The following is a 71,786-nucleotide window of genomic DNA, read 5'->3' on the forward strand; positions in this document are numbered from 1 at the left end:
AACATTACCAACAGCCAATCAGAACTGGTGTGCTATGTATAAGGTTGAAACCTGAAAAGAAAGTTGATCCATGCTGGTAGGCTTGAATCCATATACAGTGGGGCAAAACATTATTTAGTCAGCCACCAATTGTGCAAGTACTCCCACTTAAAAAGATGAGAGAGGCCTGTAATTTTCATCATAGGTACACTTCAACTATGACAGACGAAATGAGGGGAAAAAATACAGAAAATCACATTGTAGGATTTTTTATGAATTTATTTGCAAATGATGGTGGAAAATAAGTATTTGGTCACCTACAAACAAGCAAGATTTCTGGCTCTCACAGACCTGTAACTTCTTCTTTAAGAGGCTCCTCTGTCCTCCACTCGTAACCTGTATTAATGGCACCTGTTTGAACTTGTTATCAGTATAAAAGACACCTGTCCACAACCTCAAACAGTCACACTCCAAACTCCATTATGGCCAAGACCAAAGAACTGTCAAAAGACACCAGAAACAAAATTGTAGACCTGCACCAGGCTGGGAAGACTGAATCTACAATAGGTAAGCAGCTTGGTTTGAAGAAATCAACTGTGGGAGCAATTATTAGGAAATGGAAGACATACAAGACCACTGATAATCTCCCTCGATCTGGGGCTCCACGCAAGATCTCACCCCGTGGGGTCAAAATGATCACAAGAACGGTGAGCAAAAATCCCAGAACCACACGGGGGGACCTACTGAATGACCTGCAGAGAGCTGGGACCAAAGTAACAAAGCCTACCATCAGTAACACACTACGCCGCCAGGGACTCAAATCCTGCAGTGCCAGATGTGTCCCCCTGCTTAAGCCAGTACATGTCCAGGAGAATGTCATATGCTGAGTTGCATCCAAAGAACACCATACCTACTGTGAAGCATGGGGGTGGAAACATCATGCTTTGGGGCTGTTTTTCTGCAAAGGGACCAGGACGACTGATCCGTGTAAAGGAAAGAATGAATGGGGCCATGTATCGTGAGATTTTGAGTGAAAACCTCCTTCCATCAGCAAGGGCATTGAAGATGAAACGTGGATGGGTCTTTCAGCATGACAATGATCCCAAACACACCGCCCGGGCAACGAAGGAGTGGCTTCGTGAGAAGCATTTCAAGGTCCTGGAGTGGCCTAGCTAGTCTCCAGATCTCAACCCCATAGAAAATCTTTGGAGGGAGTTGAAAGTCTGTGTTGCCCAGCAAAGGCCCCTAAACATCACTGCTCTAGAGGAGATCTGCATGGAGGAATGGGCCAAAATAGCAGAAACAGTGTGTGAAAACCTTGTGAAGACTTACAGAAAACGTTTGACCTCTGTCAATGCCAACAAAGGGTATATAACAAAGTATTGAGATAAACTTTTGTTATTGACCAAATACTTATTTTCCACCATAATTTGCAAATAAATTCATTAAAAATCCTACAATGTGATTTTCTGGATTTTCTTTCTCATTTTGTCTGTCAAAGTTGAAGTGTACCTATGATGAAAATTACAGGCCTCTCTCATCTTTTTAAGTGGGAGAACTTGCACAATTGGTGGCTGACTAAATACTTTTTTTGCCCCACTGTAAGTGCCTGAGCACATGATTTTACAAGTCAGTACATCATTGGTGGGTAACACAAATACGCCAGTCACTCAAATGTCCTTGTCATCGGGAAGTGCAACTTGTATGGCCCGCATGTCCACCTCACTCTGACTCTCTCTGGGACGGGATTGGATCTCCTCGTAAGGGGGCGGAAGGATCTCGGGGCTTTGATTGGATTGAGGGATAAGGTGACTGGAATCTGATTGGTTGTGAGCTAATGATGGACCTGGAGCCTCCTGGGCCAATAGGAGCTGGGTGGGCCCTCTGCAGGGGGGCAGGTGTTGCCCCCAGCTCCCGTAGACAGCCTCCTCATAGGTGGGCAGAGACACAGGTAGGCCATCCACCATCAGATCCATCTGGTCAGAGGAGCGCCTGCTGAACAACAGTAGAGAGATGATCAGATCACTTCACAGACAGCACTCATACAGTGGGTGGATTTACCTACAATCTAACTGACACTACAGCTATGAAACACCCAGCATCGATGATAAGATGACTATCAAACCACTGAATTTCCTTCTTCCTCCTCCTCCTCCTCCACAGTCTTTCAACTTTCACTCATCAGATTATAAAGATGCTTTCATTACAGGATGTGATGCATTTCCAAGCCTCTACTGTACAAAGCCACTACAGCACTGTAACCACCCTACAGAGCAACACACCTGATTCAACCAATCATCAAGACCTTGGTTAGCTGAATCAGGTGTGTTAGTCCTGGGCTGTAACAAAACCTACATACACTAATGCTCCAGGACCAGGGTTAGTAGTGACAACACCGCTATAGAGGATCCAGTCGTATGAATATAGCTGTGTGAGTGACAGGGATAAGAACCAGTCATATGTGCTTACCTGTGTGAGTGACAGGGAAAAAGGCGGGACTTGATCACCAAGCAGGCCGTGGTGGTGAGAAGGAATATGGACACGCCCACCGCCGTCGTGGCAACGCTAGGGAGTGAGTGGGCCACCTGGTCCTCATAGTTAACATGTCTGTCTGAAAGAAAACACAACACAAACAATCAACACACACACCCATCAACTACCTACAACACACTTAGCTGTGGTCCAGGGCGTTAGTGTGTGTACTCACTAACCCCCCTGAACACACACTGTCGCCCTGGACCAGAGCTACAACACACTCAACAAATACATTCAGGTAGTACACACATCATTTAGGGGAAACACTACTGATACACATATGGACAGCATAAAACAGGGTATTTCAAAGGGAGTCAGTCATGCATCTGCAGGTGTGGTTTCCTATATCCATGACGCATTACATTTCCGTGAGGTTTAATATGGCAGAGGAAAGAGACTGGTTAGTTTGGTGACTTTGCTCACTTCCCGTTTCTTGATGCTGGTTTCCTGCCTCGATGCAGCACAGGCCAAAAGAGGAAGCAAAAGGCTCTAAAGTAGCATGTTAAGAATCTGCTATGTCGGCTTTTGCATCTCACCAAGTAGGTCATTGACCTCTTGTGTGGAACTACGGGGTTGGTACCAGAAAGTTACGACAATCAAATCTTAGCACTTAACAGGCCACACACCATCATGTTAACCAGCCTAACACACTGCTCAGCTCAAGTGACACTCAAAGCTCATGTAGGGCTATACTCAAGGCCATTGAAACTATAGCACAACAGTCATAGAGTGGTATAGAGTGTATGCTTCCACTTGCCTCTTCCACATCCAATAAGACATGACTGAAATTGCCCAGTCCTCGAGGGCCTGATTGGTGTCACAGTTTTGCCCCAGTCCCAGCTAACACACCTGACTCCAACAATCACCTAATCATGATCTTCAGTTTAGAATGCAATTTGATTAATCAGCTGTGTTTGCTAGGGATGGAGAAAAAGTGTGACGCCAATCAGGCCCTCGAGAACTGGAGTCATCCATCCCTGCAGTAAGAGGACGAATGAAGGAGGGTGGTCATAGCGTTGCTATTAATCAGCTTATGAGATGACTATGTGGAAGAAAGCCATGTAACATTTAAATCATCAACCCATCTGTGCCATCAGAGTCCTGGGTTCGCGCCCAGGCTCTGTCGTAACCGGCTGCGACCGGGAGGTCCGTGGGGCGACGCACAATTGGCCTAGCGTCGCCCGGGTTAGGGAGGGCTTGGTCGGTAGGGGTGTCCTTGTCTCATCGCGCACCAGCGACTCCTGTGGCGGGCTGGGCGCAGTGTACGCTAGCCAAGGTGGCCAGGTGCACGGTGCTTCCTCCGGCGCATTGGTGCGGCTGGCTTCCGGGTTGGATGTGCGCTGTGTTAAAGAAGCAGCGGCTTGGTTGGTTGTGTATCGGAGGACGCATGACTTTCAACCTTCGTCTCTACCGAGCCCGTACGGGAGTTGTAGCGATGAGACAAGATAGTAGCTACTACAACAATTGGATACTACGAAATTGGGGAGAAAAAGGGGTAAAATTCAAAAAAAAAAAAAACAAATAAATAAATAAATAAATAAATAAATAAAATAAAAAAAATAAAAAAATAAAATAAAATAAATCATCAACCCATAACCTCCATGCATGCATATAGCCAACCCGGAATCAGCCAAAGTAATTGTTGGGTGTCTGGGTTAATGCATTTACAAAGGCGGTGAGTGATTGAGTACAGAACGAACCTACCTTAAATCACACTGCAACCTTTGACCTGACTGTAGTTTACCTAACACTTATCTCATATCAGTCACTCATAGACATACTCCACACACACATGCGCTAGACCAGGGATGGGCAACTGGCGGCCTCCTTTTGTAGGCCCGCGGATCCATTTCCAAAAATAAATAAGCTGCAATTTCGAAGTTTGGTTGTGTGCATCAGCAGTTTTTCTCTTGTTATGTCAGTCACTGACAGTCACTCAATTAGCCCATTGAGTGACATTTGTTAGATAGGAAAATTAGTATAGCAGCCAGCTAGCTAAACGTATAGTAATCATGGTCTAATACTGACCAGGGGACCCCCATTGATTTTGTTCGTCACTCTCACTCAGATATCATATTAACAACTGTTTCTCTCTCCATCCCTTGGCAAAATGAGTAGAATTGCAAGAAATTGACTTGTGTAATTTTTTTTCTCTAAAATTTAAAAATCTTCCATCCGCCCCATGGCAAAACATGTAGAATTGCAGCAAATTGTCTTTAAAACTGCAACATTTTATCTACGCCCCATGGCAAAATTGCAAGAGAGGAACAATAAAACATCAATGTTTTCTCTCTGCTGCCACTAAAACGTTTTGCTCGCGAAGTGGGGATCTGACTGCATATGTGGGTATGGATGTGGGTACACAGACCCGCGAGCCACCGCAGCGCCTCATGATGAGTTCAGATTTATTGTTGCCCCCACCCCCATCAAAGTTGCCCATCCCTGCTCTAGTCCATTACACTAGGAGCAAAGGTTTACCCCTCCTCCCACACGGCCGTGGTGACTCACCAGCTGTGGACAGACAGGTGGGCACGCTGGGGATCCATTTACCGTGGCGGCAGCGCGAGCTGTGCACCTCTTTTGGGATGGTGTAGCCGGGCTCACAGAAGTAGTAGATCAAGCTCTTCTGGGGGAAGCCTCGGCAGGGGGAGGGCTCGCAACGGAAGCCCCCGTGTTCTGGCACCAGTGGGTGGCTGCAATTCCCTTGCCTGCCTGCGGATGAGGCATACAGTTTAGTTGTTAGACCTTGTTGTTGAATCGAACCGGCAGTTATTGTATCTCAAAGATCTGTGATTCAGGTTGAAGAGGAAAAAAGCTTTAGGTAGAGTGTTTTAATAGATACGGTCATATGAATGGGGTAAGACAGGTGGAGTCTGGGAGGAGGAGTCTTGCAGGTCTGGGGAGAGGGCTAAGTATCATTGCAGCATGATGCAGGTTGTATGTCCAGATAGTTATATAGTTAGCTCTTACAGATGGATTACAGCTTTTGGGTGCAGTGGTGACTGTTTCAACAAGTACATGGTGGTGCAACTTGGATGCCTAGCAGAGGTGATGACCTGGGTGGGCAGTTGTGGGTGGTTAGGGTGGGTGGTTGAGGAGGGAGACGGGTACCTGTGGTGAGGTCTGGAAGGGCGACCAGGAGAAAGAGCCCGTAGCCCAGAGTGATGTGTCCACACAGCCATAGAGACTCCCGCTGTGCAGACATCAAAACAGCCTTCCTGCAGGTGCAATAAACAGAGAACTCAGTGCCCTGCAGATAGTCACGCACATACATATGCACACAAACAAGCATGCACGCATGTGCACACACACAGTTGCAAAATATCGACAAATATCTAATCATGCACTTGGAAAGCCTCCCCTTTTGCCCTAACAAAGGCAGGGGACAGTGGTTCAAAGCTGCAGCTACCATAAACACCCACAGCCTGACCCTGAATGAGTGAATCATTCCCAAACCCTGTACCCTTTCATTTCCAGAAACTGGAACTAAACTTGGGTTATTGTTCAACACCAGACATTTATCAACATTACTTATATGACTGGTAGTGTTTTTTTTGTTCACCTGGCCCATATTTCCTCTCTTAGCACTGAACTTGACACACAGGTATGGCACAAACACAAATCCCATGGCGGGTTTCGGAGCGCTTTCATATCGGGGGTGCAAGTCAACTCTGGAACAGCAGGGGAGGTCCCTGCCAACACCATGTGTGCCGTTCTCACATAGCCTGCAGGTGTAGGATCTTAAATTGAGCCAGTTTGCTACAGCAGGAAAATAATCCTGCAGCAACAGGAAATGTGAATTATTATGTGGATTAGAATTCATTTACATTTTTGTAGGGGTTGATAACATTTTCATAAGGGAAAATCCAGTCTGAAATGTCTAAACGTTTATTACACATTTCTGAAGCTTTTTTAAACCTCAAACACACTACACATTTTAAAATTCCTGCATTGCTGGTAGGTTCTCCTGCAACAGAGTGATCACATTAATATCCTACACCTGTTTCTATCAGGCAGTGAGCTGTGACCACAATGTAGGTGGGTGGCATCTTACTCACCATCTTATTAAAACATGACTTCTGTTCATGAATAAGCTGTGAAGTATGCCATTATAAATTGCTCCAGTTCCATTATAAAGCATTACTTTAAAACGCAACACTATAAAATGAAATGTAATAAACATCTATCAATTAATTTACTAATGTAGAGACAATAAGTTGTCATCAACAAATCTAGTAAAAAATAAACATGTTTTTCTCCTCTGAATGGATTTGGTAACTGTTTGTCTTCTGTGTGCCTGTAATGATTCCCATGTTTGATAGGTTAGTTAGTTAAGCAACAAGGCCAGAGGGGGTGTAGTATATGGCCAATAAACCACGGCTAAGGGCTGTTCTTAATAAGCACTATGCAAGGCAGAGTAAAAACAAATGTTTTGTCATACCCATGGTATACTGTCCGATATACCATGGCTTTCACCCAAACAGCATTCGGGGCTTGAACCACCCAGTTTATAATCAGTATTATAAACTGGATGGTTCGAGCCCTGAATGCTGATTAACCGACAGCTGTGGTATATGAGACCACATACCACAGGTATGACAAAACATTTATTTTTACTGCTCTAATTACGTTGGTAGCCAGTTTATAATAGCAATAAGGCACCTCGGAGGTTTGTGATATATGGCCAATATACTCCACGTTGCGTCGTGACTAGGAACGGCCCTTAGCCATGGTAAATTGGCCATATACCACACCCCCTTGTGCCTTATTGCCTAAATAACCCATGGGTTTAATGACTTCTGCTATGTGGTACTTCGCACAGCTGCATCCCTGTTTCTGTAAGTGTCATACATGGATGGCATTGGCACACAGTAACACTTTTTATGCCATCCCACTCATCCAAGAGGAATAGGCAAGTGGTCAATTATAACATGACTCACACTACCTATGTCTTTGTGTTATCATGGAAGTGAGGAAATAATATCAATGGTCATTTTATGCATCCTATCAAAACACATCCAGGCACAAATTATAAGGAAGGACCTTGTAGACTACGGCAGAATATGGTAAGCAAAGGCTATTGTGTTAATCATAGAAATAAGGCTCATAGAAATAAGGCTAGTGTTTGTGGTACGTTCATGACAAACCGAATAAATAACCTACCAGCGCTCGCTGAACATAAACGCGCAACGGAGCTGAATGCACAGGTGCATACCCAGAAATCACCAGACATCCCCAAATAAGTACAAATGCCAAAGCTGACGCATTTATATCATATCCAGAATGCTAATATGTCAAGCCAGTCTAATTAAAAATCGCAATTTTCTTTAGCCGACTAAACTCAACTTCCACTAATTAAACAAAATATTCCTACAGCCTACATCAACACTCTGTCCTACAGGCTAGTCATATCCTACATATCACATGTTCTATTATTGGGGTTACATTTATCTTTAGACAAGTAAAAAAAAATACTTGGCTAAAGATAACCTCTTTACCAATAAGGCTACTCACCTGTAAAATCTAGATATAGGAATATTCCGTTCAAAGACTAGTCCAAGATGGTATAAATCAATACTTCCCCGTCTGTTTGATATACGATCCGCTCGAGATCAATATCTAATTTGTTTAATTCTCCTCCAGATTAATGGGGCATATAGCAACAACTGGATCTATTTCACAGCCGCTGACAACGGAGTCATCGCTCAGCTGTGTTTTTGACAGGAACAGAGAGACTTATCACAGGCTCCAGTCCCGACTACGCGCGCTGGTGACATTGATCGAGTTAGTTTTTCAGGGTGGGTGGAGTTGCCTCATTTTAGGCCATTCCATTGGTCCTTAAGCGAACTCTCCGCCCGGCCATGTAAAACGAACTCCACCACTGTATACAGTGCGTCTTCACACAAACCCCACCCTTAGCAGGCGTCCGCTGGACCTTGTCATATTCAGTAAATTCGAGCTAAATTTCGCAGAACTGTGGAAATTGAACATTCGGTTCACCGCAGTATAATGAGCGGTCATTGTTTTTGGACCACGCTTTTCACAAATCCTCTGTTTACAACACTGTCTCCACCGTGGTCGCCTGCTAAGATGAGTGAAGTGAACAAAACAAGTCTACAGTGCAAGGCCTGATGATACTGAATCACATCTGACAGAAGGACCAGACGGAAGTGCTAAGAATATAGTGCGCCAATGCAACAGAATTTAGTTCCTTCCAGAGATACATATTGTATTGTGTAATATTTTACCTTCAAATATTTCTCCAATGTAGGTTGATAAATATGAAAATAGACAAACGTCTGGCCGTACCTAAGATACAATATAACTAGCGAACTTATTAGCTGTGCTCCAGCCCATACCTTTAAATGTGTGACGATTTAAAACCATAAATCAAAGACAAATGTTATAAATCATCAACACCATCATAATCATCCTCACATAACCACAGGCCAAGTCTTTTTAGGTAACCTTTATTTTACGAGGCAAGTCATTTAAGAACACATTCTCATTTACAATGACGACCTACCACGGCCAAACCTGGACGACGCTGGGCCAATTGTGCACCGCACTATGGGACTCCCAATCACAGCCGGATGTGATTCAGCCTGGACCTGAACCAGGGACTGTAGTGACGCCTCTTGCACCGAGATGCAGTGCCTGACCGCTGCACCACTGGGAGCCCAAGATGATGAGTACCATCTGAGACTAAGGCTATTGCTATAACACGACTTTTGAAATGGTTGACATCCTCAAATGGTTACACAAATGATAGGGCATGACAAAAAACTTACAGTTTTTCTAAAATGTATTTGCCAAAAATATTTAAAATTAGTTGTTTTTACAATAACCAACAGAAATTCAAAAATCCAGGGGTGGGTTGGAACTCAAGAAAAACTGTCAACCATCTCAAACTTTACAATACTGATGCCTAAATGATTTAGCATACAAGAAAGTGTGAAAAATGATCATACAAACAAGTTGGAGAAATTCACACAAATATATTAGTAGGCCAGTAGGTGTCACAGCTCCTAATTTGAATTTGAGAATCCTTTCAACAAACACAAACCAACGATAATGAGTTTACTCTGAGACACTACAGACTTCTGGAGATTTGTAAAATCATCATGTACATTTGCAATTAACAAAAATTACAAAGGGAATCATATTGATCGTGTTACTTTTCTGAACGTTAAGGCATTTACACACAAAATAACCGTGAAAAAAAAGCAAGTTAAGCGGTTCTAACCTTGACAGGCATTAAATGAAGTAGAAGCTACAGGAATGTCAAATACCAACTGCGGAATGTACGCGATTGGTTTCATACCAGTCACTGAAAACTGTAGTTGACGTGAGTGAAACCTATGGCGATTGAAATCACATCTTACACGTGGGGGTTAATGAGATGATTCAATTCTGTAGTTTGAAGAATCATACGTCTTTTTTTTTGTTGGCATTCATCATTACAGTATATGATATAAAACACAAAATACCAGTGTGCCATCAGTTCACGGTAATGATTAGTTAAGCGATTTAGAAATATACAGTATGCAAAGATGGATTTAATGAGTATCAAAACAGGATTTGTTTAGAAAATCTGCACAATTACAGTTACAAAACTTTGTGAGCAATGAAAAGTGATCAGTTCAGAATATTGTTGAAAAAGCAGACAGTGAATTACTAACTTTGATTGTAATTCTTTCAGCCCATCTTTTCACTCAGTTTTGCAAAACTAAACTGGAAGAACATTTTATTTTTTTTACACATGGAACAGACGGATCACATCTTACTCAGGCTTACCAATCATCATGTCACTTTTAACAGACATCCACTTGTCTTTTGTAAATATGGAATATTGACAGAATGTTAAAACCGTACAGTAACCTCAGACGCATCTAATTAACAACAATACTTCACAATGTAGTGTTAGTGTCTACTTATGGAGTCTGTTCCGATATCCTCACTGAAACTCACAACAGACACATTGGCTACTCTTTGCTGTGCACTAAGGCCTCGTGGTCTTTGGATGCTCTCTATGGTGAATGTACATATGCGACTTCGTCTTACTACTCTAGAATTGGAAGGGAAAGCTCAGAGAAAAATGAGGACTAACGATGAATAGAGCCCTATAAAACCTGTTAGATTTTTTTGCCCAAATTCTGTTTTTCCAGGTTTCCCTCAATTTTTTCATGTGTTCGCTCTCAACAACAAAAAGATCACACGTTTTAAATAGAAAAACAGCATTTGATGTTCTAAGTCCACCACAATGCTTAAACCACATCAGGAGATCACTTTCGAGGTCTGTGAAAAATCAAAGACATTTATATTTTTGGCTGTAGTTTACACCAGCCAAGAGACTTGTTTGGTTATCTGTGTTTCTGTAACGTGTGATTGCAGTATGCTGAACAATTAAAAAAACATTTTTTAGAAAGCCTTCCCATCTACCTGAAGACGGTGATTATTAGCATCATTGCTAACGGCTACACGAAGTGGTAGACAAACGTGCACTCAGATAGGGGCATTACCATGCCTTTTGCTTCTGAAAGTTGAAGGAAAATACAAATCACGGATGCAATTTGTTTATGTCTTATGATAATCTTGGCTAAATAATACATTTTCAAATACATTTAGTTGATTTCCTACCAAAGTTCAATAAATGTAATATTATTGAATTCCGTTTTAATGTCTGGATTCGTGATTCCACCCACATAGACTTTCGTAGGGCCCTGCATGAAGTGTGTGTGGGTGATTGTGGTGAGTGTTTACTATTTCAGTTTGCATCTGTGGGTCTGTTTTCTGCCATACAGTTCCTGTCATTGCTACATTATGGACAAGAATTCAGTTATAGCAGCTGTTGCACACTTCATTTAGCCAAGCACGAATTTTCACCTTGTGTGTCCGTTTCCTGTTCTAATAAGCCCTTAAAGCTGGGATCCTTATCCAAAATGGTGAAACAGTCACGTCCATTTGCGATATTAATACCACCCCCCATGCTGCGCAACGCTCCTCAGCTCGGCAACAAAAAAATAATGGTGGTGGGGCAGCCGGTGTGACTGTTTCCCCCTACTGCAGATTCCATCTTTAAACACAGAGCCAGTTTGTGGCTCAGCACTACATTCACATAGTCCAGAACCATTGTCCAGACTGGCCAGGTTGGGCGTTTAAGAAATGAATCATTAGGAAAAATGACAAAAATAATGTACTTTCTGTATATACAGGTGTGTATGTGTGTGGGGGGCTTTCATAAGGGTGGTCCTTCCGTTGACCTAGTGGTCACTACTATAAACTAACAGCTGAAGTCTACAGCAGCAGATCGAGGGGTTACAGGGAGCACAAACTACATGGCTAAATTCCTAAAGTACAAATTAGCCTTTAGAAAGAAACAGCTGAAACTCTGCCTTGATGTTCACTTTATCATGATATTCTATTAAACACAGGTATATTAAAATAAACTAATTATCTTGTAATAAAAAATAATTTAAAAAAACCTATATGATATATTGGAATCAACCAGGCGTGCAGCTTCTATCTCAGAACAGTGCTTCAAATCTCACTGTAACCACCCAAAAATAATCACAAAATAGAGAAAACAAAGCGGATATATCTATGTTCATCATACTTACCAGAAAAATAAAGAAAATAATCTAAAACACAACTCCAGTGTCTACCTTTGCTTAGTGTTTGTAACAGGAACCAAGTGTTTACTTTCATTAAAAAAATACTTCAATGCATCATGTGGTAAGAGAAAAGCATAGTCCTCCTTCAGTAGTCTTTTCTGATGTCCTGTCTATTGGAATAGAGTTGAGTCTGGGCCATGTCGTGAGGAAGGCCTGTAGTGTGGAAGCATGGTTCAGGCCATTCAGTTAGGATGCTAACAGTGTTTTTTTGTGAGTCACCCCAGCAGGCAGCACTTTCCAAGCCTCATTCTGCACCAAACCGCTCAAGCTATACATCCTTGTAGTGTCAAAATCTTTTCTCCCATAGGAAAGGGGACAGAGATCCTTTTCATTTCAAAAGGTTCTTAAAAAAAAAAGAAAATAAGCTTGACCAGTAAAAATGCTAATATGAGCTGGGCAGTGTTTCTCTGCCCCCCCCAACCTCCTCGCTCCAGAACAGTGAGAGTCCGAGGTGTGAGCTTGGGGAGTTGAGGGTCCATGTGACACTACTCCTTAGTGGGGGAGAGGTCTCCGCTCGCTCTCATCTCATGCGGTTCTGCCTCATGAGAGGCACAATGCAGGAGGGCGGGCCAGCCTTGCTCAGGAAGGGGTGCTTGAGTAGCTCATTGGCTGAGGCCCTCTGGGTGGGGTCTCGCACCAACAATTTGTCCAGGAAGCCCTTGAGAAGAGGAGAAACCTGGGAAAAATAACAAAGGATGACTATCAATTTCAAAAATGTTGAATAACAGGGCCTTGTGTGAGAGAGAGGCTCTTTCTAGTGTGCCTAGTACCTTGTGTAAGTTCTTGAGTTTGGGTGGTAGGTTGTCACGGATCATCTTCATAGCTTTGAGGGGGGGCTCATTGAAATAGGGGGGCTCTCCGTCCACCATCTCGATCACCATCACCCCCAAGGACCAGATGTCCACCTACGGGGTAGAATATTGTATACACACAGTGATCAGCGATAGTTTCAAATTATAATGCATGCACACAGACACAACTAACTGGACATTACCTCAGGCCCATAGGGCAGTCGTGAGATGAGCTCTGGGGCCATCCAGTAGGGTGTGCCCACCAGGGACTTGCGCCGCTGCACCTCTTTCGACACCTGGGCGCAGAAGCCAAAGTCTGACAGCTTCACCTGGGCGGGGCAATAGAGGAAAGGGTCAGAGCTTTTAATTAATTATTTACGGGGGAAAAAACACAGGCATTCTAAAAATACTGCCATCTTTACAAATGACTAAATGAGACTTTTCAGCTGACATGGACGTTATGCGTTATAGATTGACAGGCTGAACTCTTAGCGTACCACAAACAATCCTCTATCTAGCAATGTGCTGCTTTACAGTATTACACATCACAGTAGAACACCTCCCACAGTTCTCTGAGAAAACCTTTGCAATGCCTGGGTGGATGAATATCCTGTCTGCCAATGGTGACCTCTGAAGAACAGGGCTCACTGACTAAAGCATGCTTTGAATTGGTAAGGGGAAATGTGAATACACACAAACGCACGCATGCAAGCACACACACACACTCTTCTGCCGAGAATCAGCTGAGGGTAACTGACTACACTTCCCCTTAGGTCAACCACAATAAGAGCTAAGCACAGCCCTTAGCATGCCAACCATGACAGCTACAAGTGACTTCAGGTTGACACTTGGGCTCAATAAAAGATAAAAGAAACTGTTGTATCATCTACAAACTGTTGTCGGGTAAAGTAAGAACTAAATTAACAGCGTGAGCTTCAAGCCCTCCATTACCTCTCATACTGTATATTACAATACTTTGGGAACAAACATGACTGCAACAAGTTCCTCTTTCCCATATCTTCATTTTCACAGCAGGTTTCATATCGTTCCGATATGTAAACGAGATAGCCTGTTATGACTGGGCGGTATGGGGAGGGTTGTCACAATACCAGTAATCCCAATACTCGGAAGTAATATCATGGCAAAGAAACAAAACAGCAGACATTCTGTTGGACACGCAGAGCCTTCTTTTGTCACTCATTCACACATTATTTTCCAAAGCTAGGCCTCGATCACACAATACTTTATATCATACAGCAGCTTTTTCAAGGACCATAGAGGGGAGTCTATTCTGCATTTTCTTTTTTGCTATGGGACAATTATAATATTTTTGTGTATGAAGCAGGGTTGGGGTGAGTGATGTGTACATACTCCAGTCTTATAATTGTCTATGAGGGAGGTGGTGATGTAGGGTTGGGGTCAAAAAGAAACAACAACAAAACCATGACTGAAACTTACATCGGATCTCAGATCAATTGTCTGGGGCCAAGTTAACCTCCCTTTCATGTAAGAAAGTCATGACCATCATGTTTGACCAATTCAATTTTTATGTAGAAGGACAGAGAAGCTCAGTTATGGTGACTTTTTGAAAGGACATTCGACTCCAAAATTAATGAAAACATGACGCGGACACCAGCTGAAATATAATTTCTATCTCCATAAATGGGCCCAATAACATATTGGTAAGAATGTTAATTATTTAAACATATTGGACCATGTCCATATAACCTATGCATGGTCTATATTATCAGATGTGCTATTAGCAATAAGCATTATCACCTGTAGCCCAACTGATGAAGCATAGTGGCTATAAAATGTACGTAGGCTGAAGCATTGGGTTTGTCCTTCTGCATTCACCCTATTGGACACAACATCCTGATTTATAATAATAATTAATAACAATATATATCAATTAAAATTCACCATTACAGTGTCATGGCCCTTGTAAGATGACTATGCCCATTTAAGTGGTCTGTTGCACAGCTGCCCATAAACCATGCTTGAAACTAAGCGTAAAAGTAGAGAAATAAAAGAGGGAGCAATGTAAAGAATGTCAGTTCAGTGCACACAGCTTAACAGAGAAAATTAAATATTTGAGAAGAAACTTATTTTGGAATATATTTAACAGAACAGACATGGCCAGGCCCGGCCCACCCCCCATATATGAAGGAAATCCAATGCAGTCACAGAGCTTTAATCTCTGAAGGCAGGTGTACGTACTCTGCCGTCGTGAGTGAGCAAGATGGAGTCACTCTTGATGTCCCTGTGGATGACGCCCTGGGTGTGCAGCACTGACAGAGCCTTCAGCACAGACAGGCACACTGTGGCTATCTGCTCCTCATTCATCCTGGACACACACACACAGGTCATTAGCACTCAGAGCTGACAGAGAAATAACATCTCACACCACAGGTTGCATTGCAGTGACATGAGAGTGTAGACATGCGACACTACCACCTAGTGATGAAACAAATAACTAAACAAAAAACTTTAGTGGTTATTTTTACTTAACTAGGCAAGCCAGTTAAGAACAAATTCTTATTTACAATGACGGCCTACACTGGCCAAACCCGGACGACGCTGGGCCAATTGTGCGCCGTCCTATGGGACTCCCAGTCAAAGCAGTTGTGATATGGCCGGTTGTGATGCAGTGCCTTAGACCGCTGCGCCACTCGGGAGCCCTTACCATTGCTTGTACTGTAAAAACAGCTACGATATGAGCAGTTGAACACTATATGACTAGTATGATTCTAATTCTAATCACCATAGCTCAGGGCTGCCCATGGCCCTTCCTGGAGATCTACCGTCCTGTAGGTTCAGTCCAAATCTATTTAACACACCTGATTCTGCTCACCAAGACCTTAACTAGCTGAGTCACGTATGTTAGGTTAGGGTTGGACTGAAAACCTACAGGACGGTATAGTTCCAGGAAAAGGGTGGGCAGCCCTACCTAGTCCTGCTGGTCAGTTGTCAGAGCAGCAGATCAACGGTCATTGCTATCCGGGACCCTTGGTACGTCCAACTCTGATATCATCTCATTGAAGTTAAAATGTAAAATAGTTAGGATGTAGGCTATGGAAATCCCAAGGATGCCAGATAGCACTAAACCTCAGATCAACAGACACGCACCTGGTGTGTGTGACAATGTCAGTCAGAGCCCCTCCCTCCAGGAACTCCATGACGACCCAGAGTTCATCTCCCACCAGGTAGCTGTTGTACATCTCCACCACGTTGTCATGGTGATAGTCCCGCATGATCACCACCTGAAGAGCACAGGAACCAGCGTTACTAAGGAGACCGTGGGTGATTACATGGCACATGACATCACTCATTACACCACTGCAAAGATATGCATGAACCGCACCCTCCATGCAGGACAAATCTTTCAAACATTAGCAAAACTCTGTAATAGCCACTATAAAAAATTATGGATCACACAACTAATAGCTTACAAATCCATTATACTGTATTCCCTGAACATCAAAAATCTTAAAGACCTTCATCTCAATTGCATTCTGTTCAAGTCAATACAGGCCCTAAAACCCCACCTCATTGAATAGCAGCTCCCGGCGCTGCTGCTTGCGCAGGTCCATCTTCTTGACAGCCACCAATTTGCCAGTGCTCTTGATGGTGGCAATGCACACAATGCCGGTGGAGCCCTCTCCGATCTTGATGTAGTGGTCCAGGTAGGTGCGCGGGTCACCTGGATCCACCACCATCTGCAGCGCGGCCCGGAACTGCTCATGGGACACCCGCTGGGGCTCCCTCTGGGGCGAGAGGGCCTGCTGTGGTGGTAGGGCAGGGGCCGGGGTGCGGGGAACGGGAGCCTTCTGCTGCTGGTGGCTGTGGGGGGGCTCAGGACCCAGGACAGGGTGGGAGGAGTGGTGGGGGTCTCCTCGTAGCTGGCCCTTCTGCGGTGCTTTTCCCCCGTCTCGGCTGGAGGCACTAGAAGGACCGTTGTGTGGCGGTGCTTCGTGTGGTCTGGCTGGCTTCAGCTCCTAGAAGGGAGAGGAAATGACACTGTATGATCAACACTTATGTCAGAGGTCTGTTAAAGACATGCGATAGAACATTAGCGGCACGCACTGGTTTCCATATCTCCCAATGTCTGGTGTTCTCCTAGCAGCCTGTCAGTACCTGGCTGGTGGGGCTCCTTCCTCCTTCACTGTCAGCGCGGGGGTAGGTGTTGAACGGCCTGCTGGTCTGTTGTGCTGTCTTTATCACCCCCTCTGTGACAGGCAGGTTAGGCATACGGATGTTGGGCCCCGAGAGAGGCCTCTTATCCCGGGGCGACTGGGGGCTGCCGTCCCTGCCCGTGTAGCTGGACTTAGGCCTCTGGTCGCTGGGACCGTCCCTGCGGACTACTTGGTCGTGGTGGTCCCGTGGGTCCGTGTCTCTGGGCTTTGGCGGGGGAGGGGGTGGGCCAGGACGCTCCCTCTCTCGGTGCCTGCTGCTTGGTTCCTGGCCCCTGGGCTGCTGCTGTGGCCTGCCGTCCTCTCGCTGAGAGCGGGGTACCCGCTGGGGCTGCCGGGGGTCTCCACTAGCTAACTGGTCCGGCCTGGGCTGCTCCCTAGTGCAACAGAGAAAAGGTAAACAGGTTGCATCTCTCTGGATTGGTGGAAACATTTCTTCAGAGCCATTTAATAGCCGAGATCTGGCCCCTACTGACGACACTGTACCTGTCTCTGATGTCTCCATAGTGATCTGGGTGGTGGTGTGGCCGGTGGGCCAGGTCCCCGTTCTCATGGCCTCCTCCCCCCGAAGATCCGGAGTCTCTGCGGGGCTGGATAGGGGGGCTGCCTCGCCTCAGGGAGTTGGAGCGGGTCACCGACATGGTATCAAACTCATCCAGCAGCCATGTCAGCGAGCCGTCCACAGCGATCTTACTACCCCGCACTATGGTCTACAGGAGGGAGAGGCAGAGACACCAAGTAAGGATGAGTTAAGATCAGACCAGTCAGGAAAAGAGAGACTTCCTGGACTGTCACAGCTTCATTCTAAAAACAGATATGATGACTGGCAGATTCTATTTTCAGTGATGTCTTTTGCCTTCGCTGCGTTTATTGTTCAGGAAAGAAGACAATCATGTTTACTGTTTATGTTCTGTGGATTCAGACTTTGATCCAAATCTGACGTACAGTAAGCTGAGACCGCTACAGTTCTGTGCTCTTTCCCATGGCCTACATACACACTGAAGGCAACAAAGACGAAACGTCTGTGTACGCTATCCCTGATCAAGTGAAAATAACTTTAAAAAACATTGAAAATGAAGTAAGAGTCATGTGACATCTTCGAGTGCATGGCCCATCACAGGTTTTTACCCTGGCATTCTCTCAAATTACAACTCAACAGAGAATGCAACAGTGAAAATATCACTTCCTGTTTGTGACACGCCCCTTTCCTCCCACATCCCATTTTGATGACCCCTGACCTTGCGGGGCTCCACCGTGGTGATGACGGTGACATCGATGAAGGGCTTGGGCCTCTTGGCTGTGTCCTCGATCAGAGACTGCCATTGCCGCGGCAGCCCCACAAACTTCTGTTCCTGCTCGTCAAAGTCTGTGTGCACGCGGTGCTCGAAGTTGGAGGGCGCCGAGATCTGGACGCGGGGCTTCTTCTTCTTAGTGAACATGGCGGCAGCTGGGCATCAGACCTGGAACACAGAGAGGAGAACAGGAGTGTATTCATTAGTGCACAGCGTGGAAAACTGTAACAAAACATTTTGCAAGGATAAAACACGTTTCTTATTTGACAATTGCAGGTTGCTCCCTTCCCGCTACAGTCTGTTTGCTTCCGTTTGTTTCCAAAAGAATACACACCAGGAATGACTTTGGAACAGCGTTAAACACATCAGCAGTTCATGATGATAACAAATGATAATACCAAGGAAGTCCTGTTCCTTTTCAATAGAGCTGAGAAGCTAACGCATCAAAACTTGATCTGTCATGTGGCCACATAGACACACTTCAGACTATAGAGCTGAAAACCTTTTCATATAGACTGACAAAATCCCACAGTGAATATCCTTTGGCAAATGCACAGAGAGACAGAGTACACAAACGTGTATGTAACCATGACAGGTTGACAGAAGTATAATTTATAGGGACATCTCCCATAAAGACAAGTAGCAGCCACTTTCTTCAGAGCCAAAACATTTATTAGTCAGGTAAGTATTACTCAGAGGTGAGCCAAGGCCCCCAGAAAAATGACTTCCCCTTTCCTTCACAAGCACATTTCCCTCTAGCTTATTTCTCTACGCTCAAACATTCTGGATTCCTTCTCTTGCTTTAGATAGAGAGGCAGCTCTCCCTGAATCCAAACACTGGGCTGCCTGCCTGCGATATGCTGCACGTTCGTGCCCACGGTCCTAGACCCACCCAAGCTGCAGGGAAGGGGTGCTTGGTGAGGGGCTGAGGGATACCGCCTGACTGGCCCATAAAGCAGAACTCACTCTGTGAGTGTTTGAAGTGTAATGGGATCATCCACCCATCTGCACAAACCTGTACAAAGGGCCAGAGATGAGGTCAACATGGGCCTTCCATTAACTATTTAAAAGCCACCATTGATGGTCAGAGTTGAACGACCAAGTCAGCATGATGACTAAACCAAATGTAAGAAATAAGGCAGCTGCTACTAAGGAAGTCGGTTGCTAGATGATTTATTTGCTTCGAAAAACTGCTAGAGGGGCTGCTAGAGGCAGCTGCTAGATGATTTATTTGCTTTGAAAAACTGCTAGAGGGGCCTCCCGTGTGACGCAGCAATCTAAGGTACTGTATCGCAGATCCGGGTTCGATCCCAGGCTGTAGCACAACCGGCTGAGATCGGGGGTCCCATAGAGCGGAGCACAATTGGCCCAGCGTTGTCCGGGTTAGGGGAGGGTTTGGCCCAGCGTTGTCCGGGTTAGGGGAGGGTTTGGCCGGGGGGGTTTTACTTGGCTCTTCGCGCTCCTACGAGTCCTTGTGGTGGGCTGACTTCTGTTGTCAGTTGAACGGTGTTTCCACCAACACATTTGTGCGGCAGGCTTCAGAGTTAAGCGATATGGTGTTAAGGAGCGCGGTTTGGCCAGTAATGTTTCGGCGGACGCATGACTCGACCTTCGCCTCCCGAACCCATTGGAGAGTTGCAGCGAAGAAAAAATTAAAATAAAAAGGTTAGATGAGTTTACGAAAACTGACTGAATGGGAAACATACTGAGCAGCAACCACAGAGCCCCACATAATTGAATCTTGCTGACAGACTTGTAAAGTGGTTTGCTGAAGCATTCGGTTGCTCCTCTGAAACCCTGCCTTAGTGGAGCCAAGCAACGAAGGGGGAAATAGTTCAACACAGCCAAGGGAAAATGATTATTCAATGTCAGAAGTTGTTTTTTTTTGGCCATCAGCAACTGCTGAGATGACAAAAACACATCCAAACTGATATTCAATAACTCGGGAGTCAGAGAGACTGACAGAATTGAGTTGCATTATGATTTGCTTGACAACTTGGGTGTCATGAAAACAGCATTAACATGGCATAGGCTTAGGATAAGTGACTGAATGAAAGCGGAAAGCACCACAAACCACATGGTGGATTTCAGGCTACAGGCAGTGCACCGGTGAGACAGGTTTGAACAGGTGAGGCCCAGCTGAGAGTGACGCAGCAGCAGGTGAAGTAGCACCTCCCCCAGAACACAGACCTCTCTCTTCCGTGTTGTACACTTCCCCCTTATGAAGCAGGTAGCAGGGGAAGAGAGAGACAAGTGTCCATGCACTCAAGACTAGACAGACGGTTTCAGTACAGAAAATAAGATGCCCCTGTGAGACCAACAGATGCACACATTTTCAACTATAACTGTGCCGATTTATCATCTCCATTTTCTTCTTCCCGTCTGTCAGTAAAGCGGTCATAAAGCCTAGCTTATATAACTACCATTCATTGATCATTTCCCTCTGTGTATGAAGAGAGTAGAGCTGCAACCACCCACGCAGTGAAGGGAAAAAAGGTGACGTTCACGACACACTATCCCGTTTATGGAGTCTCTCACATTAGCATACTATTACGCACCGGTGAGCAGTAAGAAAGGCACTTCAGGGGGAGCGTAGACCCAGATGGGTCATGGCCAAAGAGCTACTGTCTGTCCAAGCACAAGGGGTGGTCCACCAGACTCAGCCATTGGGTGTCAACTCTGTGCTGTAGCAATGCAAAACACCTAATTTGAGCTCTGTGATGGGTTAATGTGGGGCTCTCAGTCAAAGTAGTTAACATCAAAACAATTGTGCTCAGGGCAGGCCCCCTCTGGAGGAGGATAAACCGTAAGGCATGACTGACGAGGCGGCCATTCAAAAGGTAAGCCCCTCATCATTCAGACTGCACGGTCACCACACAGATCCGGACAACGGCACGTCTAGTCGTCAATTGCCTTATTCTGCTAACTCAAACGGTTTTCCTCTGTCCCATTTAGGCATACCACGCATACCATTTTACAAGGACTACACTCGAAGGTTAAATAAAGGACATGTAAACATCTCAAAACCAAAAATAGATTTATAGGTGATGACTTATTTCCAGGAAGGCTTTTTAAAGAGATACTGTAGGAGTCATTGCTAATCACTATTCCAAATGCACGCATGTCAAATATAGTAAGAGTACACACCTATATTGTATAGTACAACACATGCATGCCTTTGACATGAAACTGAATCATGTCAACTATATTCATTGCATGTCTATATGCAATGTTCAGTGTTCCCTTCTGAATTTAATGTTCCCTTCTGAATGCAAATGCAGTAGGTTGTGTCATCGCAGACCCTATGCCGGGTTCAGAGGTGACACAAAATTAGGTCACATCTTCAGGGATTTGTCTCGCCTTGTCCTGCATCCCTCTGCCTGTAGCAATCATCATTGTCAACTTATCATGATGTAGCTTAGCCTAGATGTTTGTGGGCGTGCTCCACTGTCGCACCCTTTCATTTGAAGTTTAGCCTACTGCCCAGTGATGAGTCAGAAATGCTAACTAACAGAATTCTACCCTCTAACTGAGATTCCCTGATTTAGGAAGTGCAGTGCAAACAGTGTGACCTTGGAGCCGACCCCCGATTCCAGCCAGAGTGCTTCTTATCAGGTCTTGCCTATCTGTTGTTTACCAAGTCTGGTGTTGGGGTGCAATTTGCAGCAAAACAAAACGAGGATAGGTCTATGAGCAATTACAGTAAATGTAGGAATTAAGATAAAGAGTCCCATCCACAAGCACGTGGGCTACAAGCAGTAACGATACTGACAGTGTCAGATCCAACTAAATAACTACTACACCATTGGTTTCATTACCTTGTTATGCTTTCTTTAGTGTCAAACATGTACTTAGGCTATAGCTTGTAAAAACACTACCAAAAGAGAAAACGTGTCGTTACTCTGAAAAGTATCGTTACTTCAGGGTGTAGCCTACCTCCCTCAATTTCATGAGTGTAATCCCGTTGTTTCTTATCACTTTGACAGTTGTTTACATGTGAAACAGCACTAGGGAAGTAGTCTCATGGTCGTATAGCAAAATAAAACAAAAACAGATATGAGCAGGTTTAAGAACCAAAACGTCCGATGGGAGAAAATAAGTACCATAATTCCACATGCTGGTGGTAAATATTGTGTAGATGAATGTGTAGTGAGAAAACACTGCGTTTATTACTCATGTGATGGCTGTACATAGAGCATTTGTTGGATTTGACCGCTATAATAAACGTGTTTCAAATTGATTTGAGGCTAATCTTAAGAGTGAGTTTTGACCTCAGAATACAAATGTACATTTTGCAGTCTAGATATGCTTCTCGACCGTGAGAAGTTTCAGGTTAAATTATATTCGATATTTTGAAGTAAGAATGACTATGAAAACAATGATTAACGACAGTAAAACTGCCTTTGATTTACTCACCAGAATGTCTATCCAACGCGATACAATCCACCTGATACCATTTCACGATCACGCATGAGAACAAACAAGGAAAAAAATAACCCACGCAGCCTCGCTCTGTAAGAAGACTCTCCAAAGTGAGATCAAGAAGTTATTTCCGCAGCGTTTCAAATAGGTAAAGAGCTGCTTTTAGTGCACACGCCGTATTTACCCAAAATGTACGTTATGATAAAACGACTTATGAATAACTTCTCAAGTAGAACTGTAAACCTCTAAAATCAATGTTGTAGCATTCCGATAGTTTCACTAACGCGGGCCAGTATCGTGACATCACCGGGAAACAGGGGTAAAATGAGAGTCACGTCTGACTCATTCAAATCCCGGAACGCCCACTGCCTGCGGTGTCTGTTCAATGATCACTCTTTTTACTAGTCATTATGATTGTTATGTAATCTATTATATGACACGATCAAGCTGAAAGCTTGACCTAGGCACATCAGGGGGAAACAGGAATGTTCAACTACTGGTAAATACTAATGTACTCGCATATTTATTATAGCACTGTCTTATCAATACATTAACGGCATCTTGTGAAATACCCTGAGTGACTGCTAATTTGAACAGGATTGTCAGCGGATGAACACAAGCAACCAGTGAAGAGAAAGGTTTCGGAACAAAAACACGCACTGTAGCTTCCTCCATCAAAACGGTTCATAGTGTAAGCAAATGTTGTCAAATAATTATGATGAAGCAAATGTCAAAAAGATTTGTGAAGATCCCATGACTGCCATCATAATGACTTGCTGCTAATGTGCTGGGGAACACTTGAACTAATATATATAAAATATTATTGGTCACATACACATATACAAAAGTATGTGGACACCCCATTCAAATGAGTGGATTCGGCTATTTCAGCCACACCCATTGCTGACAGGTGTATAAAAATCGAGCACACAGCCATGCAATCTCCATAGACAAACATTGACAGTAGAATGTCCTTTCTGAAGATCTTAATGACTTTCAACTTGAAACAGTCATAGGATGCCACCTTTCCAACAAGTCAGTTAATCAAATTCTCTGGCGTGATGAATCACGCTTCACCATCTGGCAGATTGATGCCAGGAGAACGCTGCCTGCCCGAGTGCATAGTGCCAACTGTAAAGTTTGGCGGAGGAGGAATAATGTTCTGGTGCTGTTTTTCATGGTTCGGGCTAGGTCCCTGAGTTCCAGTGAAGGGAAATCATAACGCAGTTTGGAACTCTGTAGTGAAGCCACTCATTTGAAGGGGTGTCCACATACTTTTGTATATAGAGTGTATTCGGAAAGTATTCAGACCCCTTGACTTGACATTTTGTTACATTACAGACTTGTGCTAAAAATGTATGAACGTTTTTTCCCCTCAGTCTTCACACAATACCCCATAATGACAAAGCAAAAACACATTTAGAGATTTTGGCAAATTTTAAAATAGAAAAACAGAAATACCTTACTTAAATAAGTATTCAGACCCTTTGCTATGCGACTCGAAATTGAGCTCAGGTGCATCCTGTTTCCATTGATCATCCTTGAAGTGTTTCTACAGCTTGATTGGAGTCCACCTGTGGTAAATTCAATTGAGTGGACATGATTTGGAAAGGCACACACCTGCCCATATAAAAAGGTCCCACAGTTGACAGTGCATGTCAGAGCAAAAAGCATGCCATCGAGTGAATTGTCCGTAGAGCTCCAAGACAGGATTGTGCCGAGGCACAGATCTGGGGAAGGGTAAAAAAAAAATGTCTACAGCATTGATGGTCCCCAAGAACAGTGGCCTCCACTCTTTAATGGAAGAAGTTTGGTACCACTAAGACTCTTCCTAGAGCTGGCCCCCCTGGCCCAAAACTGAGCAATCAGGGGAGAAGTGCCTTGGTCAAGAAGGTGACCAAGAACCCGATGGTCACTCTGACAGAACTCCAGAGTTCCTCTGTGGAAATGAGAACCCTCCAGGAGGACAACCATCTCTGCTGCACTCCACCAATCAGGCCTGTATGGGAGAGTGGCCAGACAGAAGCCACATGACAGCCCACTTGGAGTTTACCAAAAGGCACCAAGATTGAACTCTTTGCCTGAATGTCAAGCGTCACATCTGGAGGAAACCTGGCACTATCCCTACGGTGAAGCATGGTGGCAGCGTCATGCTGTGGGGATATTTTTCAGCGGCAGGGACCGGGAGACTAGTCAGGATCGAGGGAAAGATGAACAGAGCAAAGTACAGAGAAATCCTTGATGAAAACCTGCTCCAGGACCTTGGGCTGGGGCGAAGGTTCACCTTCCAACAGAAGAACGACCCTACGCACACAGCCAAGACAACGCAGGAGTGGCTTCGGGACAAGTCTCAATGTCCATGAGTGGCCCAGCCAGAGCCCGGACTGTGCAGCAACACTACCCACCTAACCTGACAGAGCTTGAGAGGATCTGCAGAGAAAAATGGGAGAAACTCCCCAAATACAGGTGTGCCATGCTTGTAGCATCATACCCAAGAAGACTGGAGGCTGTACTAGCTGCCAAAGGTGCTTCAACAAAGTACCGTGTAAAAGGTCTGAATGCTTACGTAAAATGTGATCAGTTATATATTTTTACTAAATTTGCAAAATAATTTTGCTTGGTCATTGTGGGGTATTGTGTGTAGATTGATGAAGAAAACAATTGAATCAATTTTAGAATAAGGCTGTAACATAACAAATTGTGGAAAAAGTCAAGGGGTCTGAATATATGATCTAATTTGCATAAAGTAACGTTTTCTAATTTCATAAATTGTTTCAAATTGTTAAACTCTTCAGTTTTGCGTAAAGCATGAAGATCTGTTAATAATATGACCACCCTACCTTAAATTGGGTTCAATTACTGTAATTATGTATTCCGTACGGCCTCATTTGCAAATTGAGTTCCTAATTTGTATAACTCCACTCTGGGTGAATGGTTTCCTGTTTGCTACTCAAAGCTCATCACTAAGCTAAGAATCCTGGGACTAAACACCTCCCTCTGCAACTGGATCCTGGACCTCCCGACGGGCCACCCCCAGGTTGTGAGGGTAGGTAGCAACACATCTGCCACGCTGATCCTCAACACTGGAGCTCCCCAGGGGTGCGTGCTCAGTCCACTCCCTTTTCACCCACGACTGCATGGCCAGGCACGACTCCAACACCATCATTAAGTTTGCTGACGACACAACAGTGGTAGGCCTGATCACAGACAACGACGAGACAGCCTATAGGGAGGTGGTCAGAGACCTGGCCAAGTGGTGCCAGAATAACAACCTATCCCTCAACGTAACCAAGACTAAGGAGATGATTGTGGACTACAGGAAAAGGAGGGCCGAGCACGCCTACATTCTCATCGACGGGGCTGTAATGGAGCAGGCTGAGAGCTTCAAATTCCTTGGTGTCCACAACAACAAACTAGAATGGTCCAAACACACCAAGACAGTCGTGAAGAGGGCACGACAAAGCCTATTCCCCCTCAGGAAACTAAAAAGAGTTGGCATGGGTCCTGAGATCCTCAAAAGGTTCTACAGCTGCAACATCACTGCCTGGTACGGCAATTGCTCGGCCTCTGACCGCAAGGCACTACAGAGGGTAGTACGTACGGCCCAGTACATCACTGGGGCTAAGCTGCCTGCTATCCAGGACCTCTACACCAGGGGGTGTCAGAGGAAGGCCCTACAAATTGTCAAAGACCCCAGCCACCCCAGTCATAGACTGCTCTCTCTACTACTGCATGGCAAACGGTACCTGAGTGCCAAGTCTAGGACAAAAAGGCTTCTCAACAGTTTTTACCCCCAAGCCATAAGACTCCTGAAATGGTAATCAAATGGCTACCTGGATTATTTGCAAACCCTCTTTTTACACTGCTGCTACTCTCTGTTTATCATGTATGCATTGTCACTTTAACTTTATATTCATGTACATACTACCTCAATTGGGCCGACCAATCAGTGCTCCCGCACATTGGCTAATCGGGCTATCTGCATTGTGTCCCGCAACCCACCAACCCCTCTTTTACGCTACTGCTACTCTCTGTTCATCATATATGCATAGTCACTTTAACCATATCTACATGTACATACTACCTCAATCAGCCTGACTAACCGGTGTCTGTATGTAGCCTCGCTACTTTTATAGCCTTGCTACTGTATATAGCCTGTCTTTTTTACTGTTGTTTTATTTCTTTACTTACCTATTGTTCACCTAATACCTTTTTTGCACTATTGGTTAGAGCCTGTAAGTAAGCAGTCTACACCTGTTGTATTCGGCGCATGTGACAAATAAACTTTAATTTGATTTGAATATTTAACTTGTGTTCTACAGCAACCCTGAAAATGTCATAACAATATGACCACCATCTTAAGATATGGGACTAAATGTGTTGAAATTAAGAATTCAGACAGGTGATTTGGTGCCATTTTGACATGGGATTACCATTTACCTGTCCGTGACCTTTGACTTTTTCTGATCATGTGAAAATAAGATCTCAGCAATGGTAAATCCTAACCTCATACACTAAAGTGTTCTGTGTTCCTGATAAACTGCTCTATAACATGGAATACAAAGTTTAACACCAGAAAAACATTATAATTTTGAAGGGTCAGTCATCTACATTGGATGTACAATTTAATTATTTTATCTGCAGTTATTCTTCTATCTATTCTGTTACTTTTAACATGTAAATGTTATTGGTATCTTCTGATTACAATTATTATGTCTCCTCTTAACTAAATGCAATCTATTAGATTCCAAAATGTATGTAGGTATATCTAGCTGTCCGATAACACATTCTGCACTTTGTAAAAACCCAGAGTGCATTGAGTGAATGTTGGAAATAGATCTGGGTTTCTTTCTAAACCTAGCAATGTGCATGCGGAGGACTAAGCCCCAAAAATATGTGAAGTGAACTGTCAAAAGAGTCGAGTCCGCATTTCACACTGCCCTAACCCATCTGGACAAGAGGAATACCTATGTAAGAATGCTGTTCATCGACTTCAGCTCAGCATTAAACACCATAGTACCCTCCAAACTCGTCATTAAGCTCAAGACCCTGGGTCTTGACCTCGCCCTGTGCAACTGGGTCCTGGACTTCCTGACGGGCCGCCCCCAGGTGGTGAGGGTAGGTAACATCTTCAACCCGCTGATCCTCAACACTGGGTCCCCGCAAGGGTGCGTTCTCAGCCCTCTCCTGTACACCCATGACTGCGTGGCCATGCACGCCTCGAACTCAATCATCAAGTTTGCAGACAACACTTCAGGGGTCGGCTTGATTACCAACAATGACGAGCCAGCCTATAGGGAGGAGGTGAGGGCCCTCGGAGTGTTGTGTCAGGAAAATAACCTCACACTCAATGTCAACAAAACTAAGGAGATGATCGTGGACTTCATGAAACAGCAGAGGGAGCAGCCCCCTATCCACATCGACGGGACAGTAGTGGAGAAGGTGGACATTTAAGTTCCTCGTCGTACACATCACGGACAAACTGAAATGGTCCACCCACACAGATAGCGTGATGAAGAAGGCGCAGCAGCGCCTCCTCAACCTCAGGAGGCTGAAGAAATTCAGCTTGTCACCAAAAACAATCAAACTTTTACAGGTGCACAATCGAGAGCATCCTGTCAGGCTGTATCATCGCCTGGTACGGCAACTGCTCCGCCCACAACTGTAAGGCTCTCCAGAGGGTAGTGAGTAGAGGTCGACTGATTAATCGGAACGGCCGAATCGGAAGGGCCGATTTCAAGTTTTTAATAATCGGTAAATCGTTTTTTTTTAACACCTTTATTTAACTAGGCAAGTCAGTTAAGAACACATTCTTATTTTCAATGACGGCCTAGGACCGGTGGGTTAACGGACTTGTTCAGGGGCAGAACGATATTTTTACCTTGTCAGCTCGGGGATTCGTTTTTGCAACCTTCCGGTAACTAGTCCAACGCTCTAACCACCTGCCTTACATTGCACTCCACGAGGAGCCTGCGTGGCAGACTGACTGACTTACCTGTTACGTGAGGGCAGCAAGAAGCCAAGATAAGTTTAATGCTAGCTAGTAACTTATCTTATAAAAACAATCAATCATAATCACTAGTTAACTACACATGGTTGATGATATTACTAGTTTATCTAGTGTGTCCTGCGTTGCATATAATTGATGCGGTGCCTGTTAATTTCTCATTGAATCACAGCCTACTTCGACAAACAGGTAAAGATTTAACAAACAGGCATTTGCGAAAAAAGCACTGTCGTTGCACCAATGTACCTAACCATAAACATCAACAACATCAACAACACCTTTCTTTAAAATCAATACACAAGTATATATATTTTAAACCTGCATATTTAGTTAATATTGCCTGCTAACATGAATTTCTTATAACTAGGGAAATTGTGTCACTTCTCTTGCGTTCCGTGCAAGCAGTCAGGGTATATGCAGCAGTTTGGGCCGCCTGGCTCATTGCGAACTGTGTGAAATCCATTTTTTCCTAACAAAGGCCGTAATTAATTTGCCAGAATTGTACATAATTATGACATAACATTGAAGGTTGTGCAATGGAACAGCAATATTTAGACTTATGGATGACATCCGTTAGAAAAAATACGGAACGGTAAATGTATCACTAACCACTTTAAACAATGCCACTTTATATAATGTTTACATACACTACATCTTACATTACTCATCTCATATGTATATACTGTACTCTATACCATCTACTGCATCTTGCCTATGCCGTTCGGCCATCGCGCATTCATATATTTTTATGTACATATTCTTATTCATTCCTTTACACTTGTGTGTGTATAAGGTAGTTGTTGTGAAATTGCTAGGTTAGATTACTTGTTAGATATTACTGCATGGTCGGAACTAGAAGCACAAGCATTTCGCTACACTCACATTAACATCTGCTAACCATGTGTATGTGACATAAAATTTGATTTGATTTAATATATTGTTGTCTCTACCATCTTGCCCTTTGTGCTGTTGTCTGTGCCCAATAATGTTTGTACCATGTTTTGTTGCTACCATGCTGTGTTGTCATGTGTTGCTGCCTTGCTATGTTGTCTTAGGTCTCTTTATGCTGTGTTGTCGCGATGTGTGTTTTGTCCTATATTTTATTTTTAATCCCCGCAGGAGGTCATTTGGTAGACTGTCATTGTAAATAAGAATTTGTTCTTAACTGATTTGCCTAGTTAAATAAACAAATGGCAAGGGGTAGTGTGGATATAAAGAGAACAGTTCTCTATATGGGAAAAACAACAACAATGCAATGTGAATGGGGCTTGACATGTCCGATACTAACCAATCCAGAAGCTGGGTTCAAACAAAGCCCTTGCTGCCTTAGCCAATCCATGCAGACTTCCAGGTCTGGCTGAGGAATGTGCAAAGGTCAATGATAAAGGAGGGAATGTGAGCTTCCACTGGGATACGGGTCAGTCGGTTCAAAGTGCTTTGATAGCCAACACTACATTTGAAATAACCTGTCCGTCTGGACTTTGACAGTCAGAGAGAAGGGCCTCCCTAAAACTCTCAAATACAAGCTGTCACATGTCAAGAAAAAGAGAGAACTATGAGATTCATTTCCTAAGCTTCCAGCTTGCAACTCAATAGTCGTAATAATTGTTCTCTTTAGTTGAGCCTAAAGCACACTGCAGAGGTTGACAAGCCAGGCTTTCATTGCATAACGACTCGGGTGCTATTCAAACATCTTGTCAAACTACGCTAACAAGCATGTTTGACATATCAAGCTATGCTGATTCAGTTTAGGAACAAAACAATGACATTTCAAATGAGGAGAGTTCGTGTTAACGGAATCGGTCAATCAAGTTAAAGGTAGAGTCAGCGATTCATGAACTAAACAACAGTATCGGGCTGACCTCCACAACAACTAAGAGCAACAAGAGTGAGGCTAAACTCCTCTGCTGTTTTTGTCCAGCTGCGGTCACGTTGTAGCTTAGTGAAGCGGACCCATGCACATGCTCAGCTACTCTGCATAATCTCGCATTGCATTAATTTACAATATCTGCAATTCATCTTGCAGCTTGTGGTCACGTCACACCGCTGATCGCCACATGTGATCGTAACAAAACTGCCCCTTCCACCCAGTCTGTCTGCAGTTGATGCCGAGCCATCCTTAAAAACAAACCCAAAAAGTTGACTCATACAATGTGATGACAAACTTGCCAGGTGACAAGGAAGAGGAAGTAATGAATTAGGCAACTGCTATGAGAGTTGTGTTGCGAGAGATATGTCACAGTAGGTAATTGTGCTGCTGGGCCCAGGAACTAGTTGGCTTGACTAGAGCAGGGGTGGGGAATCTCCAGTCCTCGGAGTCCTGATTTGTGTCACTTTTGTCCCAGCTAACACACCTAATAATAATCACGACCTTCAGTTTAGAATGCAATTAGTTTAAATCAACTGTGTTTGCTACAGATGGGGAAAAAGTGTGACACCACTCCGGCCCCTCGAGGACAGGAGATATCCATCCCTACTTTAACCCTCCATCTCTTCAGTGCAAACAGCAAACCACACAAAGCCCAGCAGCACATGGAGGGCTGCACCTCAACGTATTAGGTCCACATCAAAAAGGACCTGGGAGAAATCACAGCAAACAGTAGAGATGAAAAAATAAACCAAACTCTTCAACCAACAGCCTCCAATTTCAAAGAAGCTCCGTTTAGGGGGGGGGGGGGGTGAACATAGATGTATGAATCTTACACACTGTAATTGGCAAAGTAATGTTGCCGTGCTTAGCCCTGTAATTAGCCTATGGTATGTTACCATCATCAAAACAATTATGAAGTCATACTGTCAAGCACTTGTATGATCACATGTAAATATTGAGGTAAAAATTGGGTCCCCTAGGCTAATATCTAGCTTGTGCAGAACAGCTTGGAAAGTTTGGTGTGAAATAGAAAAATAAATGGATGACATTAGTATCAAAATGGCAACGCTGTCTTTGCTCAGTCTGCACAATCAGTGTCGGTTTTTTTCATGCCTACAGCGGCAGGGCCTATTCACCGGCAGGAACAAAAACACTGCCTCATTCACTTAGAATATTCCAGGTTTATGCGACAGGTAGCCTAGTGGTTAGAGAGTTGGGCCAGTAACCCAAAAATTTGCTGGATCTAATCCCCGAGCTGACAAGGTAAAAATCTGTAATTCTGCCCCTGAACAAGGCAGTTAACCCACTGTTCCTAGGCTGTCATTGTAAATAAGAATTTGTTCTGACTTGCCTAGTTAAATAAAGGTTAAATCAAATAAATATGCCTGCATAATGCAACAGCACCTTTTTCTTGTTTTGCAACCACAATTCATTATATTCTCTCATTGTGCAACAGTTAAAGCAGAGGGGAAATGTGGCCAGCCCATTACCCACAATCCCCCACCAAGCTGTGTACACAAGAACTTTCTATTACCAGGCAAGCAGGTCCTAGCTTGATTGTGGACCTCTCTGATTGAAACGATTACACATTGCAAACATGGAAAACAATTCACTGTACTGTGTGTAGCCTACAGTCTACTACACTGAGCCTATATTACAGTCAGCATGACCTACACAGACAGGGCTTTGTTTAAGAGACATAGATGACAAGAGATTCCCAATGCCATCACTCTTACCCACACAGTGACATATCAGCCTTATCTGAAAACAATGCCAGCCAGCTGCAATCGCTGCTTAAAGGAAATATGAAACTGAAATGCAGAGTATGATAATGTGAAGCCAAGAGAAGCTGAAGAGATGACCAGTCCACACATTCAGTCCACACATTCAGGACTACAGCATAATATCCTCTGATCACTCTCCCCCTCATTGAGACTGAGTTGCTCAGAAGAGAGTGAGGTAGGACTCAGAAAGCGAGACAGGAATGTGCGAGCAAGAGAGAGAGAGAAGCGCAACTGATGAGAAAGTGAGTCCATTAGATTCTGTGTCTTATAAAATTATAATCAGAGAGAGAAAGTGAGTTAAAGACTCAACGAGGGATTGACTGTCTAGTTGAAAGTTGGAGTGAGGCACCTCCCTGGGTCAGATGAAAACATTTTAATAGCCAAATGGTGAGGCATGGTGTGAAAATACAGTAGTAGCTGTGCTAAAGCCCTTCAAATGAAAAGTTGACTCCACTTTTCGCCTGGGGCGGAGGGGAGAGAGAGGGCTCCTAAAAAAAGATAGAACATGTAGGCCTACAGGGTGTGGAATAGTAGTGGGAGGAAAAAAAGCAAAGCACATCATTAGAGGCTAGCCTACATTACTTTGGTAGCTGAAATTAGAAGATTTCACACATAATGGCCCTGAACATCTGTACATACACTGGAAGTCTGGTTTTAGGACTAGTCTAGGTACTACATGTTGTGTGGATGAGTTAAACCTGAGCTTGTTTATAAGTGGACTACGAACATGACCAATGAATGCACGTAGGCCGTTCTCTATAAAATCAGCACTAGAGGCTACTTGATGCCTTCCATTTCTCTTTCCGAATCCTCTACTGGAAACGATTTATACAGCTGTGTTTTTCTCCCCTATGGAGGCAACCTTCGGGCTCAGATCAAAAGAACGACAACATGCCGTCCGTGATCATGTGGACCCAGTGTGGCCTCTGATCTAGGGTCTCTCAACTACAACGTCACACTGCCGCCCCACTCCACTCTCTGTTCTCTACTAAAAAGGGGATTTATGCAGGCAGAAAAAAAAGGAAAATGAGAGATGGAGTTAATTGAAGCCTCCTGTTAGAAAGAGTTGGTCTATACATAACCACCCCCCAAAAATACATCTGAGAACACAGAGAAGTAATAAAATGTATTTTCTACTCTACCAGCGAAAGCATAGGCCAGGCGTCCTTTGGTCTCAATTAGAGGTTGACTGATTAATCGGCATGGCCGATGTCAAGTTTTCACAACAATTGGTAATCTGCATTTTTGGACGCCAATTATAGACAATTACGGTCGATTACATTGCATTCCACGAAGGAAACTGCGTGGCAGGCTGACCACCTTGTTACGTTGTGCAGCAAGGAGCCAAGGTAAGTTGCTAGCTAGCATTAAAAACTGATCTTATAAAAACAATCAATCCTCACTAGTTAACTACACATGGTTGATGATATTACTAGTTTAACTAGCTTGTCCTGCATTGCATTTAATCAATACGGTGCCTGTTAATTTATCATCGAATCACAACCTACTTCGCAAAACAGGTGATGATTTAACAAAACCACAATCGTTGCACAAATGTACCTAACCATCAATGCCTTTCTTAAAATCAATACACAGAAGTATATATTTTTAAACCTGCATATTTAGTTAAAAGAAATTCATGTTAGCTGGCAATATTAACTAGGGAAATTGTGCCACTGCTCTTGCGTTCATTGCATGCAGAGTCAGGGTATATGCAACAGTTTAGGCCGCCTGGCTTGTTGCGAACAAATTTGCCAGAATTATGACATAATATTGAAGGTTGTGCAATGTAACAGCAATATTTAGACTTAGGGTTGCCACCCATTCAATAAAAAAAACGGAACAGTTCCGTATTTCACTGAATGAATAAACGTTTTCAAAATGATAGTTTCCGGATTTGACCATATTAATGACCAAAGGCTTGTTCATTATATTATAATTAAGTCTATGATTTGATATTTGATAGAGCAGTCTGACTGAACTGTGGTAGGCAGCAGCAGGCTCGTAGGCATTCATTCAAACTTTACTGCGTTTGCCAGCAGCTCTTAGCAATGCTTGAAGCACAGCACTGTTTATGACTTCAAGCCTATCAACTCCCGAGATTAGGCTGGCAATACTATAGTGCCTATAAGAACACCCAATAGTCAAGGTATATGAAATACATATGGTATAGAGAGAAATAGTCGATGCGTCATAATTCCTATATTAACTACAACCTAAAACTTAACTGGGAAAATTGAAGAACTGGGAATATTGAACCACCAGCTCTCATATGTTCTGAGCAAGGAACTTAAACGTTAGCTTTTTACATGGCACATATTGCACTTTTACTTTCTTCTCCAACACTGTGTGTTTGCATTACTTGAACAAAAGTGAGCATGTTTCATTATTTATTTGAGACTAAATAGATGATGTATTATATTAAGTTCAAATAAGTGTTCATTCAGTATTGTTGCAATTGTTATTATTACACACACACATATATATAAAAATGTAATAATCGGCCGATTAATTGTCATTGGCTTTTTTTGGTCCTCCAATAAATCGGTATCGGTGTAGAAAAATCATAATCGGTCGGACAACTCTAGTCTCAATGTGATTTAAATAATTAGTTTCTTATTTTATTTGCTTCCATTCCAAAACTCTCAGAATTCATGGGGAAAAAATGTGCCTATGCCACACAAAAATGCTTATCAGAAATGTGTTGGTTCTGATAAATAGCCACATATCACAGTGGTTTTTGGGTAAACAAACTAAAAACACTGTTTCTGGGCAGCATGTAGATACCCTGTCAATCTCCTAACACAAAACTGGGACGAGCTTAATAACTTGACACAGACTAGGTGGGGGAACACATTAGTCATGACTATTCCAAAACTCCTTACAGCTTATCACTGCGTCTGTTGATCTCTAACATCCATCCCTAACAAACAGATTGTGTGGTGGTACAGAGCTGTTGGGGTGACTGGGTGTAGTGTAGGTCTTTGTTTGGGTAGAGTGCAGGGGTTCCGTCTGTGACCCTCAGCAGTACTCAGACATGCCAGGAATGTGTGGAGTGCCCGACACTGATCACACAACCCTGCTTACTTGCACCCTGTCACACCAGCACTAAACATTTATCAGCTGCCAAGTCCCCAAAAGTAAGGATGGAAAGAGAGAGGTTGTCTACACTTGACACTTACATGTAACTTCTGCTATCAGAATATGAAGATCGCATTGAAATGTCGCTTTGGGGTGTGATGGGTGTTCAGATCCGGCTGACCATCTCAGGTGGTCAGGGATGCATTGTGTGCGGATTTCTCCTCAGTCTAGACGCAATCCGGCTACCGAAAGCGCAAACAGTGGGCAGAATCATCAGCACTCTTCCCACAAGTATTAAAAAAAAAACTAATGTTTTGGACCAAGAGACACCTTCTCACTATAACTTTGGAGGAAATACATTCCTAGCGTGTGAGGAACATGTTTGCTGGCCTCAAATGCTAGCCAGCTCACTAATACTTCGAATAAATACTTTGTTTGGCTACAGTTACACTAACCCGTTTGCAATCCCTTTAGTGTTATTTGCTAGTTTGCTGGCTAGCTACAGAGATTAGCTGGCTAGTTAGCTAGAGTAGTTGGCTAATGCCATCAGCTGTTGTGTTATCATATGTTGCCTATTCCACCATTTGTGGAATTCATACTGACATCTGTATATAGCACAGGAAAAGGGAATAAGGACACACTGTGGACACGGTAGACATATTTAAATGTAGCAGCATGACACGTTCAGAATTCCATGATCAGAACTCTGATCAGAATTCAAAAGCTTCATGAACTGTCGAGAGAGAGAGAGAGTTCAGGATTAGAGTTGTACAGGGCTAGAGTTCAGGATTTCATAGATTAGATAAATAATAATAATTTGGTGGGTGCTTACATTTGTACTATTTTACACAAGTACAAATGTGTATTGTGTGAGAATTGGACATTTGTTTTTGCATATCCCACTGAGACACAGTTGGAGAGTGGGGTCACGGCCAGGGATCAGTCATTATTGATAGCCACTCCAGAGCAATTAGGGTTAAGTACCTTACTCAAAAGGCATAGAGATTTTTCACCTAGTCGGCTCGGGGATTCAAACCAGCGAACAGTTTTACCTGCTGCCTGGTTCTGATTACAAGAAAGATTAAATAAGGCCATAATACAAGGCCTGAATTCTTCAGTAGAGCAGATAGCTAGATTAGACTGCAGCTAACATCAAAGGTCTCTGGATAGAACCTCAATCTTGATTTTCCAAACAAAGTAATTGCTGCTCCTAGTCCAACTTTGTGTTATTGACTGTACTTTAGTTTATCCCACGTGTAACTGTGTTTTTTTTGTCGTACTGCTTTGCTTTATCTTGGCCAGGTCGCAGTTGTAAATTAAAACTTGTTCTCAACTGGCCTACCTGGTTAAATAAAGGTGAAATAAATAAACTATACTACAGCACAGCAGACTACTCACATCACTTAGCTCCCCTAGGGCGTTTGAATAGAAGGAGCAAGCTAGCAAAATCATTGTTTCTCAGCACAACAGCTACTTTGAGGTACACGGTTTCTACCTATAGCAGTGGATTACTAGCATACCTTAACCAATGTAATGTTTGTTAGTTTACCAGTTGGATTGGTCAACTCAATAACTAAGCTAGTTTAGAGGTTCTTATTGGCCGATAACGTTAGCTAGTTGCTATATTTTTACAATGAAAGAGTAGACTAACGTTAGCTCGTGACTCATTTCACTGAGTTTCAAGACCCATTATGAATGACTTTATATTGCATAAAGTTACTCTTATTCTAAAAAAGTTCGTTTTTGGTTCACTAGCCAAACAAACAAACTAGCAGCTAGCTAGTATTAATGGTAGCAAGTTGCTAACGTAGCTAGCTAAACTTAGTTTAGATAACAAACGTCAAGTCAGTAGGCATAGCTGAATGAATGAAAGACAAATGATCCGTGTCATAATTACCTTAAGTGTCCTTCGTGCACCGCTAAAATGGATAACGTGGATAAATAGTTTATTGATTCGCTTAATAAAAGAAGCTGCCCAAAACTCTGTAATATTAGCCGAAGTCTCACTTTCCCGTCTTCATACTGAGGCTGCTGGTGGTAACACTACATCCGGGGAGCTGCTCCGTAGCAACCAATACTACCATGCTTGATTGATTCACTGAATGATTGTATTGTTTCATTGAAATGACATCAGGCACTATTAACCTTGCCAAAATCACAGTTGGTTTAACACCGAAAGAAGGGTAATGACTAGGGAGTTCAGCATGGTTGCCCCAAAGCCATTCATTTATACAGTGCCAGTTAAAAGTTTGGACACACCTACTCATTCAAGGGGTTTTCTTTATTTTACTATTTTCTACATTGTAAAATAATAGTGAAGACCTCAAAACTATAAAATAACATCTATGGAATTATGTAGTAACCAAAAAAGTGTTTTAAACAAATCAAAATATATTTTATATTTGAGATTCTTCAAAGTGGCCACCCTTTGCATTGATGACTCTTGGCATTCTCTCAACCAGCTTAACCTGGAATGCTATTCCAACTGTCTTGAAGGAGTTCCCACATATGCTGAGCACTTGTTGGCTGCTTTTCCTTCACTCTGTGGTCTAACTCATCCCAAATCATCTCAATTGGTTTGATGTCGGGTGATTGTGGAGGCCAGGTTATCTGATGCAGCACTCCATCACTTTCCTTCCTTGTCAAATAGCCCTTTCACAGCCTGGAGGTGTTGGGTCATTGTGCTGTTGAATAACAAATGATAGTCCCACTAAACCCAAACCAGATGGGATGGTGAATCGCTACAGAATTCTGTGGTAGCCATGTTGGTTAAGTGTGCCTTGAATTCTAAATACATCACAGACAGTGTCACCAGCAAAGCACTCCCACACGATCACACCTCCTCCGCCGTGCTTCACGGTGGGAACCACACATGCGGAGATCATCCATTCACCTACTCTGCGTCTCACAAAGACACAGCGGCTGGATCCAAAAATCTACAATTTTGACTTATCAGACCAAAGGACACATTTCCCCCTGTCTAATGTCCATTGCTCGTGTTTCTTGGCCCAAGCAAATCTCTTCTTCTTGTTGGTTTCCTTTAGTAGTGGTTTCTTTGCAGCAATTTGACCATGAAGGTCTGATTCACACAGTCTCCTCTGAACAGTTGATGTTGAGCTGTGTCTTTTACTTGAACTCTGTGAAGAATTTATTTGGGCTGCAATTTCTGAGGCTGGTAACTCTGATGAACATATCCTCTGCAGCAGAGGTAACTCTGGGTTTTCCTTTCCTGTGGCAGTCCTCATGAGAGCCAGTTTCAGAATAGCTTGATGGTTTTTGCGACTGCACTTTAGGAAACTTTTAAGTTCTTGAAATGTTCCAAATTGACTGACCTTCATGTCTTAAAGTAATAATGGACTGTCTTTTCTCTTTGCTTATTTGAGCTATTCTTGCCATAATATGGACTTGGTCTTTTACCAAATACGGCTATCTTCTGCATACCGCCCCTACCTTGTCACAACACTACTGATTGGCACAAAAGCATTAAGAAGGAACAAATTCCACAAATTAACTTTTAACAAGGCACACTGTTAATTGAAATGTATTCCAGGTGACTACCTCATAAAGCTGGTTGAGAGAAAGCCAAGAGTGTGCAAAGCTGTCATCAAGGCCAAGGGTGACCGCTTTGAAGAATCTCAAATATAAAATATATTTTGATTTGTTTAACACTTTTTTAGTTACTACATGATTCCATATGTGTTATTTCATAGTTTTGATGTCTTCACTATTATTCTACAATGTAGAAAATAGTAAAATAAATGGGCAAACCATGTTCAATCGAGAATTACCACTGAACATGCTTTTAAGTTCAGGGTACACCTCAACATAATGCCCTGGGTATGCTACACCTCAATATAATGGAAGGTGAGCCCTGTAACTCCCCCTCATGGTCCCCTTGTCAAAATACAAAGAGCGTACCTGTCATGTGCTTTTAGTGTCACCATAGCAACATATCTCCTCCAATAAGCTGAAAGAGTATGATGATGGTAGAATATATCTACGTAAAAAAAAAAACAAGGTTAAAGGCTCATTGGCTCATCAGATATGTGAGAGAACAAAGGAAGGGGGGAGGGACAGTTATGGAGAGTGCTGACAGCCTGGGGGGCCTTTCCATCTAATCAATATGTTATTGGGCACATTGCAATACAGACTGACCCTGCACGCTCAATCCACATTCTGGGATGTTATAGTGAGTGTTGATAGAGAGCGAATGTGTCGAGCTCTTCTTCACACCGTGGCACACCTGCTGACATGATGGATGAACCAGGTGGTCTGATCAAGCGGTCTGGTGTGGGAATCTTCCTCCAGGCCATGGAGGAAGGGAAGGTCCAGCTAGCCCACTTCATCCTAGCTGCACTGGGTGAGGCTGCGGTAAATGCCACCACAGAGGAGCAGCAGGGGCTGGCGACAGGCCGCACCCCACTGATGTGTGCCGCAAAACTCCCACGGACCGCAGATCGCACCCATTTCCTGAGGCTGCTCCTGGCTAGGGGTGCGGAGGTGGACCGTAGAGACAGCAAAGGTCGCACCGCCCTCAGCCTGGCCAGCGAATGTGGCCATTTGGATGCCGTCCGCCTCCTAGTCCAGAATGGTGCACACCCAGACAGCTCAGACAGCCAGGGGAGGACGCCTCTCGCTTATGCCGCCCGCTGTCGCCACAGTGCCGTGGTCAAGTTCCTAGTGAAGGATCTGAAGAGCAGGGGGGAGGAGGGGATGGGGGACGAGGCTGTGGGGGAAGAGACATGGCTTCTGGGAGAGGAAGAGGAGCATGATGGTCACTCACTGGAGGATCTCCATGGAGGGGTAGAGGGGGTCAAGAAGAGCCAAGAGAACCCCTCAGAGGATGGACCCTCAGTTGAAGCACAGGGTGGGCAGAGAAAGTTTATGGAGACTGCAGATGTTGAAGGGTCAGGTAGTGGCTATTTCTATCTCAGACTGAGTGGTCCCCCAAAAGACATGGGCTACTTTCTCTGTGAGAACACCGTGGGTGACCTGCTCCTGGTTGACCATGTGATTTGCAACCCTTATGCCCTGGACGAGGAGCCTGGGGATAGGTGTGTTAGTGGAATGAGCCGTGGCCACTTCTCCACTTGTTCAGCAATGTCCCCACTCCACCTCCAGTCACTGACTGACCAGGTCATCCAGAACTCTCTGCTCTGCCAGTCAGGAGCCAGAGAGGAGTATGTCTGCCACTCCCAACCCTACCAATCACCACAGGGCTCAGGGGAAACGCCCAGGAGTAGGTTAATCTCTAGCTGGCTGAAAAGAGGACACTCCTATAGTATTGACCAGTCTACCACAGCGGTCAAACCCTCTAGTAGCTTCTGGAAATGGATGACACCCAGACGAGTGCTGCTGAGCACTGCTGGGCCTGGACCTCACATCCCTCTGACTGACACCTCTCCAGAGTCACACTCAGAAAACAACAATCCCCTACAAGATTAGTCTTCCTCCACCACCTCAGCATTGGAGTCCCACTATACATCTTAAGTCACCATGCTTCCAAACTGGTGCTTTCTGGAGGAAGGATATGTTGGGAGTAGGATGATAGATGGTTCTCTACAAACAGGGTATTGTAGATGTCACAGCGTCAAACGATGCAGCATGCCTAATGAGATGTGTGGCGTGAGCAGAGATAGAGATAGCAGATCCCCTCAGCAGGCCAAGCGTTGTCCCTACTGTCACTGAGGATCTAGGTCTGGGTCTGGGTGTAACGTTTTCCAAGCACTCTGCCGCCACACATCCCTGGAGTTGAACTTCCTAAGGGAAGTTTGTGACACTGATCTGGAGGAACTAGTTCCTGAGGACCACACTGAGACCGAGAGTCTCAGGCTGATGACTGGTTGACAACAATTCAATTGAAGAGATTTTGGAATGCCAACATGATAATGTGAGTTGTCCACGTGAATTGTTGAGTTGTTTTACTATAATATCTAGTTTTGTACTTAACGGAATGTTAGAGCGGCAGCTTTTAATTATGAAAACTCAAGCAAATATTGATTGCTGAGAATCAGCAAATACAACACTGTGTGCTTCCATTACATTGCAAATACTGATATTGTATTCAACATGTTTTGTCGTCAAAATACAATATTAATGTCCAATTGCAACTGGGTGTGCCAGTTTATAATTATTTTTGGAAAGTCACCAAGGACAGCAGATATGGCTGTTACAGATTGTAATAGAAGACTGGCATGATGTAATCGTCCACATACTCATCATTTATATAACAATGACCCCTAGTGGCGAAACATATATCTTCTCCCTTATTAGTATTGTGTTGAAGTGGAAATGTTCGATAATGACCACATACTACACATTTTCTAAACTGTAATGAAATATTCGTATTATTACCTATATCTTAATAATTTTTAGTGTTCTCTTAGAGCACAACAATTGCAATTCTGTGTATTGCTATTTGTATGCTATTATTTTATCAATTGACAATAATAATAGGTAATAAAGACAATTCTACCTTTCTAATGACTTGAACTTATTGAATTTCCATTGGTCCAATGGTCTTGAACCCAGAGTGGATATTGTTATCAAGAGAATTCCACACAACCAAACTAAGAACATTGAGGAAATGACACGATTTCTTGTGGAAATTAAACTACAGCAGTTAGGATATTTTCCCTAACCGTCTCACTATCTTGTTTCTAGTGAATGTAATGAGAGAACATTAGGGCACCGTGCTCCCATTGCAGGATCCCATGGCATCGTAGAGCACCAGTGTCATTTTCTAATCAATGTTGTTCAGTGTACTGTTTAATATCAAGTACAGCAGTGTAGCTAATACTTCTTTGCCTACACAGAAGGCAGAACTCCAATAGAGCTGATCCTGACAGCAGGAACATGAGGGGAATGTCTGGTGGCAGATTTGTAGGGGTCAGATCCAGCTCAGACAGGTCCCTCAGTTCCCTTCTTAACGACACTTACAACTTCTGTCAGGAGTGTCCACCCTAATCCACCTTCCCAGTTCCCACCTTGGTTAATCAAAAGTTGGGTGTACATTTTTTTTTTTTAAGTGTCAACTGACAGGCTTCTTCAGGAGCCATCACATCACAGCTGTTGAAAAAAATGTGACCTTCTTGGAGCCTTTGTTCTGTCATGCTGAGTCATACATGGGTGTCGCCTCGGAGATGGAGGCAAAGGCAGCCAGAGAGAAGGAATGGGTCCTGACAACTTTCAGTGCAATTTAATTATTGATCGAAGGAAGTGTTGCAACTCTCTCCCGCTTTCCCCATATGCCTTCGAGACATAGGGAGAGAGTAGTGGGGTACACTAACTGACTGTTCAGTGGTAACAATAATTGTCAATCATAGCTACTGTCATGATGTTTGAAAGCAGTGGGCTAATGGTAGGCTGTGTTTACTTCTCTTAGCAATAGACCAACTGAAGTTTGATAAAACAAAGATAGACAGGTAATGACGAAAATTGACAAAAAATAAGTGCTGATCAAGAGGAGTCTTGACCTGGGGGTCAGAGGACAAACTGCACTCTTTCATCACTATTGTGAACCATGAAGCATGTAGGATCATAGGAGACGCTTGACTCATTAAATGACAAAAGGCAGATGTAGTGTGCCCACTACCTGTGCCTGTTCTCCATGGAACAGTACAAAATAAACATCAGCTTGATTCTAATTGATTGCCTTTTGAGAATATCATATTACACACAGAGAATAATGAAATCCAAAACATACATTGTGAATGTTTATGTACTTAGAAACTAAATGCTGTCTATAATGAAAAAGTAAAAACAACTGTCACATTTTTGTTATACCTATTGAAATTGTACAGGGGGGGGGGGGGGGGTACAGTGCAGCACAATAGATAACAGATAGTCCACAGGGGTGTGTCACAGGCTACAACAGTTCCACTGAAGGTGAATTATTTGTCTACGCTCTGGAGTTACGTACTAAACTGTCTCTACATTTCTATAGTAACAGAGATAATCTGAGTGGATGGGTTAATTGAATAAAATGTCCCTCCCTCTGCATCCGAAAAGCTACAGGCAATCACAAGTCTTTAGGCTGTCAACCTCTAATTTGATTCCTCGGTAGGCTAACCTGTATAGTTCAGCAGACTGCTGCAAAAATCCCAATATCCTTCTTCAAATAACGTCTTGCTGTCCCCTCTGTCGCGGTACATCATTGCTGCGTGTGCCTAGGTTGTCTCCAGGTGTCCTAAAGCGCATCTAAAAAGTGTCAAGCATTGCGCGGGATATCACCGCGGAGGATAGTCTACGGACCTAACGCAGTCATAACCTTGGCTGGCACATTGTGTTGTTGGTTACTGCCGGGATGGTGACATTGTCCGATTCCGGGGCATTGACAGGATCCGGACTCCAAAAGAAAACATAGTAGATTGCCAGAATAAAGGCAGATATTGACACGCATATGAAATAAGCAATCGCCATCGCCACTTTCACCCAAATCTTTGTGGTTATGTTGGCATGTTTCACCCGCTGGTCGCCGGTATAGCTCGGCCTCCTGTTCATATCCCCGTTCTGCTTCACCGTGGTAACTTGTGTGTTGGCTTTCATCTTGCAATTGTTGTACCCTTGTTCTGGCAATGAATGTAGTCTGTTCATGTGGTAGTGTCCAAATCCTCAAAATGATCTCTTCCCCCTTCAAGTCAGGTGGGCATTGTGGAAACCGCTGTCACTGCTCCCGGTGGGATGATGCTTTAATTAACCCTCTCTATGAACTGGACAGGGCGACTGGAGCGCACCAGAAAAGCTCACAATTTAAAAGGCTCAAATGGGGCGGGTCAAAAACTATAAAAGCACATTGATTGGATTATAGTTTCACAGTTAGCAGTTAGCCTACGTCCCAGAAATATGATAGGCAAATGCACCTATGTTTATCGCACAGACCCCTATCAAAATGTTGTCCATGAGGGTTGTAGATCTAAAAATCAAGTTCGATTTATTTACCAAAGGATGAACATAAAAATCTGCAGGGTATTCATTTATTTTATTTTCATATTTCTGGTCTCGTGGAAGGTGAAATAGATTTTAAAGCATCAAACAATATTCTCCCTGGAGTGTTCACATTATAATCCCTACACTCACAAGAGGCGCAAAATAGGTCAGGCAGCCGTTTGAGGTTGCACTTATTTATTTAACCTTTATTTACTTCACTAGGCAAGTCAGTTAAGAATACATTCTTATTTACAATGACGGCCTACCAAGAATACATTCTTATTTACAATGACAGCCTACCAAAATGCCTCCGGAGGGGAGGCGGGCTGGGATTAAATCATTATTTTTAAATTGGACAAAACACACATCACGACAAGAGAGACACCACACCATTACATAAAGAGAGACTTAAGACAACAACATAGCAAGGCAGCAACACACCATGGTAGCATCACAATATGGTACAAACAACAGCAAAGGGCAAGGTAGAGACAACAATACATCATGCAAAGCAGCCACAACTGTCATTAAGAGTGTCCATGATTGAGTCTTTGAATCAAGAGATTGAGATAAAACTGTCCAGTTTGAGTGTTTGTCGCAGTTCGTTCCAGTCACTAGCAGCAGCGAACTGAAAAGACGAGCAACCCTGGAATGTGTGTGCTTTGGGGACCTTTAACAGAATGTGACTGGCAGAAGGGGTGTTGTATGTAGAGGATGAGGGCTGCAGTAGGTATCTCATATGGGGGAGTGAGGCCTATCAGGGTTTTATAAATAAGCATCAACCAGTTGGTCTTGTGACAAGTATACAGAGATGACCAGTTTACAGAGGAGCATAGAGTGCAGTTATGTGTCCTATAAGGAGCATTTGTGGCAAATCTGATGGCCGAATGGTAAAGAACATCTAGCTGCTTGAGAGCACCCTTACCTGCCGATCTATAAATTATGTCTCCATAATATAGCATGGTCATCCATCTGAATCAGGGTTAGTTTGGCAGCTGGGGTGAAACAGGAGCGATTACGATGGTTTCCTCTAAGTCTAGATTTAACTTTAGCCTGCGGGTTTGATATGTGCTTAGAGAAGGACAGTGTACCATCTAGCCATACTCCCAAGTACTTGCATGAGGTGCCTACCTCTAAACCCTCAGAGGTAGTAAAGAACAAGGTTAAGGGTAGAGAAAGCTTGTTGGACACTAAAAAAAAGCTTTGTTGTAGAGCATTTAACACAACATCTGGAGAGAGGCCAGCTGAGTACAAGACCATCATTTGCATATAAATGGATGAGAGAGCCTCCTACTGCCTGAGCTATGTTGTTGATGTAAATTGAGAAGAGCGTGGGGCCTAGGATTGAGCCTTGGGGTACTCCCTTGGTGAAAGGCAGTGGGTGAGACAGCAGATTTTCAGACTTTCTACACTGCACTCTGAGGTAGTTAGTAAACCAGGCCAAAGACCCCTCATAGACACCAATACTCTTTAGCTGGCCCACAAGAATGGAATGGTCTACCGTATCAAAAGCTTTGGCAAAGTCAATAAAAATTGCAGCACAACATTGCTTAGAATCAAGGGCAATGGTGACATCATTGGGGACATTTAAGGTTGCAGTGACACATCCATAACCTGAGCGGAAACCAGATTGCATACCAGAGAGAATACTACAGACATCAAGAAAGAAAGTCAGTTGATTATTGACAAGTTCTTCTGATACGTTTGATAAACAGGGCAAAATAGAAGTAGGCCTATAACAGCTAGGATCAGCTTGATCTCCCCTTTAAATAAAGGATGAACCGTGGCTGCCTTCCAAGCAATGGGAACCTCCCCAGAAAGGAGAGACAGGTTAAAAAGGCCAGGGATAGGCTTGGAGATGATATGGGCAGCAACCTTAAAGAAGAAAGGGTCTAAACCATCTGACCCAGATGTTTTTTGGGGTCAAGTTTCAGGAACTCCTTTAACACCTCAGACTCAGTGACTGGCTGCAGGGAGAAACTATGTGGCGGGGCAGGGGAAAGAGAGGGAGAAGAGGAGCATCAGGGATAGTCGCATTAGAAGGGGTGGGAGATGAGGAAATGTTGGACGGGCAAGGAGGCATGGCTGAGTCAAATAGGAATCCTGACTTAATTAAGTGGTGATTAAAGAGCTCAGCCATCCTGTCAGTAACAACCACATCATCAACATTAAGGGACATGGGCAGCTGTGAGGAGGAGGGTTTACTCTCCAGGTCTTTAACAGTTTTCTAGAACTTCTTGGGGTTAGACCCACAGAGAGAGAGAACTGCTCCTTAAAGTAACTAACTTTGGCCTTCCGGACGAGAGCCAGTCAGCCTGAGTATGTGTGTGCCGATCCTTTAGCCAAATGCAATTCCTGAGGTGGAGTAACTCCACAAGATCACTGTAGAACCAGGAGCTGAACCGGTTTTTAAATTCTCATTTTCTTTATGGGGACGTGTCTGTTAACAATACCACTGAAAGTATGAAAAAAAAAAATATGAAAAAAAGAAGGTCCAAGCGTCTTGGACAGAGGGGGTCAAGCTGATTCTATACCATTTTAGAGGCCAGTTCATGAAGGAAGGCTTGCTAATTAAAGTTTTCTAGCAAGCATCTATGACAAATCAGGACAGGTCGTTTCACTGAGAAGCCATTACGAACACAGGCTGCAAAACAGTGATCACTAAGGTCATTACTGAAACACCAGACTGATACCTATCAGGTTTATTTGTGAGGATAACATTGAGGAGAGTAGCCTTTTCTGGGTGTTTGGAGTCATACCTTGTGGGACTGGTAATAATCTGAGAAAGATTTAGGGAGTCCCATTGTTTTAGGACTTGGTCAAGTGGTTTAATAAGCATGTCCCTGTTTAGGTCAACTAGCAGGACAAATTCAGACTTAGTGTAAGGGGCCAGGATAGGGCTTAGGGCAGATAGGGTACAGGCCGGTGCTGGAGGACAATAGCACCCAGCAACAGTCAACAAAGTACTATTTGAAAGTTTAATGCTTAAAACCAGCAAATCAAATTGTTTGGGGACAGACTTGGTGGAGACAACCGAGCACTGAAGGTGATTCTTGGTAAATACCGCTACTCCCCCACCTTTGGAAGATCTGTCTAGCCAAAAAAGGTTATAACCAGAAAGGTTTACATCAGTATTCAAAACACTCTTCCTTAACCCCGTCTCAGTAATGACCAACACATCTGGATTGGAGCTGTGAACCCACACTTTCAATTGATCCATTTTAGGTAATAAGCTTCTAGTGTTAACGTGCAGAAAACCCAGGCTTTAATGAGAGCAGAAATCAGTGAAGCAGATATCGGAGCACAAGTCAGAATTGGGGCCTGAAACAGTAGATGGGCCAGGGTGTACATGCACATTTCCAGATATCATCAATAGTTATACAATCAAGGCACGGCATAGGACAGGGAGAGCTCTGCGTAACCAATAGAGTCAGAGTCCCAAGTGTGGGAACAAACAGTCTGTCCCACGGTTGGGTAAAGAAAGTTCGTAGTCATCAAAGCATGCAGGAGTCATGAGGCAAACAGCAAAATGCACAAGAAAATAAATAAATAACGACTTGGGGCTAGCCATCAAGTTCAGAGTCACTCGCCCCAACAACGTGTGTGATGGAGGCGAGCAAAAGCTCGGGAGGGAGGGGGGTACCTGTACCAGACAGGGGGAGACAGGCCAGGGAAGACGGTGAACAGATCGCCAGGTGGAATCCAAGCAGCAGTGCAGCAGGCAACAGGAATATGTGTCACACCCACTTGGGAGAAACTTTTATTTCTGGAGGCAGATTTCTTGTAGAAAACGCCAGTGGATGGTCTTTGAACAGCAGGAGGTGTCTTCAAATACTCCTGCCACTCGTTGGGCCCAAGGCCTCAACACCTTTCACTTCACACCTCAGTGCTAATTGAAGTTATATCTGGTCTGTCTAGCAAGCCTGGCAGCCTTAACTCAGCATTCAGTCTCCATGAATTAAAATATATCATTGTAATGTACTTTATTTTTTCTTCTTGGCTTTCAAAATAGCATCAGACCAAACACTACTCACTCAGTTCCAGGTTGGAGGGTGTCCTCAGGTCTCTGCTGTTTGTTTGCTAGAGCACCCTCTGTATAGCTTGGAAACAGGAAACCTTGGTAGCAGTAATCTATCTGTTTAATTTGGCCAAAATTAGGTTGTATGTTTGGAGTTTTGATCTGGAGCGAAGGCCATGCTGTGGAGGGTAGCATACTGCATATGTCCCTGATGAAAATCTCATTACTCCAAATCTATCTGTTTGAAAAAAAAATGTTGAAAAATGTGAGAGCTCACATGCAGCTGTGTCTCGCTCTCTGCCTCCCCAAGACTATTGTGAATCACAAGAAACATAGAGACCTGACCACCATACATTTATTTGATATGGAAACTAAGAAGCAAAATAAACAGAACACATTTCATGTTGTACATTTGACAGTTGTGTATGAAACAATGAATTTTCTGCCAAATCACAATTTAATACTTAAAGAAAAAGCTATCAAATGTAATCTTCTGCTTGATTGATTAAAGTGTCAATATCTTGGGATAAAAACGAATTCATGGTAATCAACAGATAAACAAAGTCTTGAATTTTAGATCATGCTAGTTTAGACAGGCCAGTTACACTCCACTCCAAAAACATACCCAAATAATGTAGTTTTATATTCAAGCGCAGACATTTTAGAAGTGCAGGAAAATGTGATGCTTGTAATACAATCACTAAGTCATCAGAAACGGAAAAGAATGAGGATATCCAAATGCAAATCACAAAGAACAAAAATAGATGACTTTTTTCCCACACAAAACATTGGAATGTTTAGTTGGAATTCAAAATACTAAACTACATATTGCATTTCCTTGAGTTCTTGATCCATTCAATTCATTTAAACTCTTCATTCCTTTTCAAGAAATAAAATTAAAGCATAGTTTAATATCTGTGCTCGTGTTCATTATAGGTGAGCCAGATTGAGTTCATGACCAAGAGTAGGCTAAAAAAAAACAACGAGACTTAAAAATCTAAACAAAATCTTGGTCTGTTGAGGTACATGTTCTGATGCCCCTCGACTAAAACTAGAAAGGCCACTAGCGATCTATCGCAAATGAGAAACGAAAGGAAAGCTTTGGATGGTTATTAACAAACATTGTCAGGGTCACTTTATGCCTGTGCTTGGTTAAGTACAGTGTATCTCACTTAAAAATAAACTAATATCATTTTAACTACACTCCTCTTGGGGTCCCAAATCTAAACCAACTTTGTTACATGATTATTAGGAAACATAATGTACATGTTTCAATGCCATGGCTTAAATTTGTTCACATGATTTGTTTCATGACAAAATACAACTAAAATGTATTGAGTTAAGGATAAAGGGGACCAAACCCTAACCATACAAACTCCACAAAGAGAGGGTTTGGGAATCTTTAAAGTAAGGGCTATTAAAACAAGTGTGGATAAACTGTAGTCAATAAGCTGTCTATATTGAGGGAGGAGAATGCTCTTTCAACTGTTAGCATTCCAAATATGTATTTTTTTGTTGCCATGTTGAAGAGGCATAACAGTCTCTTTGACCTTTCAAAAGAGTTGGAGTTAAAAAAAAGAAAATGCTAAGGTTGAACAATTGAGGTGAGAATTTCATATTTGTGAGTCTTCGCTAAATGTAATAATTTGATTTGTTAAATCATACACATATATCAAAAGGTAAAAACAAGTTGGGGCTTTGTTGACTTGACATCACAGTAAGATCCTAATTGGCTGCTATAAAACCTAAGCCATTTACCATAGTGGCTCAGATGAATGGCAGTATCATTATTCTATGCAACTTGCAGCTCAAACAGTACAGAACATATGTGGTCTGATTATTGAGGAGAGGGGGATGTTTGGAGGCCAGGTGCCTGGCCACGTCCCTCCAGGATGTCTGTGATGGCTGCTCCAGTCATGGTGTGCGAGGCCCGGTTTCCTTTCTTCTTGTCATTATTTTCTCCCCTCCTCTCTCCTCATCCTACCATCATCTGTGAACCACTAGCACTGAAAAGTCAGTTTCCCAGAGCAGCTCTCAGCCTGTCGATAGAGAACAGAGGGAGTGTGGGGGTCACTGGCTGCAAGCTGGTTTAATCTGCTGTCTGGCTGTCTGCAACACTGCTAACGCAGCACAACATGCATGGGACAGCATGGCATGGTATGGCAGGGCATGGTCCTGGTATGGTCTGGTATTAGCTCTCAGCAGACAAATAAGTACCAATAATTGTCCAAAAATGTATGCAAAACTCATTCATGATATTATAGTACTACGATATATTTAATATGCATAGATTAACGTAACCCAAGCTACTCACCATTGATAGTATGTGTCCAACAACCAAACAGGCATTTTCTGCAATGCTCATTTGATCGGGTAACAGTCCCTCTCATGGACCAATATTAGTCTCCCTCAAAAGCATCAAAAGAACTCGAAGAGAGGCGGTTTTAATCAATCAGGCTCAGAGTTCAAAAGGGTCTCCATTACATCCATACCATCATGTCGGTCAGACTGCGGCTAATCTCCTCATAAAAGCCTTTCAATGCTAATTGTGCCTCTTCTTCCTGTACTTCACCGATCTCCACCCTCATTAGACTAATCGGATTTGGCGCAGTGAGCGTCTTCATTCAGACAAAGCATAGACACCCAGGTTTAGTCCAAAATGGCACCCTATTCCCTTTGACCAGAGCCCTATAAAAGTAGTGCACTATCAATGGAATGGGGTGCTGTTTGGGATGCATACCCAGCCATTAGCTGTGGTGATTACCACCAGAGAAACACTTAAAAGGCTGTAAGGAGAAACCTAACAATGATGACAAGGACCAGACAACAAGGAATCATTTATCTACTCAGAAGAGCCTTTTACAGACTATGGGAGTTTTCACTACATTAGCTTCAATAAGAAAAACAGTCCTAACGGTATCATGTTGTGATACGAAGTACTGCTGTCAATCACCTCATATTTGAAGTCATGGCGTCAGATGGGTGCAATAACCTACAAAAACCAAAATGAAGGGAAAAAAACAATCCATGTTGAAGCTATCGGTCTACAACAGAACACTCATAAGGGTTGAGGGACAGATTCTACATTCTAGTACTCACGACTAAACATCTACAAAAATCTATTCATAGAATCCCACCTTCAAAATGGCAATTTTTGGGGGGCATTTAAGCTGCGTTGTCAAAGTGTAGTGCATTGTAGCTCCACAGGGAAATGCTACATTTATTTGTTCTGTGTATCACTAAATATACAATCTGGGCTGTTACAGATAAACTCTACTGATGTATTAAAGAGCATAAAAACTTGAGTTATAAATAATAAATGATCCACTTCTAAAAAGGCATGTCAGTGCTAATTCTTAGCACTCTGCCCTCAGAGACAAAGGGAGCGCAATGAATGCACATTATCCTACACATCGTAAAAAAAATATTTATAGAGTGCATTTTATACTGTGCTAATGGGCCACGTTTTATAATGTAACTATTAACATTATTATAATTTTTTTTAACTAAGCTTATGAGAAAGCAATAAATGGTTTCTGAAAATATTAAAGCTAGAATCCTTAATTGAAACAATAACAAAGTGGACACACCCCTTCTGTTTAGGTATCACGCTAAGGGATGGGGCCTGGAGAAATGTAACCGCTCTCAAATTCATAGACAGAGCTATGGATGCAGACACTGACCATCCATGATATCGAGATGATCGTTTTAACCATCTTTTGAGGCTATAGTGTTTGTTTACAAACACTGGAGTAAAACAAGCTTATATATATTTTCTTTTTGTGTGTGTACTTTTTACACAATTTGTCTCCCCAATTGCGTGATATCCCAAATTGGTAGTTACAGCCTTGTCCCATCGCTGCTCCCGTGCAGACTCGGGAGAGGTGAAGGTCGAGAATGTGTGCCTAATGAGGCATCTCTAAGTTACACTCTTCAAGAATCTAATGGGTATACGTCATTAACTTATACGTCCAACACCGGATGTGGCAACTAAGTATTCTAGCTTTAAGTGAGAAACACAGGAATCGTTGTGTTTGTCATTGAAGAGCTTTAAAGAGACGCGGTATTCAACCTTCCTAGGAATGTCAAAGTGGAGACTCTGGGAAAGGCTAAGTTATGCATTTTGATGACATGAGACAAAATACATAACAAACAGGGCAAAAAAACAAACATTTTCCAAACACACATGTGATTGGTGGTTTCAATTGAGTAATGCACTGTTTAAACATGTTCTGTTACCATCCAATGAGTGTCTAGTTCTGGTTAGCATCATTTGCAACATTCCATTTCAGGCGTAGTGAAGTCTTAGGCAAACAGACGTCAATTTAAGAAGCAGCATGACGAGGAAAAATTAAAAGAAGAGCAAATTTGATTTCTCATCCTTCTCAAGCCACTCTTCATCCCATATGACAGTCATGCGATTAACAAACCCATGAAAAACAGAAAATATATATGATTCTGCTCATTCGAGGTTGGGGACAGGGTGGGCAGCATGCGTAGTAAATGCATTAACCCACAAAACAAGGAAATGAGAAGGAGAACCAAAAGGAAAGGTGTTGAAGGGGTAAAACGACAGGGGTTCACACAGTGAGGTGTGGTAGCCATAGTGATGGCGACGGAGGTTAGTACATTCATTTCCCCAGGAGGAATCAGCAAGGCGGAGGAGTTTCACAGAGGATTTGGAGAAAAGAGAGGGCTTCAATTGGCCAAAGAATGCCAAGTGATGCAGTGAGTGACAGTAGACGTCGGTTGTGGGGTCATGCCAGTCAGCCAACTTCCGACAGACAGATGGAGAGGACAGAGAGAGGTGAGTGGCGAACAAAGAAAAATAAATAAGAGGGAAAGATTGAGGGAAAGAGGGAGGTACGTTGGTTTGTGTTTTGTGGTTAGTGCTCGGCGGGAGTCAGAGACTTCTTACAGAAAGCCACCGTCTCAAAGTCAGTGATATGAACCGCACCTGAAGACGACTGTTCTGAGGTGTCTGGGGCCATCTCTGGGGCAGTGGCCAGCTCAGACAGGCTCTGGTCAATCACCAGGACAGGGGTAAGAGTGGCGGCAGGGGTCTCCTCCTCATCTGGTTCAGATGGTACAGGGAAGGAAGAACGAGTCAGACACATCATTTGATTTTTACCACAACCTTCAAATGGTCATAAATATAAAATGTCAGGTGACCATAAGCAACAGCGCTGCTTTGCCTGCATTTATATTCTGTGTGTAATTCAGCCCTATGGGATCTTTTAGTCACAATATTAACAATAAAGGCAGAGTGCAGTCGAAAACATGAAATTCATGTGTTTAATATATATTTCTGGAGGCTGGAATAATACTGTGAAATAGTGAAAATTATGATAATGCCCTTTTAGTGTACGAGCTGTTTGAAAAGGCCGCCTGAAATGTCAGCCTGTTTAGGTGGGATGGAGTTCTGGCCTGCCTGGTGACATCAAGCCAATTAGTTAATAGACCAATAAGAAAGAAAGTTCTAAACCTTTCTACGAATAACAGCTAGTTTTCAGTTGTCCCCTCCCCACTCAGACCACTCACAGACGGTCCTAGCTAAATTCTTGCTTGAGAAATTCTTCTTTGCTAAGAAGCTATTTTTGTTTATTTTTTTACCATTTTAATTGAAAACTATTGGTAAGGTACTCCATTGTTACCCAGAAATGATTTGATATTGAGATAAAAACAGCTGCTTTGCATGTGATAATTACCCTCTGTGGGGGTAGCAGGTGTCTCCTGGGCTGGTGGAGTGGTGGTGGTCTCCTCTTTCTCTGGGAGGTCAGTGGGGGTAGAGACAAGCTCTAATGATGATGATGATGATGATACAGGAGTTATTTCCTGGATCAGAGTCTCCTCCAGTGGAGCAGCAGTGACCACAACTGTGAGTTATAGAGAACGATAGGGGGAGGGTATGAGTGTGGATGAAAAACCCCCCAGAACAGACAACTGATAGAATGCTGAGCATCAAAACACACATCTTCTTCTGATCAACTTTGCAGGTTTATCCTGAATTAAAAGGGTAGCACATTCAACAGCATGCCAAATGTATGTTATGCTCTTGCAATATAATACAACCGTCAAACCAGTATATAAATATCTGTACCTGTCCGTGTGTCCCTCTCCTTCTCTGGCTCTGCTGGCTTGCTGGGACTGGGGGTTGGGCTGGGGCTGGAGTTGCGGTTGTCTTCTTGGACCTTAACCTGGGCAGGGCTTCCCTCAGTGCTAGGCGGTTTCAGGTGGTTCTCCCCCATACTGCTCCGGGGGGACTGCATCTCCATCTCCTCCCCCCAGTCTGTGACAGGCTGGTGGCCGTCCAGGGGAGAGAAGGGGCTGAGGGGCTTGGGGCCAGCGGGGGAGTCCTGAGCCTCCTGTTGGGAGGGGATGTAGATCTTGGGCCTCGGGGTGCGCTGCTCTTTAGGACTGGCTGCGGAGGGGGGAGTGGAGGGAGGAGGTGAGGTGGCGGCGGGCTTCCCTGCTGTGGTTTCTGAGCGAGGTGCCTTCGTCGGGGACTGTCCGTCTTTCCCTTCCTCATCCCCCTCATCGTCTCCCTCCGAGTCATCAACCCCGTCCATATCCTCGTCCTCTTCGTCGCTGGCATCCTCCCACTCATCCTCATCCTCCTCTGCGTCACCACTCTTCTCCTCCAACTAAGAGGGAAAGAAACAGACAAGTCACCTCTTAATGTGGATCATGGAAAGAGATCATGTTCAAAAACAACACAGGCATACATGTGCTAAAACACAGACCCCAGTGTGGGGTGGTGGGAGACGACATACCTTTTGTGATGAGGGAGCTTTGGGCTTCGCTTCCTCCTTCCGAGTCTTCTCCTCCTTCTTGGGTTTGTCTTCCTTCTCTTTCTCCCCGTCCTCCTCCTTCTCCCCGTCCTCCTCCTTCTCCACCTCCCAGCGGTTATCGTGCATGCTGTCAAAGAGATCCAGTCAGTGGAATGGAGAGGAACCAAAACAACAGATGCAGTCAGAGCCTTAGAAGAGAAGCTATACCTGTAGCTCTGTCTCTGTCCTCGTCCCCTCCCCCGCTCTCCACGGCCCCCCTCCCTGGGTCTACCCTGCCCCAGGAAGTCTCCGAACGTGGGCACCTTGGGAGGCGCCTTCACCTCGTCTGCGGGAAGTAAAGGATGAGGGAGGAAGAGAGTTCAGTTTAGAGGGTTTGGGGTGGAAGACTAGGTTTCAAGACCTTGAAAACAAATGAATGGCAGCCCCAGTACTGACACAGCAGCGCTGCTCTGAAATGGCACCCTATTCCCTTTATAGTGAACTACTTTTGACCAGGACCCTAGTTAAAAGTAGTGCACTAATAAGGGAATAGGTTGACATTTGCTGTTGGGTTTCGAGGAAGGGATGGAGAAATACTGCAACACATAGCAGCTCAGAGACGCCACAGAGCGACAACTGTGAGACAAACACACACGGACACACAGCCAAAGCAAGTGCATTCAATGAGGGAGGCTAGTTCCATCCTCGGGAGAGCATCTGAGGGGCAATGCATATATTCAGACTACAGACACACTAGTATTCCTGGCTAGGTTGTGCTTGATTAACCCGTGGCGGCATTCCATGGTTGTCTCGAAGTCAGACGTGATGTCTAGAATAGGGCTCAGTCCCAAATAGCACCTCTATTAACTATTTAGTTCACGACTTGGGAATCGGATGCCGTTCGGGACACAACCTAACACACACGCAGGGGGGGGGGGGGGGGGGGGGGACACACGGAACACACACCAACTCAGTCCCATGCCATTGGCTAACCTGAGGCCCTGCCGTGAGGCTGCGTGCGGGAGCCACGCCCCCTGGCTGTGGGGAGGACACACAGAGTGTGACATCACTCACATCACTACACACAGGGCCACCACAACAACACTATCTACCATATACACAGATAATACACTATGTTAACGGGGCCTGGATAAAAGTGTTCTTCAAATGAGAGTGTTGCTCAGACAAAGCATCAACGTGTCTAAGGGAAAGGTTTAGGTTTGAAATGTTGATTGTGTGCGTGCACTTATCCGTGAATGGGTGAACGTGTTTGTTTGGGATAGAGAGGGAGAAAGGGTTGAGTAAAGTCTGCCGTCCTTGTCCGTCAGTGATTGTGGAACAGTGGGAACTAACAACGCCTTGCCATCGGAGTCTGGGGGGGGGGGGGGGCGGGGGTGTGACTTGCCTCTCCTTCTGCCTCCCTGGTCTGGCAGCATGGCCTCTGCAGCCACAGCTGGGTCCTCCTTAAACCTGTGAAAGCGCCGCAGGGTCAGACCTTCTCACCCTGTCACACTGCATCACCACTGGACCTGTCAATCCCTACCTGCCACCACCCCCACATCTATCGCACCTTCACAAGAAACAGAGACATGCCTAAAGGACAATCAGACTTGTGAACATATTCCCTAGCTGGGTATTGGCGCTTTCCATGTTATCTGTCTGTAGCTTGTGAGGTGTGGAAACACTGTTTCCGTTATGCATTTTGTGCTATTGCGCTGTCTGTCTGATACATGTAGTTTGTCCTATGCTGCTCTGCATGTGCTCGCTGTTCATCGTTTATCTGTATTCTTAATAAACTGCCCAGGGACTTGCGGTTGAAAATTAGCCGGCTGGCTAAAACTAGCACTTTTACTGAAACGTTGATGAACGTGCACTGTCCCTGTAAAAATTTTAAAAACTCAAACGCAACCCCTTCTCACGGCCAAGCCCCTGACCAGCCTCCCTCCTGTATGGACCTCCTAATCTCACATGGCCTCATGCTCTCATGGCTAAAGAAAGACCTAAAGAGAGGATGTATTGAATGTGAGATGTTTATCCACTATTATTTAGATATGTCCTATTCCAGTCATCTTGCTCCTGTGGTTCTCCCTTTCTGGGCTGCATCTCAGGATGTACAGTAAATTGAACACAACATCTAAAACATCAAGTGTGGCATCCGGTAATAATGAGATATTTAGGAGCGGTGTTGTCATTCCTGGGCTTCAGTAGGCACTGTCTGGTTTGGTTCACTGAATGCCTGCTGTTGTGGTGTTTTTGTGAATAAAGCCCTGGCTGTCTCCGTGATCAGAGTGTGTCAGTGGTGTTCGCGGTTCTCCTCCAGTCAGTCACTCACAAGCCGTCAGTCTTCTGGGCGTCCCATTCCCGTCTCCACTGGCCTGTGGCGTTCCTGTGCCTGGCCAGACGCTCCTCGTCAATCTCCTCACGCTCCTTCTTCCAGCGGAGGTACTCAGCACGCTCCCGGCCCGTCATAGACATGGTCATATCCATGGAGCCCTTAGGGCCTCCTGGTCTCCGACTCTGTTGGAGAGAGAGAGAGAGAGAGAGAGAGAGAGAGAGAGAAAGAGAGAGAGGAAGTGTAAAGTAGCAGGATGTAAGAGAGAAGGGAACAGATAAATCAAACTTTGTTCTAATTTTGAATAAAGGAATCGTTTCAACAAAATGAAGAAGACAAACCACACAGAACATTTGACCGATCAGGTCTTCTACAAAACAGAACAGAGCACTCACTGTCCACTCCTTCTCCAGCTCAGATCCCGTCTTCACATTGTCAAAATCTACTCCACCCCAGTTTCGGACATGTCGGCGGCTGCCCTCCTTGCGGTCCATGTCCGGGACTGGGCCGGAGCGCCGCGGGTCATCCAGGAAGTTACGGATGGGCTTGTCTCCCTCGGCAGGCTGCAGAAGGATTCCAAAGACAGCACCCTTACCCTATCTATTTCAGGTCTTCAACGCTAAACTGTCATCAAATAATCTGATAGTAATCCAATTTTTACAAAATGGCTTCCTGTACAAACCCTTTGTCCTCTTTCATACTCTGCAATCTTCTCCATCTCCTCGTTCATCTTCTCAATGTTCTGCCTCCTTTTCTCCTCCCACTCCTACAGAGACGCACAATATTTTAGAAAGAATAAAGAGAATAGAGGAGCATGCCATCCCAATTCGCTAAATTTCACACCCATATATTCTAAATCTTGTTCAGTCTTTTTCTTCAATTACTATAGTATGTACTCATCTTCCCATTACTCATGTCATTGCAAAGTAACCAACATCATCATCATCAAGATACACAGTCCAACCATCATTATGGAGACTATACCCATGGTAAACCTCAACCTGGCACATCTATAGCAACATTGCCTCGCTAGTTATTAGCTGATATGATTTTGCTCACAGACCTTAGACTTCCTGTCACCACCCTGTGGTCCTCCTCCTTCTTCTCTTTCTCGTCCTCCTCGGCCTCCTCTTCCTCTCCGTCCTCCGCGTGGAGCACGTTCACTGCGGCTGGGCCCCTCTCCTGGCCCCTCCATGACTGGACCCCTGTCCTCTCGTGGAGGACCCCTGTCCTCTCGTGGACCCCTCTCCTCTCGTGGACCCCTGTCCTCTCGTGGTGGTCTGTCATGGGCCTGGCGTGGGTCTGCTAGGGGTCTGTCAGGGCGTTGCTCTCTCCTCTCCTGCCGTGGTCCTCTCCCTCTCTGTCCACCCCTGCTGAGCCGCCCGGACCCGGCCCTCAGCGGAGGGCTTTCACCTTGGGCTCTGGGGCCGTCTCCCTCTTCAGAGTCCCGCCTGCCTCGAGGTGGCCCTTGTTTCCAGTCATTGATCACCCGTTTCTCCTGCAGGGAGAACACATGTTTTGATTAGACCCGCTTGACCCACTAAAAGACCGGAATAACCCTTGCATACATACAGTGCTATATTGTCACTCCAAATTCCCAGACACACAACAGATGTCTCTGAAAACAAAGGTCAACAATATAATACAGTGGGGGGGAAAAGTATTTAGTCAGCCACCAATTGTGCAAGTTCTCCCACTTAAAAAGCTGAGAGAGGCCTGTAATTTTTATCATAGGTACACTTCAACTATGACAGACAAAATGAGAGAAAAAAAATCCAGAAAATCACATTGTAGGATTTTTAATGAATTTATTTGCAAATTATGGTGGAAAATATGTATTTGGTCACCTACAAACAAGCAAGATTTCTGGCTCTCACAGACCTGTAACTTCTTCTTTAAGAGGCTCATCTGTCCTCCACTCGTTACCTGTATTAATGGCACCTGTTTGAAGTTGTTATCAGTATAAAAGACACCTGTCCACAACCTCAAACAGTCACACTCCAAACTCCACTATGGTCAAGACCAAAGAGCTGTCAAAGGACACCAGAAACAAAATTGTAGACCTGCACCAGGCTGGGAAGACTGAATCTGCAATAGGTAAGCAGCTTGGTTTGAAGAAATCAACTGTGGGAGCAATTATTAGGAAATGGAAGACATACAAGATCACTGATAATCTCCCTCGATCTGGGGCTCCACATAAGATCTCACCCCGTGGGGTCAAAATGATCACAAGAACGGTGAGCAAAAATCCCAGAACCACACGGGGGGACCTAGTGAATGACCTGCGGAGAGCTGGGACCAAAGTAACAAAGCCTACCATCAGTAACACACTACGCCGCCAGGGACTCAAATCCTGCAGTGCCAGACGTGTCCCCCTGCCCCCAGCCAGTACATGTCCAGCCCTGTCTGAAGTTTGCTAGAGAGCATTTGGATGATCCAGAAGAAGATTGGGAGAATGTCATATGGTCAGATGAAACCAAAATATAACTTTTTGGTAAAAACTCAACTCGTCGTGTTTGGAGGACAAAGAATGCTGAGTTGCATCCAAAGAACACCATACCTACTGTGAAGCATGGGGGTGGAAACATCATGCTTTGGGGCTGTTTTTCTGCAAAGGGACCAGGACGACTGATCCGTGTAAAGGAAAGAATGAATGGGGCCATGTATCGTGAGATTTTGAGTGAAAACCTCCTTCCATCAGCAAGGGCATTGAAGATGAAACGTGGCTGGGTCTTTCAGCATGACAATGATCCCAAACACACCGCCCGGGCAACGAAGGAGTGGCTTCGTAAGAAGCATTTCAAGGTCCTGGAGTGGCCTAGCCAGTCTCCAGATCTCAACCCCATAGAAAATCTTTGGAGGGAGTTGAAAGTCCGTGTTGCCCAGCAACAGCCCCAAAACATCACTGCTCTAGAGGAGATCTGCATGGAGGAATGGGCCAAAATACCAGCATCAGTGTGTGAAAACCTTTTGAAGACTTACAGAAAACGTTTGACCTCTGTTATATACCCTTTGTTGGCAATGACAAAGTATTGAGATAAACTTTTGTTATTGACCAAATACTTATTTTCCACCATAATTTGCAAATAAATTCATCAAAAATCCTACAATGTGATTTTCTGGATTGTTTTCCTCATTTTGTCTGTCATAGTTGAAGTGTACCTATGATGAAAATTACAGGCCTCTCTCATCTTTGTAAGTGGGAGAACTTGCACAATTGGTGGCTGACTAAATACTTTTTTGCCGCACTGTATAAGGTGCAAGAAGACTTAGGTGTCCGAGCTTTTAACTCTAAAACGTATCCATATCATAACCCATTTAGGGCAATACTACAGCACCCTCAACAAGTCCCTTCTTGTCTGAATGAGTGACCTTTAGTGTGAAGAGTGGGGTGGATCACAGCTGTAGGGGCCATCTGAGACCCGAAAAAACCTCACCAGGCTTTGATTAAAATGCACTCCAGCCTGTCTCTCCAGTCCACAGGAGGCTGATTAAAAAACATACTGTCTGACAGGAGGTAGTATGTACTGGAATTACATTCAAGAGCAGCAATGGCTTGAGAGCATCCCCTTCAGGTAGAAATACAGGGTGCTACCCAAACGGCACCCTATTCCCCCATAGGCTCTAGTCAAAAGTAGTGCATTATGTAGCAAATAGGCTGCCATTTGGGACAACCATAGCAAGGGATTTGCATTCACCTCTACCTATGTAGAACAGAATTATATAACTTACCCATCGGAATATACAGTAGATGTATAATCATCAAGCTGAAACAGGGGTATAAAGTTGGAACCGGACACAATTTCCATGAGTGGTTTGAAAACATCTCTCTGTTCATGGTGTACGTCATCACTTTCCTGTCTGTGTCAGGTGTACCACTCAGCTAGCATCATTTCACCCAGCTGCTTTAAGATATATGTCCCTCTCAAGTGTACCTCATTTCAACATCCTCCATTAGGTATCACTAATCTCATCCAGCTGCCACAGCAGGGGAATATGAATAGTTTGACTGACAGGAAATTGGATGTGAGCGGGCAAATAGATGTGCACCTGTTAAAGTCTATGAGACTTGTTCTGGTAGAGGCCATCTTTCAGAGCTCAGGGGGTTCTCTCCAAGCAAAGTGTTTGAGAGTGCACATTGTCATGTTTTTGGTCTTCTTAAATCATGTTTATTCAGTTGGCACAAACTGAATAAATAGTTTTCAAATGGAAAATGTGTGTTCTTATTGGACAGGTTCAGGTAGTAACTAGTCCATATCTAATTTTTGTGCCTAATTTATTTGGGCATTCGTTAGCTTGGTCTGATATAACCTGGTACTACAGTATGTGCTGAGACAGAGCCCTCATTCTGGCCTCACCCCTGCAGGTTTGGAGAGGTCTACGGTGACAGTAAAGCTCTCTTTCTCTGTCCTCCATCTGTCTCCCTCTGGCGGGCCATCGTGAGGGCGGCTCTTCCTGGGTGGGTGCGTCTTCACGGCAATCCCCTCTTGCTCCGCCTTCTTTTTGTCCTCTTCTATTTCCTGCAGAAAGATAACAAAACAAAGGTTGGCTGATGATAGACTCACAAAGGCGCATCAGTGTCTCTCCCTAACCTGATAAATCAAGCATGAATACAGGGAGATTCAACAGAAAAGTATAATAACCATAATATGAATATCCTGACAGTCAGAAATCTATTTTGCGATGTGGCCGTGCAATTTACAGTACTAGTCAAAAGTTTGGACACAGCTACTCATTCAAGGGTTTCTCTTTATTTTGACTATTTTCTACATTGCAGAATAATAGTAAACGTCAAAGCTATGAAATAACACATATGGAATCATAAAGTAACCAAAAAAACTAGAGTCAAAATATATGTTATATTATTCAAAGTAGCCACCCTTTGCCAGTGGTGGATAAAAGTACACAATGTCATACTTGAGCAAAGGTATAGATACTTAAATAGAAAGTACAAGTGAAAGTCAGCCAGTAAAATACTACTTGAGTAAAAGTCTAAAAGCATTTGGTTTTAAATATACTTAAGTATCAAAAGTGAGTCATTTAAAATTCCTTATATTAACCAAAGCAGACAGCACCATTTTCTTGTTTTTAAAATGTACGGACTGCCGGACTCCAACACTGAGACAATATTTACAAAAGATGCATTTATGTTTAGTGTGTCGCCAGGCCAGACGCACGAGGGGATGACCACATTATCTCTTGATAAGTGCGTCAATTTAATTATTTTCCTGTCCTGCTAAGCATTCAAAATGTAATGAGTACTTTGGTTGTCAGGGGAAATGTATAGAGTAAAAAGTATAATATTGTCTTTAGGAATGTAGTGAAGTAAAAGTTGTCAAAAATATAAATAGTAAAGTAAAGTACGGATACCCCAAAAAACTACTTAAGTAGTACTTTAAAGTATTTTTACACCACTGCCCTTTGCCTTGATGACAGCTTTGCACACTCTTGGCACTCTCAGTTTCACCTGGAATGCTATTCCAACTGTCTTGAAGGAGTTCCCACATATGCTGAGCACTTGTTGGCTGCTTTTCCTTCACTCTGTGGTCCAACTCATTCTAAACCATCTCAATTAGGTTGAGGTCAGGTGATTGTGGAGGCCAGGTCATCTGATGCAGCAGTCCATCACCTTCCTTCTTGGTCAAATAGCCCTTACACAGCTTGGAGACATTGTCCTGTTGAAAAACAAATGATACTCCCACTAAGCGCAAACCAGATGGGATGGCGTATCACTGCAGAATGCTGTGGTAGCCATGCTGATTAAGTGTTCCTTGAATTCTAAATAAATCACAGACAGTGTCACCAGCAAAGCACCCCTACACCATCACACATCTTCCTCCATGTTTCATGGTGGGAACCACACATGCGGAGATCAAGCGTTCACCTCACAAAGACACAGCGGTTGGAACCAAAAATCTCAAATTAGGACTCATCAGAACAAAGGACAGATTTCCACCTATCTAATGTCCATTGCTCGTGTTTCTTGGCAAGAGGCATATCTCTTCTTATTATTGTTCTCCTTTAGTAGTGGTTTCTTTGCAGCAATTCTATCTCGGAGGCCTGATTCACAGTCTCCTGAACAGTTGATGTTGAGATGTGTCTGTTACTTGAACTCGGTGAAGCATTTATTTGGGCTGCAATTTCTGAGGCTGGTAACTCTGATGAACATATCCTCTACAGCAGAGGTAACTCTGGGTCTTTCTTTCCTGTGGCGGTCCTCATGAGAGGCAGTTTCATCATAGCGCTTGATGGTTTTTGCGACTGCACTTGAAGAAACTTTCAAAGTTCTAGAAATTTTCCAGATTGACTGACCTTCATGTCTTAAAGTAATGATGGACTGTCATTTCTCTTTGCTTATTTGAGCTGTTCTTGTCAAAATATGGACTTGGTCTTTTACCAAACAGGTCTATCTTCTGTATACCGTTCCTACTTTGTCACAACACAACTGATTGGCTCAAACGCATTAAGAAGGAAAGAAATTCCACAAATAAACTTTTAACAAGTCACAACTGTAAATTGAAATATATTCCAGGTGACTATCTCATGAAGCTGGTTGAGAGAATGCCAAGAGTGTGCAAAGCTGTCATCAAGGCAAAGTGTGGCTACTTTGAAGAATTGTTTATGTTTAACACTTTTTTGGTTACTACATGATTCCATGTATGTTGCTTCATAGTTTTAATGACTTCACTATTATTCTACAATGTAGAAAATAGTACAAAATTAAAATAAAATAAAAACCTTGAATGAGTAAGTGTCCAAACTTTTGACTGGTACTGTAGCTGTTTGATATAAGCTAATAATATAATACAATAGGGTATATTATTTAGCAGACACTAATCTGAAGCAAGTTATAGTGTGTACATACATTTTCGAATGGGTGGTCACAATGGGAATCGTACCCACAATCCTGACATTGCAAGTGCCATGTTCTACCAACTGTACCACACAGATAATGCTGCTGCAACAACAGGGCTATATCTCTGATCCTGTGGGAGCTCACCTGGTACCTCCGGACCAGAGCTTCATTCTTCTTGCGCAGGGCCTCGATCCGTCTGTCAAGCTCTGCATCCTTCTCCTCCTTTGTCTTGAGATCCACCACTGTAGACTGAGAAATTGAAGGTGTATATACATTTAGAATAAGATTCTACAACGTGTTGGTCAAAACAAGCACTGTGATTGGTGCTGATCTACGGTACTCGGCCACAGCCGTGCTAACACAGTTGTTTCCCACTGTACAATTACTTTAGTATTGCATGTCATAGTTAACCAACTACCAACTAGTATCAGCACATTTGATTCCCATTATGGTTTGCATTATCACATATTCTCAGAGAAGCTATTATGTATGATTATGCAATGTTTGAATTAAGACAAAATTAATATATCAGCCTAAACTAGTCAATCTGCAAAATTACAACACATAATATATAATTGCATTTCAGAAGCTCACCATGGCCTCTAGCCCGTCCTGATGCGCAGGTGGTGGGCTGAAATCCTGCCTCTTCCAGCTGATGTGGGTTTAAAAAAGGTCTGTGAGAAATGCAGCCTGGAGGGTTGTTTACACAATAACCACTGCGGTGCATAGAAGGGGAATGCAAATGTGAAACAACCGTGTGTACAGCATGAACGGAGTACCAGAATGGAATTGGCCACTTAAAGACTATTGGTAGCCAATAATTACATAAAGCGAAGGTGTTGTAGCCTACGTGAATCCATAAATCCTTCATGAGTCCAAGCTGCGTTCTGTGAGAAAGCCTTCTTAAGCGTATTAGTGAGTGCACATAACCTAGAAAGGAGCTTAAAATGATACGCAAACCACATGTTATAGCAAATATCTTACACGTTAGCCTCTCTTTAAAAATTAAACAAGTAAGTAACCTTGGTTTTAATAGTTTTATTTAGACACATGTGAGGTATGCACACCACACCGGGCCATGTCTGCGCTATCAATATGGAATTGAAGCCCCCTGTTGGAAGTAACTGCATTAAAAATATGCAACATTGTTTATGAGGTTGGCGTAAAGATACAAAGTATCACAATACAGTCGAACTAGATTACCTTTATCAAAGCGAGTTGTGTTTACCGACAGTGTGATCAATACAATGTATCAGATCCAGCTCCACGACAATGTATCCCCATACTAATTTCCTGTAGTGTCAATTCAACTTCCTGCCAAATTTGGAACCTTCACAGTTTTTAAAGAGACAGTAAGCATAGCGTGCTATTTCAAACCTGGCTCCACAATGTGGGCTACGTTAACAGATAAATAGCCTATATATCTAGGAAATAAATGAACAGATAGCAGTTTATGTTTGGTAAGGATTCACTTGAGTGAAAATGCATATAATTTGCCTACATCTGCCAAATCCACAAGGGGGCGACAATGTCTACCAAAAAAAATACACCAATAATCCTGCGTTGTCTAGTCTGGTAGTCAACATCTATCAGTTATTGTGGTTATTATAAGGGTTCGGTTATTAGAGTCTGTGGCTTTATAATTAAGATACTTAACTGGATCAGGGATAGGGCAATATAACACCCCCTTCACATTTCAATGCATTCAAATAGGTCCTATGAACATATGAGATCTTCTGGCCACATGTTGCCAAATATTAATTATGGAAACAAAATGTGCAATTGTGGTGAAATGGGAATATAACATTTTAAAATAACAATAATGTGTAGGTATATAACAACTGAAACAATTTGGACAATTAAAAAAAATGGTCCTTCCTTATACAGTTTAAAAATAGGTGCGTGTGTCACTATCTCCTGAATAGGCAGGCAGACAAATGGAAAACGGATGATGTTAAAACTGAGTGACACAAGCACTTCATTGAGTTACTGACATCCTCTCAACGGCTTCCATGCCACGCACAGTTCCAACCAATCGCTCATTCCCCGCCACTGCTGCCCCTACGCTGTTTCCGGGCAGAAGAGATTTATCAAAGGAAAACAATCCGTGACAGATATGGTATCGCTCTCTCACACGCACTCTCTGTTGTAGGGACGCATAATTCGAGATTACCAATCATCACGTGGTTCTTTATGAAGTATTTTCCAGGGGTGTCATGCACCCCTTAAATCTGAGGGGGCACAAAGTATGTGAGGATGCCTGGAGGCTGGTCTGGAAAGGTGCTATGCCCATAAATTGGAGACTGTTGTAACACCTGAAACAAAATCTGAGGGAGCACAAAGTACAGGAAGAAGGCTGGTGGCTGGTCGGGAGGGGTGCTGTGCCCAGTCCATAAATTGGAGACTTTTTCAAACACCCGAAACAGCTTTCTCCTGCAACTAAAAAAAGGGTTCCAAAAGGGTTATTCGGCTGTCCCCATAGGAGAACACTTTTTGGTCCGGCTCCAGCTAGAACCCTTTTTGGTTCGGTTCCAGGTAGAACCGTTTTGAGCTCCACATAGAACCCTCTGTAGAAAGGGTTCTACATGGAACCCAAAAGGTTCTTCAAAGGGTTCTTTTTTTAAAGAAACTACATATGCTTCTCTGCATTTCTGCTAAAATCTGTGTAAAAGATTGAAAGGAATGTGAGTCTTATTCGGTAAATTTAGTTATTGCTTGCTTTTCTAAAAATCTATCAACCTTGTCAGCAGGCTTTCCAACTAAGCTAGACAAACTATCTACTCTAACTTGATTGATAGCCTGAAATGCCTTCTTGGTAGCTAGTTATGAAGGTTGTGACATTGGGAACATATCCGGGCTAGCTAAAGCCAACTTCATAAAATTGCTACGTGGCTAGTAGTATTACAGGACAAATCTGTTTGGGCACGTACCCCTGTGCCCCCATGGGAATGACGCCTCTGGTATTTTCTATGGCAGAAATTATGATAAAGGTGCAACAGGTTAGTTAGAGAGTTGTGTCAAGAAAGTGTAGCCTACAATAAATTGTCAAGAAAGTGTAGCCTACAAGAAATTGTCAAGAAAGTGTAGCCTACAAGAAATTGTCAAGAAAGTGTATTCTACAAAGAAAATGATGAGGTAAAACCCTAAATAATAATAAATCCATCATCTTACTCACCATGGCTCATGAACACCAGGATGTAGGCCTATATTGCGTTTACATTTTAGTCATTTAGCAGATGCTCTTATCCAGAGCAATTTACAGTAAGAGCATTCATCTTAAAACAGCTAGATGGGACAACCACATATCTCAGTCATAGTAAGTACATTTTTCCTCAATAAAGTAGCTATCAGCAAAGTCAGTGCAAAACAAAAGTGAGTTCATCATTTAATCCACTATGAATTTGAGTTTTGTGAGCCCTGCATGGCACATACACACAATCCCATTGTTAAGTAAAACAAACAATGCATGCAAGATTTGTGTATCAATCATTTCATAAGGCCACCATGCAACTTGATCCTGGTATCACTGCGTCAACACTTCAAGAGAGTGAAGAGGAGAGGAATCAGTTACAGGTTTGTATTGACCGATCTGTTGACACAGACAATGTGACCTGTGGTCGAATTCTGTTACAGACCTTACTATTGTTTGTCCACCCATGGTCCAAGATCCTGGACCTGTCACTGAGCGAAAAGGTGTCCTATTACTGCTATGCAATGGCTACCACCTCTCTGAGATCTGTAAACAGAGCAACCCAACAGAGACCTGGTGTTGACCTAATTGTTTTGACAGGCAAACAACGGACCCCTGAGAGCCCATATGGGAACCCATGAGTCTACAGAGGGAGGAAAAAGTGCACTGGTTTGCATTGCTGGGCTGCTGATGAGGAGTATCCAAGATGCCATTTTAATTTAGTTTCTATTGCTAATCCTGGGTTTCAGCCTCGCTAGCGCATGGGAAAGCAGTGTGTGGATCTCATGTGGATTGCTGAAAATGCACATTCCTTCACATTGTGTTCCACAGCCTTATGATAACAAGGCATTGTAGGACCAAAAGGAGTCAGATGAGGGTACGATGGCAACAGCTGACACCCCTCAGCCACGAGCCATTTGTCCAGCCAGCCCTGGGTGATGATGATGAGGTAATAGTTGTTCCTGAAGCATCACACCTCTTTATCACTAAAGCCCTGTTCAAACAGAAGCATCTTATCACATATTTCATGAATTATCCTACAATGCAACAGGCCCTGTGACCTCAACGTAAAGTCATGTCTGGCTTAGCCTTCACGAACAGTCATAAAAAAGTCACAGTCAATGCTTTTTGTGACATGCATGAGATGAATTCAGAGATACAGTATAGAGGAGGGGTGCAACACTAGAAGAGCACCTGGTAATTTTGCCACGGTATATCACATTTTAAAGAGAGAAAATATGTATATCTACATATGAATATATAAATATATTTGGATATTTGATAATCATTAGCTATACTGAATTCACACAGAATTTCAGAATCCATTTAACTGTTTTGTTTCTGATAGGGCCTAACTGAATTTGGTGTTTGCTGTCAAGGGGGCCAAGGTTTCTTCAACCTTATCCAATATGATAAGACTTTGCTGAATTTACTGCAGAGACTGACATATGCACCATTAATTTGAGATGAGAGAGAATGTCATTGGTCCTGTCGATCTTTCTGTTAGCCTACATGTTTGTCAGAAGTCGATGCCTCCTTGTTCGAGCATCGGAGGTGGATGTCACCGTCTTCTAGCCATCATTGATCAATTTTTTTCCCCCATTGGTTTTGTCTTGTCTTGTCTTCCTACACACCTGGTTTCAATCCCATTCATTACCTGTTATGTATTTAACCCTCTGTTCCCCCTCATGTCTTTGTCAGAGATTGTTTGTTGTTCAGATTTCGTGTTGTTTGTATTGGTGCGCGACGGGTCCTTGTTCCCACTTTGTTTTATATTATTCATAGTTATGTTTTGTTTAAAGTTACTAAACAACTCCATTCCACTAAGTTTGATTCTCCTGCGCCTGACTTCCCTGCCACCTATACACACGACTCTGGCAATGTTTAATTTGTTAAGGTAGTTTATGCATCTGTAAAACCAAACATAGGCTATACATTTGGTACACACAACATGTAAGGGATAATCAACGAGGGTCTATGAGTTCTATGGAAAATAATGAAAGGCATGGAAGGTGTGTTCCGGAGTGGAACTAGCCCTCCATGGAGTTACCTAATATATATATATATACACACTGCTCAAAAAATAAAGGGAACACTAAAATAACACATCCTAGATCTGAATGAATTAAATAATCTTACTGAATACTTTTTTCATTACATAGTTGAATGTGCTGACAACAAAATCACTCAAAAATGATCAATGGAAATCAAATTTATCAACCCATGGAGGTCTGGATTTGGAGTCACACTTAAAATTAAAGTGGAAAACCACACTACAGGCTGATCCAACTTTGATGTAATGTCCTTAAAACAAGTCAAAATGAGGCTCAGTAGTGTGTGTGGCCTCCACGTGCCTGTATGACCTCCCTACAACGCCTGGGCATGCTCCTGATGAGGTGGCCTGAGGGATCTCCTCCCAGACCTGGACTAAAGCATCCGCCAACTCCTGGGAAGTCTGTGGTGCAACGTGGCGTTGGTGGATGGAGCGAGACATGATGTCCCAGATGTGCTTAATTGGATTCAGGTCTGGGGAACGGGCAGACCAGTCCATTGCATCAATGTCCTCTTGCAGGACCTGCTGACACACTCCAGCCACATGAAGTCTAGCATTGTCTTGCATTAGGAGGAACCCAGGGCCAACCGCACCAGCATATGGTCTCACAAGGGGTCTGAGGATCTCATCTCGGTACCTAATGGCAGTCAGGCTACCTCTGGCGAGCACATGGAGGGCTGTGCGGCCCCCCAAAGAAATGCCACCCCACACCATGACTGACCCACCGCCAAACCGGTCATGCTGGAGGATGTTGCAGGCAGCAGAACGTTCTCCACGGCGTCTCCAGACTCACGTCATGTCACGTCTGTCACGTGCTCAGTGTGAACCTGCTTTCATCTGTGAAGAGCACAGGGCACCAGTGGCGAATTTGCCAATCTTGATGTTCTCTGGCAAATTCCAAACGTCCTGCACGGTGTTGGGCTGTAAGCACAACCCCCACCTGTGGACGTCGGGCCCTCATACCATCCTCATGGAGTCTGTTTCTGACCGTTTGAGCAGACACATGCACATTTGTGGCCTGCTGGAGGTCATTTTGCAGGGCTCTGGCAGTGCTCCTCCTTGCACAAAGGCGGAGGTAGCGGTCCTGCTGCTGGGTTGTTGCCCTCCTACGGCCTCCTCCACGTCTCCTGATGTATTGGCCTGTCTCCTGGTAGCGCCTCCATGCTCTGGACACTACGCTGACAGACACAGCAAACCTTCTCGCCACAGCTAGCATTGATGTCCCATCCTGGATGAGCTGCACTACCTGAGCCACTTGTGTGGGTTGTAAACTCCGTCTCATGCTACCACTAGAGTGAAGGCACCGCCAGCATTCAAAAGTGACCAAAACATCAGCCAGGAAGCATAGGAACTCCTTTATTGGGGGTGTCTTGCTAATTGCCTATAATTTCCACCTGTTGTCTATTCCATTTGCACAACAGCATGTGAAATTTATTGTCAATCAGTGTTGCTTCCTAAGTGGACAGTTTGATTTCACAGAAGTGTGATTGACTTGGAGTTACATTGTGTTGTTTAAGTGTTCCCTTTATTTTTTTGAGCAGTGTATATACTACCATTCAAAAGTTTGGGGTCACTAGAAATGTCCTTGTTTTTGAAAGAAAAGCACATTTTTGTCCATTAAAATAACATTGAATTGATCAGAAATACAGTGTAGAGGCTTCCCGGGTGGCGCAGTGGTTAAGGGCGCTGTACTGCAGCGCCAGCTGTGCCATCAGAGTCCTGGGTTCGCGCCCAGGCTCTGTCGTAACCGGCCGCGACCGGGAGGTCCGTGGGGCGACGCACAATTGGCCTAGCGTCGCCCGGGTTAGGGAGGGCTTGGTCGGTAGGGGTGTCCTTGTCTCATCGCGCACCAGCGACTCCTGTGGCGGGCTGGGCGCAGTGTACGCTAGCCAAGGTGGCCAGGTGCACGGTGTTTCCTCCGGCGCATTGGTGCGGCTGGCTTCCGGGTTGGATGTGCGCTGTGTTAAAGAAGCAGCGGCTTGGTTGGTTGTGTATCGGAGGACGCTTGACT

General features: G+C 43.7%; 3 protein-coding genes across 6 annotated transcripts; all 3 read right to left on the reverse strand.

Annotated features, from left to right (window-relative positions):
- Positions 1–241: 241 nt before the first annotated feature.
- Positions 242–8,225, reverse strand: LOC139382508 (sushi domain-containing protein 6-like). Of its 2 annotated transcripts, none has more exons than XM_071126601.1 (5): positions 8,029–8,225; positions 5,626–5,732; positions 5,023–5,226; positions 2,449–2,590; positions 242–1,971 (listed from the first exon to the last, which is right to left on the reverse strand). In XM_071126601.1, the coding sequence occupies exons 2-5, from the start codon at positions 5,717–5,719 to the stop codon at positions 1,650–1,652; spliced, it is 762 nt and encodes a 253-aa protein (XP_070982702.1). In that variant the 5' UTR covers positions 5,720–5,732; positions 8,029–8,225; the 3' UTR covers positions 242–1,649. The 2 variants fall into 2 exon arrangements, with proteins under 2 accessions (XP_070982702.1, XP_070982701.1); XM_071126600.1 differs by having other exon boundaries at positions 1,520–1,974; positions 8,029–8,214.
- Positions 8,226–8,970: 745 nt separating this feature from the next.
- Positions 8,971–37,657, reverse strand: LOC139382506 (serine/threonine-protein kinase PAK 4-like). Of its 2 annotated transcripts, none has more exons than XM_071126596.1 (10): positions 37,526–37,657; positions 18,411–18,632; positions 17,659–17,882; positions 17,117–17,549; positions 16,528–16,977; positions 16,109–16,242; positions 15,200–15,326; positions 13,183–13,308; positions 12,959–13,093; positions 8,971–12,864 (listed from the first exon to the last, which is right to left on the reverse strand). In XM_071126596.1, the coding sequence occupies exons 2-10, from the start codon at positions 18,609–18,611 to the stop codon at positions 12,709–12,711; spliced, it is 1,986 nt and encodes a 661-aa protein (XP_070982697.1). In that variant the 5' UTR covers positions 18,612–18,632; positions 37,526–37,657; the 3' UTR covers positions 8,971–12,708. The 2 variants fall into 2 exon arrangements, with proteins under 2 accessions (XP_070982697.1, XP_070982698.1); XM_071126597.1 differs by lacking the exon at positions 37,526–37,657 and adding an exon at positions 22,881–23,165 and having other exon boundaries at positions 9,308–12,864.
- An 11,254-nt stretch (positions 37,658–48,911) lies between these two features.
- On the reverse strand, positions 48,912–65,839 carry LOC139382505 (coiled-coil domain-containing protein 9-like). Of its 2 annotated transcripts, XM_071126594.1 has the most exons (16): positions 65,736–65,835; positions 65,127–65,184; positions 64,677–64,781; positions 62,035–62,196; positions 58,740–59,174; positions 58,359–58,442; positions 58,072–58,239; positions 57,677–57,861; positions 56,750–56,814; positions 56,338–56,382; positions 55,573–55,690; positions 55,348–55,492; positions 54,675–55,218; positions 54,283–54,450; positions 53,532–53,648; positions 48,912–50,613 (listed from the first exon to the last, which is right to left on the reverse strand). In XM_071126594.1, the coding sequence occupies exons 2-16, from the start codon at positions 65,127–65,129 to the stop codon at positions 50,609–50,611; spliced, it is 2,349 nt and encodes a 782-aa protein (XP_070982695.1). In that variant the 5' UTR covers positions 65,130–65,184; positions 65,736–65,835; the 3' UTR covers positions 48,912–50,608. The 2 variants fall into 2 exon arrangements, with proteins under 2 accessions (XP_070982695.1, XP_070982696.1); XM_071126595.1 differs by lacking the exon at positions 56,338–56,382 and having other exon boundaries at positions 65,736–65,839.
- Between the last annotated feature and the right edge of the window lie 5,947 nt (positions 65,840–71,786).

Source organism: Oncorhynchus clarkii, chromosome 24, assembly GCF_045791955.1.
Source record: "Oncorhynchus clarkii lewisi isolate Uvic-CL-2024 chromosome 24, UVic_Ocla_1.0, whole genome shotgun sequence".
NCBI classification, from domain to species: domain Eukaryota; kingdom Metazoa; phylum Chordata; class Actinopteri; order Salmoniformes; family Salmonidae; genus Oncorhynchus; species Oncorhynchus clarkii.

Excerpts from the sequence above, each read along its gene's own strand:
- LOC139382508 (XM_071126600.1), bottom strand. The coding sequence starts at position 5,719 with ATGTCTGCACAGCGGGAGTCTCTATGGCTGTGTGGACACATCACTCTG. Across the intron at positions 5,227-5,625 it reads CCTTCCAGACCTCACCACAG|GCAGGCAAGGGAATTGCAGC; the intron begins GTACCCGTCTCC and ends CCTCATCCGCAG. Across the intron at positions 1,975-2,448 it reads TTTCCCTGTCACTCACACAG|CAGGCGCTCCTCTGACCAGA; the intron begins GTAAGCACATAT and ends ACTGTTGTTCAG.
- LOC139382506 (XM_071126596.1), bottom strand. The coding sequence starts at position 18,611 with ATGTTCACTAAGAAGAAGAAGCCCCGCGTCCAGATCTCGGCGCCCTCC. Across the intron at positions 17,883-18,410 it reads CCACGGTGGAGCCCCGCAAG|ACCATAGTGCGGGGTAGTAA; the intron begins GTCAGGGGTCAT and ends TCCCTCCTGTAG. Across the intron at positions 17,550-17,658 it reads TATGGAGACATCAGAGACAG|GGAGCAGCCCAGGCCGGACC; the intron begins GTACAGTGTCGT and ends CTGTTGCACTAG.
- LOC139382505 (XM_071126594.1), bottom strand. Across the intron at positions 62,197-64,676 it reads CTCTGGTCCGGAGGTACCAG|GAAATAGAAGAGGACAAAAA; the intron begins GTGAGCTCCCAC and ends ATCTTTCTGCAG. Across the intron at positions 54,451-54,674 it reads GGAGAGGGACACACGGACAG|TTGTGGTCACTGCTGCTCCA; the intron begins GTACAGATATTT and ends TATAACTCACAG.